The sequence below is a fragment of the Panthera onca genome, chromosome A2, assembly GCF_046562875.1.
Source record: "Panthera onca isolate mPanOnc1 chromosome A2, mPanOnc1 haplotype 2, whole genome shotgun sequence".
Lineage (NCBI taxonomy): Eukaryota > Metazoa > Chordata > Mammalia > Carnivora > Felidae > Panthera > Panthera onca.
The window spans coordinates 50333910-50405468 of NC_138340.1; the positions used below are offsets into that span (position 1 = coordinate 50333910).

The window sequence follows — 71559 nt, forward strand, 5'->3', positions numbered from 1 at the left end:
ACACCCCATGCACACACACAAACATGCACACACACACACTTATACACCTATACCTCATGCACACACACATGCACACAGGATACACACACCCTATACATGGACATCCCATGCACACAACCCTATACATACACACTCCATGCACACAAACACGCAAATATACACACATGTGCATACACCATGCATATGTACACACATATCATGAATGCACCCATGCACATGTACACACATATACACATATGTACACACACACACACACACACACACACACACACAAGCACACATGTATCCTCTCTCATTCCAGGACCATATCCCTCCCCTGAGACCAAGGTTAGTCCGAATTCTTATTTTAACAGCCAAACTGCAGAGGATAGCAACCCTACAACCCCAGCAAATACAGGGAAGGGAAGTTCAAGGTTTAGACAGGGAAAGGACCCAATCTCAATTTCAACTCTCTGGCTTAAGATGTCATTTGGGGCAGAGTACACAGAAAAACTCCGGAACATCATCCCTGGATAAACTCAGCACTTTCTGTGTGTGCCTCTAGTGGACAGGTGCCCAACTTCCAGAGGTCTCTCTGATAGTCCCAGGCTGCCCCCAGTTTAGGGGGAGAGGGTTCCATGTGACCTAGGCTGGCCAATTCAGTCACTACATTCACTGGTCAGTGATTGGTTCAAGAATGGGCATGTGACCCAAAACAAGCCACTGAGAACCTTCCCTGCGACCTCTGTGTGAGAGTCTCTGGAAAATTAGCTTGCAGCCCCCTCTTTCCTGAGGTCATTGAACTCATATGATGAAATTCCAGAGCTGCTGGTAGCTGTCTTACTGCCAAGGTATGGAAAGCTTGCCTGTGAACAAAAGCAAAAAAGAGAAAAGCAGATAGGAAAAAGAGGGAAGGAGGGCAGGAGAGACCACGTTGGAATGAAATCCTTCAAAACCCTGGATCCAGCTATACCTGAAGCTGGTAAACTTTATTAAGGGATAAGAGCTAATCAATGAGTCAATTTGAGTCACTGTCACCTGTAATCACTACTACTGACTTGGGTCTTAGGTATCCTCCTCTTATAAAGCTACCTGACTATCACATTCATTCTTTCATTGTCCCCTGCATATATTCTCTCCTACTATAGTCTTATAGTCTTATATACTATAGTATATAGTCTTATAGTCTCTCCTATAGTCTTAGGGCAGAGACTGCAGATCTCCATGAAACCCTCACAAAGCCCAGCATGGTTCTGGCCGCCTGGCAGACTGACCATCAGTGAATAGAGAAGAACAGGGCTAGGGCTCTCCTTTGGGAAAGCAACAAAGAATAAGCAAATCACTTGAGTTTGTGTCCTTTTAAAACAGAATGGAGACCAGAGCCACAGTCTGTGGTGGCCAGTGTTGGGGTCCAAGCTGTCCTAATATTCTAATCTCTACCCCCCCCCCCCAGTGACTTCAACTAGGTTTAGGGCTACACACAGACAGCCAACTCAGCCCGGGGATAATAGAAAGAGGCAGAAATAGAAAATGAAGTCATACCCTGGCTGCAGCGAAGGTCATAAAAATAGCTAACACTGCAGGGAGAAACAAGCGACTGTTATCAAACAGCCAGAAGACCCAGGAATTATTTGGGACTTTTGCCAGAACCACGGGAACTAAGGGCCCTGTGGCTAGTAACCCACTGGTACTCAACTGGAACAGTGTCTCTCTGGACCCACTTTATCCCAGCTAGATTTTCTCTTTGGGTTCACACACCAACAGTATGTACTGCTCACTGGACACTTTTTTTTTTATCCTAAAAGGACACTCATGTATAGTCCACTTACCTGTTTTTAAAAATAGAAAACAAAAAAGCAATTGAAGGCACAAACTGAACTATTGCAGAGGAATGAGAAGGAAGTAATATTTTAATGCACGTTATGTGAATTTGTGGATGCTCAGGCAGGACTGCACGAGGAGCAGTAATGGGGTCGTCAGGGAATTACTCCTTTGGACTTCAGGGTAATAAGAGATCCAGAAGCAACTTCAAACAAGACATGCAGGAAAATCAAAGAACAGAGCCGAACGCTAAATAAGAATTACCACTGCATCAATCTCAGCCACTGCTGAGATTTTGTGTAACCAGGTTCTCTGTGAATGTCAGTGGGGTATCTGCAAGTTGTGTAAGATGTGATACAGGCTTCGTCATACGGATTGCTAGACATCCCGCCTTCCTGGACTCCGTCTACCAAATGCCAACCGTGTCCCTTCCAATCACTGCAACAAACAAAGCCCGTGCCCTCCGTTGGTACAAACGCCCCCAGAAGCATCCCCTCTGAGGCCCACAGAGGTAAGCTGGAGGAACCTCAGGGTTAGAGGTGTTGGCCTCCTAGACTTGAGCGTGACAGAGCTACAGGAGGAAGAGGAGGAAGGGAGGCTTGTAGTACTCTCCCGTAGTAGTCCGTCCCCAGGGGCAGAATGCACCACCACCCAGGGGTGCACCTCATCCTGGCCTCAGCCTCCCCTATAGGCGGAGCCTGTGGCGTTGGCGGGGGGCAGCTGGATCCAGGGGCCAAGTCTGAGCCGGGAAGGTTTGCCAGGTCAGGTGACTCAGATTCTCCCAGCTCACGGCCCTTTGCTTCTGCATTTCCCCTTGTCTGCCAGGTGGTCCCAAGCGAGCAGGACACCCCTCCCAGGGCTGCGGCTCCCTGTTAGCAAGACCCCCACGGGTATGTAGTTCGGCCAGGCTTGGTGGGGAAGGGGGGACAGCAGTAATTGAACAGGACACAGCGAGTCCCAGGGGGTGGGGTGTAACAGGTGAAGGTGAAGTGCTCATCTGCATACCATCTGTCAACAGTGCCCTGGGGGGGGGGGGGTGGTCTCAGACATCCCAAGCTTCTTCTAACCAGGCCTGTTATGTCCACATCCTCACACACCGAGGTGGACAAGGGCTGCAGGCCAGCAGGGGCCTGGGGATCAAGAGGGCATAGACTGACCCTCTCGGTGTGTAGCGATTCCCTTCTGGGTAGGGTGCGGAGGGAACAGTATGACAGGGGCCTCTGGTTACCCCCAACCAGCTGCACAGCAGCCCGCCTGGCCCCCCAAAACAGCCTGGGCGTTCAGTCTTCAGAGCATCTTCTGTACCCACCCAGCCTTGCTGCACGTGACTGGGTTCACAGGACACCCTGCCACGTGAGCAGGTTCTAAGGTAGGCAGGTGATGTAAGAACCCACATACACCCCAAATCGCCCTCCAAAGCCGACCCTCGCATATGCACCATGTCACCATCCAATACAGCAGCTTTGTCCCCTGGCCTGGAAACAGATCTCTAGTTTTTCAGTTGGGGTGTGTGTGCGGGGCGTCTACCCCTGGAGCTGCCACATGGAGAGGAAGCCCAGGCTGCATGGAGAGGTCACATGTAGGTGTCCAGCTCATGGCCCCTCGCAGACGTCCCAGCCAACGGCCACCATCAGCCGCCAGACCCCTTGGTGAACCAGCTTTCAGATGATTTCAGTCCCCTGCTTTTGAGGCACCAGAGTGTTAAAATCTTCCCCGTGAGGCTTCAGACATCACAGAGCAGAGATAAACCATCTCCGCTGTGACGGTAGCTGAATTCCTAGCCCACAGAATGGGGAGTAAATGTTCTTCTCTTCTCTTTTTTTTTTAAGTAGGCTTCACGCCCAGCTCAGAGATTGAACTCATGACCTTGATGTCAAGACATGAGCTGAGATCAAGAATTGGATGCTTACGCAACTGAGCCCCCCAGGCACCCCTATATTTTGTTCTTGATGCTTCGAGAGCACTCTTTGGTATGCATTAAGAGGCAGCCAATCCGTAGGAGACCTTTAAACATCTCAGCAAGGCTCAGCTGGGCCAAAGGCACTGACAGTGGCACAACAGAACTGAGGCAAGCAAGTCAAGGGAGAAGCAAAATCAAACTGCACGCTCGATCGGGGCGCTGGCTTCGAGACCAGAGGCGTGGCCCCGGCCATTTCAATGATGTGTTGTGAGGAAACGTGTGTAGGTTAAACGCATGCTGGATTCCACCAGGCGAGCTCTGGGGAAGACTTGTGGCTTGACAGATGATAAGCCGAATTGTCTGAAAGGACACACCAGGGTTTATACAAGATGGTTCAATGGAGCCAGCGATGAGTGAGCTCGGGGACCTCGGCTGTGCTCCGTGGCAAACAAGACTGGCAGGCCGTGGAGACAGCTGTGCCCTGTCAGATGATGGTGCAGCCAAAGCAGTACCGGTCCGGGTAGTCCACCACATGTACCCTGTGGTCAGTGCCATAGATGTAGTAGACATATGTCTGTCCCTGGTACCAGTAATGGACTTCTGTGACGGGGATCAGCTCAATGGTCTGGCGCTGGGGAAACAACGGGCCGAGAAAAACTTCAGTGTTCGAGTCACTTGCCTGCTCAAGAATCTTCAGTAGCTCCCTACTACTCTGTGGGATGAAGTTTATGCTCTGGAGTTGGCGTTTTGGCTCCCATATGCCTTTCTAGATGTACCTCATACTACACTCCTTCAAACACACTGAGCTCTGGCCCAAACCGACTTCTCAGCTTTAGCCACTATCTGATTCTATGTTTCAGAAAGTGGGGGGGGGGGGGGGGGAATCATCCCCAGGGACGTCCCAGGGTGTATGGAAAGCCACCAGCCAAACAGGACATCTTCCAGAAGCATTAATTTTTAGATGGGGAGGAAGAGCAGAGAAAGGTGGAAGATAAAGTCATTTTAAACATTTTTGTATTAAAACAACCATGGAGGGGTGCCTGGGTGGCTCAGTCGGTTCCGCGGTCAACTCTTGATGTCCGTTCAAGTCATGACCTCCCAGTTTGTGAGTTTGAGCCCCATGTCGGGCTCTGTGCTGGCATCGCAGAGCCTGCTTAGGATTCTCTCTCCATCTTTCTCTGCCCCTCCCCCATGCTCTGTAAATAAATAAGTTTAATTTAAAAAAACAACCATGGAGATGTTAGGGAGTCCACGACACAATCTGAACTAAAATATAAGGTTAAACGTTGACACCAAAGAAATTCCAAAGTCTGCTAGTCTGCTTCAGGCTATTTTCACAGGACCCTCCCTCCCCCACCATGGTTTTGCTCTGACCTCCCTTTGAAAGCAGTCCTTCTCAAACACCACCCCTCCTTTTACAAACAGGGAAACTGAGGCCCATGGGCTCACGGAATTTCAGGTTGGGAACATCATCCAGGTCAAGGTCCGTGTGGGTAGTGCTCTACTCTCCTCCCAGCACGTGGCCTGTACCTGAGAGCCTGGGGCACTCACTTCCCCCAGCAGAGCGGTCCTGAGGTGTCTCATTCTCTGGCCCCTCTGCTGAGCAGTTACTCTACAATCTTCCAGAATTGCAGAGCCCTGAATAGAATGTGGGAGACCACCTTGGGAGAGAACACGGGCATCCAGCTGAAACATCCACCCCCGTTAGCGCTAGGTGCTGCTGTGTTGGGACAGCTCCCTACAGGGGACACAGCAAAGTCACTCCTCATCAGTCAAGCTAAGCTTCCTTGGGGATGTACTGCGGGCCAGGCTCTGTGTCAAAACCCCAACGTTCTCCAGCACAAGCTGCTTCTTTGTCCCAGACTCACATCTTGGGGGGATCCCAAACCCAGAGGGAGGTGGTGTGGATGGCCCAGGGTTAGACCTTCCTCCTTCAGGATGTTCCATTCCTTGGGAACAGCTCCAGCTCTCTCACTGTAGGTGAAGGTCCAGAGGCCTTCAGGGAAGGAGAAACAGGCCAGGGAGGGGGGCTGTGAAAAAAAGGACCCCTGTTCCACTGGAGGGGCGGCTGAAGGGCAGTGTGATATTGCGGCAGGAAGAGGGGACTCAGAGTCAAGGAGCGCATCTTCCATGAAGTTTTCTGTGCCATCTTAACTTCCTTTCTCTAGGAAATGGGGGTGAGAGCTCCTATGCCACAGGGTTGTTGAGATAACCGAATGAGATCCAGAGACTTCCCAGAGGCCAGAAAGTTGTCTCTGAGTGGTAGTTTTGGAAATAAAAGGTAGAAGACCCCTCTTTGACGTTTTGGTATGGAGGACACAAAATGAGAACCAAGAGGCAAGAGGAGGCGGGAGCCCACATCACTGCTCCAAACGCCTGGGCAGTATGGTCAGGGCCGCTCTCGTTTCCAGGCTTTTCTACCAGAACCAAATGGAGAGCAACACCAATACCACCCTTTCCTGCCTCCCTTGGCTTCTGATGCAAAAGGTCTTCAGGTTTGAGGCTACTGATTGGTTAGGACATCAGCTGCCATCAGGTGGCTACCTTGTAATCAGCCACGGATCTGTTGACACGCCTTGGTCATGCCCCCAGGATGAGCAGATTCCAAGTCTGAGAGCAAGAGCAGGGCACGGGGCAGGTGTCATGAGGGGTGTGTCCTCAGGCTGACTCCACTAACTTCTCAATCCTGAACAAACTATCCTCGGACAACTTTGTCTCCAGATGCAGGACCAAAGGACAATTTGAGGAAGGGATTCACAAGAGCCCTTTTCTCTCAGTGCTAATCCCTTTTAACACGACACACCCGTCTGCCCCTGGCTTACATTTCCCTGCTCCGGGACTGGTTCACAGAGGGCTTGTGTTGCCGAAGACAAGACTACACTCTAGGGGAAGGCCGCAGGAGACCCAGGCCTGCCACCAACATCCTGTGTGATCTCGGGCAGGTCACTTCCCCTCTTCAGGCCTCAGTTTCCCCAGCTGTCAAAATTAAGGGCCCAGAAAGGATTCAAATTATCAGTCTCAGAAATAAAAGAATCTCAGGATAATCACAAGTGTCACAAGCTGACAGGCCCATTCCTAGAGTAGACACCTCAATCCTGGGGGCTCTCCATGTGACCCACACCGTGAATATGAGCTCCGCAAGAGCAAAGTCCCACAGAGACGATGTTCTGGGTCTTCCATGAACAAGGTTCTTGTCCCACCCATGCTCCTGCAAATCTGCCTCTTCTCTGCTGCTCATAGCCCATTGTCCTTCCTCAGAGTCCTGTCCTTGAGTTACGGAGCCCATGTCTCACAGAGAATGCACAAAGTGCCTGCGAAGCTGTGCCCGATGTTTGGACGGTGCTAAACAGCAAGAGGCCAGTTCCCTCGTCTCCAGGCACAGAGTTGCTGAGGTGTAACGAGCGCACAGAGGTCCCCTGGGACAGGGTGGTGGCAGGCCCTCGCCACACCTCACCCTTGTGTGACCCCTGCCCCTCCCATGCTGGCTCCCCTAGTCCTTTACAGGTTCCTCCTGGGAGCCCTTCCTTGACAAATGTCCTGCACACAAGCTGTTGTCTCGAAGCTGCTTCTGCAGAGCCCAACCTAAGGCAGGGTCCAACCCAGCTCATTTGAAAGATGAGGACACCAAGGCCTTCAGGAGGGGAGAGGGTGGCTCAGAGCCACGTGTATGTGCCAGAGCTGACAAGCAGATCCCATCCCTGCAGTGTCTGGCCTCAGATCCCCCTTCGCTGATAGCCCCGTAAACCTGCACTGGCTTTCAAAGAGCCGCTGGTGTGCCTTGAGTGCAGTGAGTAATAACATTTGACTTGGAGCTAGGAAGTGGGTTCTACTCCTGGGTTCTTGCACTAAGAAGCTGCGTGATTTTAGGTAAATTGCTTCCACTCTCTGAGCTTCCTTTGATTTACTGGAAAACTCATGGGTTCAGGCTAGACTAAGGGGTAGCTGACATCACCCCACAGGCCAAAGCCAGCCCGTCAGCCCATATGGTATTCCTAGCATTTTTAAAGCTTTGTTCTCAATCTTGAAAAATTGGAAGGTTTCCTATAAAAGTCTGGCTTTCAGAGGGTCCAAAATCTCTGCCCCTGTGCCTGCACAAAGATGAGTCATGGCTGGCTCCTTTGGAGAAGACGGCTCTCTCACTCATGTTACCACCCGGCCGTGGCAGGTCTCTGAGTTTGCGGTGCCCCCAATCCAGCTCCGAGATGGGATTCATTACTTTTTAATTAAATGCATCCTTCTCTCCCCTGCAAACAGGCGAGATGTGCAGAAAGGGAAGGGGAGATACTCATTGCAGAGGGACCAGAAGGAAAAGGGACATTTTGAGCAGCAGTTTCCAAGCACTTAAAGCAAACCCTCTGAAGGAGTGTTAACGTCTCTTTTTCACTGGTGAGAAACCAGACTTCGGGGAGGAGGAAGTAGCTGGCCCAGGAGAATGTCAGGACACAGGAGAACCTGGATCTAAGCCTATTAGACTCAGGGAGCTCAGCCCTGGCCATTCCGGGGCCAAACCCCCATCTCCTCCAGGGACCCCCATCAAGCAGCTGGCTGCAGGGACCATTCAAAGCTGCAAGAGGCAACATCGCCACCTAGTGGCCATCCCAACACAGCACGAAAGCAGCCTAACCCTGGGGGCCTCCACCGCTCCCCAAGGGAGGTGGGAGAAGACAGGCCTTGGATTTAGAAAGTGCCCTGAAGGGCAGAACTTTAGGTGCCAGACTTGGGTAAGCCCTGAATCCTGAACTTCCTCCACCCATCCCTCTCTGAATATTCTAACCCACAGGGTTAAAATCAAGATCTCACTGCCACACTCCTGCTTGAGACCCTACAATAGCTTCCAGTTGCTCTCAGGATAAGAATCCTAATCTTGCACAATTTCCAGTGGTCCCACCTTCTGTGGAGGCCCCACAGTGCTCTGCTCTCTGCCCTCCAGCCACACGAGTCTCAGGTCAGTCTCCAGTACTGACCCCCTTCCTAAACTGGGGCTCCTGTCCTCCACCCCTCCCCTAACTGATGCCTTCCCGCCCTTGTCTGGAAGGGCCCCCCCCCCCAGCAGGAGCCCCAGCCTGGCCCCAGAAGCCTGGCCTCCCCACAGCCCCCGACCCCTACCCCACTCACCTGCTGCAGGACTCGGGCCCGGGGGGACAGGGCAGCGCTGTGCTCCGCAATGCCCCTCTGGGAGGCCAGAGAGATCTCCCGCAGCGGGAAATCCACAATGGGGTACACCTGCGGGAGAGACACAGCTGACCTGCTGCCCTGACCCAGGGTGTCAGCACCTGGAGCCTTACAGCTCTGATTCACACGGGGCAGAAAGCAAGCCCAGACAGGGAAGGGCCCCCGAGGCCAAGAAGTGAGTGGGTGGGAATTGTTGAACCTCCAGGTGCCCCTGACCTCCTGGGGAATTCCAACCAAGAAAGCGGGGCTGTGGGACAGGCAGCAATCCTTCTCCTGCAGCCCACTCTCACCCAGCACACCTTTGCTGCTGACTCGGGCTTGGGGTGGGGCTTCCTGAAGGGGTCATGCCTGAACTGAGCCCGTAGGAAGTCAGATTGGGGTGAAGAAAGGCGGGTGAGGAATACTATTCCACCACAAAAAAGAAGGAAACCTTGCCGTGGGAGACAACACGGACGGACGTCGCGGGCATTGTGCTAAATGAGATCAATCATTCAGAGAAAGACAAATGCCATATGATCTCATTTATACATGGAATCTAAAAAACAAACTCCTAGATAGAGAACAGACTGGTGGTTGCCGGGGCGGGGGAAGGTGAGATGGGAGAAGGTGGTAAAAAGGTACAAACTTAGGTATAAAATAAGTAAGTCCTGAGGATGTGACATGGTGACGATAGTTAATAATACTGTGTTGTATATTTGAAAGCCGCTAAGGCACTAGATCTTAAAAGTGCTAATCATGAGAAAATAAAAACTGTAACTGTGGTGACAGATGTTAACTAGACATTGTGATGATCACTTCACCATACATACACATATTGAATCACTGTGTTATACAGCTGAAACGAATATGATGTATGTCACTTGTGCCTCAACTTATAAAAACCCATACTACAGGGGCGCCTGGGTGGCTCAGTCGGTTGGGCATCCGACTTCAGCTCAGGTCATGGTCTCACAGTTCGTGGGTTCGAGCCCCGCATCGGGCTCTGTGCTGACGGCTCGGAGCCTGGACCCTGCTTCGGGTTCTGTGTCTCCCCCTCTCTCTGCCCCTTCCCTGCTCATGCTCTGTGTCTCTCTGTCTCTCAATAATAAATAAATGTTAAAAAAATAAATAAAAAATAATCCATACTATAAAGTGAAAGAAGCCAATCTGAAAAGGCTACATACTATGAATGAAAGAGAGAGAGAGAGAGAGAAAGAAGAGAAAAAGGCTGAGCACCTGGTCTCTCTAAGAGAAAACAGGATGACCCTGCTCAGATATCCCATAAAGGCCAAGTTCCCTGCCAAGACCTACAGCAGAGGTTGGCAAATCTGTTTTGCAAATGGCCACACAGTAAATATTTTAGGCTTTGTAGGCCATAGGGCCTCTGTCTCAACTACTCAATTCTGCCCTTGTAGCACGAAAGCAGCCACAGACAATAAGTAAACAGACAGGCATGGCTGTGTTTCAATAAAACTTTATTTATAAAAGCAAGGCCAGGGCCAGATTTTGCCAACCCCTGTCCTACCGGACTCTCCCTGATCTGGTTGCTGACACCTCTCGTGTCTTAGCTGCTTGCTCTGCCCGACTCAAGTCCCTCCTGTCCCACTGCCCTCTGCTGCTCCCTCTGCTGGACCCCTTGGCTCGAGTCCACATGGTCTACTCCCCCACCGCACCGTTCTGGTCTTTGCGCAGGGTCACTTCCCGGCCACCAGCTGAAACCACACCCCTCCATGTCTCTTTTCCCTGCCTGCATATTTTCAGTGGCCCTTACAACCATCTGACATTGGGGTGGAATACTATTACCTTCTCCCTCACCGGACTATGAGAGATCTACAAGAGTGAGCATTTTGTTCCACGGTATCCCCAGGGCCTAGAATAGTGCCTAGTATGGGCAGAGGGTCTCAAGGCTTGTGTGAGGGTGTGGGGGGAGGAGGAGGAAACACAGGGTCGAGCATGTGAAATTCAGGAGAGAACTGGCCCCACAGGCCCCAGCAGTCACTCTCCTGCTTGGCAGCAAGCACCATCGTCACCCAGCCCGTCTTTGTCTTTCCGAGTGAACGAAGCACACACAGGAGGGGAGGGCAAACCCAGCTTCCGTGCTACGGTCTTCGAATCCCTCCTTACCGCGGTGTTTTCGTCCTTAAAGAGGCTTTCTCCTTTGGCTTTGGCAAGGAGCTCCCTGGGGCAATTCAGCCGGTGCTCAGATACAAACTCAAACAGGCTGTTTTTCCTGGAAGTGCAGAGGATAGGTTTGGAATCGGACAGGTGTCGGCTGGAGGGCTTGCATGACTACCGGTGGGGCCTTGGGAAAGTTCTTTAGCCTCTTTGGGCCTCAGCATCCTCATCTGTACAGTGGGAAACTGAAGTACTGACAGTTCTGTTCTATTACCTCATTCTGTCCTTGCCTGTGAAGCCCTTAGCACGGCGCCCAACAAGGGAAACCCATAGCGCATGGGGAGCCTTCCCTGACATGGGAACTTAAGACACAGGGACTCTAGTCCCAGAAGGGAAGGCCCAGGCACTGAGTGGCTGCTGCACTAGAAACTGGCAATGTCAGAATTTGAACTCGGGTCTGTCCGTTGTGGAGCACGCCAGCATCCAGCCACCCACCCTGCCTCTCCCCAGGGACCTCCCCCCTCCCAAGTGGCCTAAAGCCCTTTTCTCCCAGCGCAGAACCCTGCATTGTGAAAGCCCCAACCAAGTGGAGTTTCTCTGCAGAAACCAGTCCAGGCCATGTCCCCTGGCCTCCCCCATGGGGCCACAGCCACATACCACATGATGACCAGCTGGATGAAGTGCAACAGTCTCTTCTCCCCCTTGCAGGTGGCACAGGTCTTGCTTCCCCTCCCTGAGCACGTGCTGCACCTGAGAGGGGCACATGGTCGGCACCACTCACATAAGTCACGGGGTCCTGGCGGCTTCCAGCACGCCCACCCCCAAATCCTTCCTCATAGAGTTGGACTAAGGTGAACACCACTGGCTTCCACTCCCCACCATCTAGGCCTCCTGCTTCTGGTGGCAGTGCCCCAGTTTCCCTTTGAAGACCACCCTTTCCCCACCCAGCCCACATGGATTGTGGGCTTTCCCCAACCCCTTCTATGACTAGCTTCGGACCTGGGCGTGCCCAGTCAGTTCAGTCCATCTCTATGGCCACAGTGGCTGACACAGATATGAGCACATGACCCAGTTGAGTGCAATGAGATCTGCCCTGTAACTGTTTCTGAAACTATCAGGAGAGGGATATCCCTATCTACTGAGGCTACTACGCTTGGAGCCATTGGCTGTCCCCTCTTTTACCACAAGAGACAGCTTGCCTGAGAATGAAGTCAACACAAAGACACACCGGGTGAGGGACTGAGACAGAGTCCTGGTGACATTGCTTAAGCACCTGGATCCAGCTGTACCTGAAGCCATCCCAGAAATATAATTCTGGACTTTTCTTCCACAAGGGCAGGGTTTTTTGTTAAGCTCATTTGAATTAGGATCCTTTCACATGTAAATAAAAGAAACCTGAGCGAACAGAGATGGAACTCTGTTGATTGTTCAGTCAATCAAGCAACCTTCCTTGACTCCTGCACTCAGGCCCTGCAGTGAGTTATAAATAAGAATTTGCCTAGGCCCCGATCCTCAGAGAGTTAAGGATATCTGGCTCGAGTGGTTTCCTGTATTCATTTCCCCACCATGTGGGCGGGAAGAAGTCTCCCCTCCTAAAACCCTCCCTCCCTTCCTCTCTGCAGCACTTCATTCTTTACATCTGTACCCACAGACTGCTGGACGAGTTCTAGTCTCTTCTTGAAGTATCAAGCCTGGAGGAAGGCTCACCCACTCCACAAATATTTACTGAGTACCTACTACACACACAGCTCTGGGGCACAGGAGCGACAAGACAGGGTACCCAACTGCCCTCCAGAAGGGCAGACAATGAAAAGCAAGAAAGCTGGTAAGGGAGCACTCTTCACCTCGGTGCCGGGGAGACCCGCTCATACCTTCGCCTGCCAGACCCCGAGCACATCTGACATCTCCGGGACTGCTTGGCTTTGCGCTTGGCTCCACTGCAGGAGGGACACCTCACCTGCGGACACACCACGGCCTCAGCCCCTGCTGGCCTCCCAGGGAAGGGGGCAAAGGGCATCCTGAGACCTGGTTCAAATCCCAACCCGGTGATCCTGAACAAGCCACTTGTCTCCCTGGGCCTCAGCCCCTTCATCTGTAAGATGGAAGGGGAACACTGTACCTTTGGGCCCCACCAGCTGTTGCCTTCAAAGATGCTACAGCCTTATATCTGTGTGTCTCCTGAGACATCATTCTCTCCTGCTCCTCTCTGATCCCCATGACTCCTGAGACTCTGCCCTGACCAAACAGCCATGGCCAGAGGGACTGGGAAGAGGGGCGGGCTGGCTGAGGAGCCTGGAGTTGGGAATGGGGAGCTCAGTCTTGGAGAGGCCCCCAGGCTTCGTTCCCACAGTTGGCTCACAAAGGCCTCTGGAGACATTCCAGGGAAGAGGGAAGGGAAGAAGGGGAGCAGGGGTGGAGGGAGGAACACAAAAGATCACAGGGAGGGGCTCCACGAAGGCTGCAAGGGGGTGCATGGCAGGAGCAAGGGCACAGGAGACAGAGGCGGGTGGGAGGGCACAGGCGGGCCCCACAGGTGGCCTGTGAGTAGGCAGAGGAAGGCACACAGCAGGTGGAAGGTGGGCATCCAGAGGGTGGAAGGCAGGTGGGCAGAGGGAAGGATGGAGGAAGACATGGCTTAACGTGGTGAGTGGTCAATATGTGTCCAAAAGATCAGGAGCAAATGGGGAAAGCTGAGGACACATAAGGGGCATGATCTGACTCCCAGTGTGGTGAGCAGCCCCGAAGGCTGATGGCACCAGAGCCTGGCAGTGTGCTTACAGACCTGTACTAGGTTGACCAGTATCTCCCCCACCCACCCCCCAAAATTTATAGCTACCAGAACCTCCGAATGTGCCTTTATTTGGAAATAGTCTTTGAAGATAGAATTAGTCCAGATGAGGTCATGCTGGACGATGGTGGGGCTTAAATCTAGCGCCTGGTGTCCTCACATTCTGAGGGAGCCCCAGGACACACGCGGAGAATGGAGTGGTGCACCTACCGGCCAGGGTGCACTGGACTGGGGGGCAGCTGCCAGAAGCTGGAAATGTGGCTCGGGCCCTCCAGAAAGAACCAACCCCATGGATAGCTTGACTTTGGATTTCCAGCCTCCAGAAATGTGAGAGAATAAAAATCGGTTGTCTCAGCCCCCCCACCCCCAGTTTGTGGTAATGTATCATGCTCTCTAAGACACAAACACAAGGCCCCCATCTATATTTTGCCTCTAGAAGCTCCCATGAACGTCACTTTTTCAGACTCATCTCCCCATCCTGCAAATGCTGGTCGCTTGTCAGTCTTACCCAAAGACAGAGGGTTCCCAGTGGGAAGGCCCACCTCTTATGGGGTCCTCTTACAGGGCCCAGCACAGAGCGTGTACTCAGTCTCAACAAATGTTTGTAAATGAATGAGAAAAAAAGGAAAAGAATTGAAATCATAAACCATAAACCACTGCAGTGAACAAAGGCCAGTAGCAGACGCCCAATCCAACTTTCCCATTTTGCAGGTGAGCAAATGGAGGCCCAGAAAGGGAGGACAACTTGCCTCAGGTCACACTGTTAGTGGGGGAGCCCCATACCCGGGGCAGAGCCCTCTGTCCCCGTGTGGTGCCTCCTCCCACATCATCACTTACTCACCAGAGGCCACACAGGACTCACCATGCCGGCCCCGTGGCAGCCACTGCATTTGTAACGCCCACGCCCATGGCATTTGTGGCATTCCTGAAAGTGAAAACCTCTCCTGGGCTCCAGTTTCCCAAGGCCCAGCACCTCCTGACTTCACCTGCCCCACACCCACTCTACAATGTCACCAGCCCAAACAGAGGTGCAGCCGGTAAGGCCCAGGGCAGGAAGGTAGCCATTCTCACTTGATGAGGATTGAATCCTCATCAAAGGGCCTTGAATGCCAAGCCAAGGAGGTCATGTTACCATTTCCTCAGAGCCCCAGCCCAGTCTGTTCTCTGAACTCCGTGCTCCCAGGCTACGCCACAAAGGCCGACGTCCTTGGCCCACTGGGTAGCTGAGAGGTCTTTTGGAACAGACGCCATAAAAACTGCACAGCATTTCTGTGCAAGGCAAAGAGCTGGCTATTGGAATTTAATCACCAAATCAAAATAGCTTTTCCACTCCTGAGAAAAGAATGGAACGCCCTCCTGACCTCTCAAAGTCCTGGTCATCACGTGACACTATGAAAACTCATAGGTTACGTGCTTGAATCAAGTTCTAAAGTGAAAATAAGGCAGGTAAAGAGATGAGAACAGAATGGGAAATATCACATGTGTGGTTTTGTAATATGTTACAAAATATGTTACAATGTTGGCCTCATTGCAGGTCGCAATTACATTTCCATAGGACAGGACAGAAGTCCAATTTTGTCCCTTTAATGACTCTGCTGAAAATCCAAACAGTTTGAACTTTATTTTGTATCAGTTTCATTCAGCACTTCAGCCGTTTACTGTTTACTGGTCGGGCAAAAATAAAAACACACTGAGGGTCTAGGAATGTGAATGTTCACTGTTTAAAGCTGGTGACAGGTTAGTAAATGGAATCATCCTTTCGCTATGTGACTATTCTCTAATCTGCATGAATTAAAAAAATTTTTTAATGTTTACTTATTTTTGAGAGAGAGAGAGAGTGAGCAGGGGAGGGGCAGAGAGAGAGAGGGACAGAGAATCCAAAGCAGGCTCTCTGATGACAGCAGCGAACCGTGAGCTGATGACCTGAGCCGAAGTCGGCTGCACAACCCACCGAGCCCCTAATTTGCATGGAATTTTGGATGGGTCTATATTCCTTGCACTGGGTTTCCTTAGAATTAGCCCGATTAATAGCCAAGGAATGAACCACCAGTCTGCATTCTGGATTTTCTTTTCTTAAAAAATAAAGTTTAGGGGCGCCTGGGTGGCTCAGTCAGTTAAGCGTCCGACTTCGTCTCACGTCTTGATCTCGCGGTCCGTGGGTTTGAGCCCCGCGTTGGGCTCTGTGCTGACAGCTCAGAGCCTGGAGCCTGTTTCAGATTCTGTGTCTCCCTCTTTCTCTGACCCTCCCTTGTTCATGCTCTCTCTCTGTCTCAAAAATAAATAAATGTTAAAAAAAAATTTTTTTAATAAATAAATAAAGTTTGAGGAAATACCCAGTGACTTCCTAAGATCAGCACTGTAAAGTCTGAAACCAACTCAGAGAGAAGGGCAAAGATTCCAACAATCACGTTACCTTGACCAGTGACGAATGAGGGACTTGGAACTTCCTCGTGTCTTCCTGAAACATTGGGGGGACCTGGACTTTGATGTCCCAAAGCCTGGGAGAGGTCCCTCTCTGTGGCCCATCCACTGACTGGTCTGACACAAAAAGGGATCATTGTAAGGCCAGTGAACAGCTACAAGAACAAGCTTTCATTTATTTACCAAACAGTATGGAGCCTTCACCTGATGCCAGGCATTAGGCAAGATCCTGCGCTAAGGGCCCCCTCAGAGTCTGTGGTTAAGCACCCAAGTGTTGAAGTCGAACAGACCTGGTTTGACTCCTGACTCTTCTGCTTCCCAGCTGCGCAACTCCAGACAAGTTCATTTACCTCTCTGACCTGCAATTCTCTCATCTCCAAAATGGGGGAAATACATGGCACCTACCATATAGGATGGTAGTGAAATTAAACAGAAGGCATAGCAATGCTTAGCACAGGGGTGGCACATGATAGAGGGATCAAAAGCAAGAACTGTCAACACTGTGGTGACTATTCCCCACCTTCTTGTCCTTTCTCCTTCCCCTCCTCTGTTCAAGGAGATAAGGCACAGCTACAATGATGATACAATGTAATAGGATATGGAAAGTGCTTGGGACAAGAGTTGCATAAAGCCTCTGCAAACTCAGAAGACTGACTCCTTCTGTTGGATAAGGGGTCAGCAGGTGAAGAAATCCTGAAAGGCTTCATAAAAGAGGTGACACAGGAGCTGAGTCTTAAAGGATGAACCAGTGGTCAGCAGAGAAGGAAGCGCTAAGGGCTTCCCAGAGAGAACCTTCAGCAGCTAGTGGGGTTCAGCAGCAGGCAGGATGGCACAGTGAATGGGGTCCTCAAGACTCAGGGAGGCACTGGGGATGGCCTAGAAGGCAAGCGGAAACCCAACCACACAGGCTGCCTTTGTGATCTAGCCCTGTGTGGTGGCACCAGTGTGTGGCCAAAGCCAAACCCTAGACTTTTTCAGGCCCTTCTGCAAACCACTTCCAGACAGGAAGGATTTATTTCCCAAGTTCCACACTGGAGAGTCTGGATAAAAGCCCACCCTCTCATTTTACAGAGGATGGGGAAACCAGGGCTCCAAGCAGAAGAGCATCTCACTCAGGTTAGTGGATAAGACATGTCCTGATATTTTCCACCAGCCCCTGCCATATCTGTTCCCAAGTAAACTGATTTCACTTACTGGTAAAGGGTTGAAATGTCCATTCGCTTATCCTGGATTCACTAAAAGTCTCTAGTCGGTACTATAGAGAAAAAAAAACCAGCATGTTCACAGTCATGCCCTTTAGGAAGACAGCATTGTGGAAAAAGACGAAGCTTTCCACCTGCCGAGGCTCCCCAGGAAATTGAAAGGCCCCACACCCAGCACCACAGGCTGCTTTGAACAGCTGGCAAAGATGATTTCTACTCCAGATGCCCCTGGACATCTGCAGGGAGGTCAGTCAGCCCCAGGAAATCTCCCCCGATGGGCTCACAAGCTGATTTCAGCTCCCATTTCTTTACACCCAGAAATGCTCTATAAGGCAAGCTGTGGGACAGCAATTGCCCTTTTTTTTTTTTAATGTTTTTATTTATTTTTGAGACAGAGAGAGACAGAGCATGAGCAGGGGAGGGTCAGAGAGAGAGGGAGACACAGAATCTGAAACAGGTGCCAGGCTCTGAGCTGTCAGTACAGAGCCCGACGCGGGGCTTGAACCCACAGACTGTGAGATCATAACCTGAGACAAAGTCGGATGCTTAACTGACTGAGCCACCCAGGCGCCCCAGCAATTGCCCTTTAACAGATGGAGCCCAGTCGAATCTGCTGCCTCAAACGTCCCCTTTGGAGGCATTTTTCTGCCTGATGTCAAGGTCCTCCCTCTTGATCTCATCCACAAAATCACAAAACAAGAAGGGATCTTGGACATCACCTGGCTCCTCCTCTGACACTGGAGAAAACAGAGGCTCAGAGAGGTCAGTTACCTTGACCAAGATCACACAGCTACACAGGGGCCTCTTCCCCTAGGCTCCTGCTCTAACCACTCCCTGTGAGGCTTCTATGCTTTCTGTGTGATGGTGCACTCGCCAGAGGATGGCTGTGCCAGTGGCACTAGAAAATGTGAACTTAAAAGCTGTTCCTTGGCCCTGTCGATGCAGAAGGGGACATAAGTGCCCACTGTGGTCTCAGTAACAGACAGAAGATTTCCCTGGAGCTTCGGGACCAGGGGTCATGAATAAACGATTCCTTGGCACAGATGTGACTGGCGGGATCAAGGGGAGTAGATGGGCCTTTCTTGGCCCACCTCTCCCGGAAGCGGGTTACTCATGTATTTAAAGACACGGACTTTGGTGACGGCGAACCCGATTTACGTCCTAGCTCTGTCACTTCTAGCTGTAAATTTGGGGCAAGTAACTTTACCTCTCTAAACTTTCAATTCCTCCCCTTTAACTGGTCACAGTAAGATCTACTGTGCAGGGCAGTTGTGGGACTTCATAAGACATATGTGTAATGTGCCACCCATGATGCTGAACACAGTTGAGCTTTGCAGTGAAGACTGGTAATAAGGACTCCTTGTGTCATCATGCACAACTACAGATCAGAGGAGTGGCAAAGGCACTTCAGTGTCACCGCTATTCACATGCACTGACCCCCCCAAGACTCCTTTCTCCCGTTCGACCTCACGCAAGCCACCCCCCGCCCCAAAGCCTAAAGCCCTCCCCAGGCGACCGCCAGGCCCAGGCCCCCTTACCCTGCACAACGTCTGCTGCTTCAGCTCCTGGATGATGAGGTCACCGGCGGCTGTGCTGCCATAGCAGCATTTGGAGCTCACAAAGCTGAGGAGGGCTTCCCGGGCCACTTCCTCTGTCACCAAGGGGACTCTGCTGGGGACAGAGCACAGAAGCAGGGTCTCTGGAAAGGGCCTGCAGGCTCATCAGGGCCAGCCAGCTCCCTCTTGATGCAGATGGAAATGGAGGTCAGGAGAAGGGAAGGGCCAGGCCGTGGGCCACGGTAGTGGTGAGGCACTCGGGGGTCCATCTGGGGAAGGAACCTCTGGCAGAGGGAACTGTGTGAACAGATGCCCACAGCGGGAGCAAGGCAGTTCTTTCTAGAGGACAGGACAGCAACACTGTTGTAGCTGAAGTGCAGGGCTCAGGAGAAGAGCTTAGAGAATCTTAGCACGTGCACACACACACACACACACACACACACACACACATACACACTTAAAGATGTACTTAAAGACAAATCACGCCATTTTACAGATGAGGAAAACTGAGGTCTGGAGACGATGTCACACAGCTAGGAGGAGGCAAAGTTAGGTCAGACCACGTTCCCATGTTCCTGCCCTTGGGGACCTTGCCCCCTCAGCCAGAGGAGCTATGAGCAGTGTTCATGAGAAAGCCCCTGCCAAGAACTACCAGGCCGTGGTGCCCACAGGGACCCACTGTGAGCCTGCTGGGCCAGCACGGCAATGGGTGGGAAGGAAGACAACAAATGGCCCCTTCCTTGGCCTTCTCTCTGGATGCCTCCCTCTCCTCCTAGAAAGCTCTTCCCTGAGGCCCAGCTGCCATGTCCCCTCCTAGCAAAGCCCTCCCCCACCAAGACCTCCAGGAAGCAGAAGTCCCCTCCTTCTTCCTCCCTCATATCTTCATTTACTTCTCCACAGCAGCCTGACTCCAAACAGTAAGCCCCTCTCATGCACAGCGATGTCTCCAGCACCTCTGGTCTGGTGCACAGAGGGGCCTGCGCACATGCAGGAGGTGTGGGGCCCAGAATGGCCAAGAGCACTCCATTGAGGAAGCGGGGTCTGCCCTGCGCATGGAAGGTGGGCGGCCAGGGAGGGGAAGGGGAGGCACTCTAGGCAGCACTGCGGCCAGGAGCACCCAGGAGATTCCTTGAAGGCAGGATACAGCCACCCAGCCAAGTGGCCAGACCCAGAAAGCAGGGGGTTCCACCTTCTCTCTGCACAAAGCTGGCTGGAAAGCCAGAGCTCTGTCCAGAGTCCTGGGTCCAGGGAGTCAGCAAACTCCTTCTGCAAAGGACTAGAGACTAAAGAGTTTAGGCTTCATGGACCATACAGTCTGCCTCAATCACTCACCTGTGCTGTTGTAGAACAAAAGCAGCCACGGACAGTATGTGAATAAATGGCATGGCTCTGCTCCAATAAGACTTGATTTACAAAAGCAAGCAGCGGCTGGATTTGGCCCAGGGAGCTGCAGTTCCCAACCCCTGGTCGACACCGTGCTTCTCGACTGCAGCTTGGTAGCCAAACAGCCTGAAGAGCTTGCTTGGTAAAGTACACATTCCTGGCCTCTGTCCCTGGAGGATCTGATCCAGTAGATCTGGGATCCTGATGCACTGTCAGGGTTGAGATCTGTAGACCCTAAAATCCGCGAGGAGGGCTCTTGGCACAGTGGGGGTGGGGGTGATGTGAGGGTCACTGCACATGATCCTGTGTGATGGCACCACAGCTCACCTGTGTTCCAGGAACGAGGACCAGCACCTTTGCTCCAGGGGTCTCCCTGGAGCCTCCAAAGGTGGGAACATTATCTGCTGTCCTGGAGGAGAGGGGAGGAGTCAGGGGCTCCACAGCCTAGCTCAAAGGCACAGGTATTTGCAGGGTGAAGGAAGAATAGACTGGTTGAAAGGGAGGTTGAATGAGACAAAGGGAAATGCTAATGTATCTAATGCAAGAAGAGTGGTTCTCAAACCAGCATGATTCCAGTCTTAAATACCTGTGGATATGGTCATGGAATGTTCGTGGACACAGGGCTGATGTCCCTATGTGCTCCTTGTCCCTCCCAATGGTGATAAGAGGCTTCCCAGGGCCCCCCAGGGGAAAGGGGCTGTATCCCAGCACTGGCCTGTTCCAGATAGGTCTCTGCAACCAGCATAAGCCCCAGGAAGAGGCTGTAGGAAGCAAGACCCACCAGACTTACCACCTCTTTGAAAAAGCCAGTCATAGCTGGGCAGTCTCTCCAGGAGTTCAGCTGGTGGCGCCAAAGGACTCTCGGCCTCAAAACTGAGGTCTACCACACCTGTGGAAGGAAGGCAGTCCTGAGCTTCTGGGAGGAGGGGAGTCAGTGGTGACTTCACTGGAAGCTGACAAGCCAGGGTGGGCATGTTACAAAAAGGCTGACAGTTTAACTAAGCCAATCTCACTCTGGCACCATGGGACACACAACACATCTGTAGGGCAGGTGGGGATGGGGTGGGGGTGTGATAATAGCAGCGATAATAATAATGATGAGAAAAACATTCAGAATGGCAGCTCCTGTTTGCTGGGTACCTACTCTGTGCCAGTCCCCCATGACAGATGATCATATAGAAACATGATCATATTCCACGACCCTAGGAGACAGGTACTGAATTAGAGATGGCCACACTTCTTTGTTGCTTCTGTCTTGAAGTGGTGTATCTGTTATCTCCTCCCCTTGAACCTTCACAGGCTTGAGCTGCTTCAAGCAAGGGAACATGGGGGAAACATGAAGAGACCACAGCTTCTACTTCTTGTCTCTTGGAGCACTCCCTCTCGGAGCACTCCCTCTCGGAGCACTCCCTCTCAGAGCACTCCCTCTTGGAGCGCTCACTCTTGGAGCACTCTCTCTTGGAGCACTCCCTCTCAGAGCACCCCCTCTCAGAGCACTCTCTTGGGGCACTCCCTCTTGGAGCACTCCTTCTTGGAGCACTCTCTCTTGGAGCACTCCCTCTCAGAGCACACCCTCTCAGAGCACTCTCTTGGGGCACTCCTTCTTGGAGCACTCCCTCTCAGAGCACTCCCCCTTGGAGCAATCCCTCTTGGAGCACTCCCTCTTGGAGCACTCCCTCTTGGAGCACTCTCTTGGAGCACCCCCCTCAGATCACTCTCTTGGGGCACTCCCTCTTGGAGCACTCCCTCTTGGAGCACTCCCTCTCGGAGCACTCTCTCTTGGAGCACTCCCTCTCAGAGCACTCCCCCTCGGAGCAATGCCTCTTGGAGCACTCCCTCTTGGAGCACTCTCTTGGAGCACCCCCTCTCAGAGCACTCTCTTGGGGCACTCCCTCTTGGAGCACTCCCTTTTGGAGCACTCCCTCTTGGAGCACTCTCTTGGAGCACTCCCTCTTGGAGCACTCCCTCTTGGAGCATTCTCTTGGAGCACTCCCTCATGAGCCCTGAACTTCCATGTATATATCAGCTACCCTCCTGGGGAGACCACATGGACTACAGGCAGACTATAAGCCTACACGCAGAGGGGCCCAGTGGAGCCCAGCCTGCCAGCCACTCCACCATCCCACCGAGCCACCAGGCATCCGAGCAAAGCCATCACAGACCCGCCAGGCCAGACCAGCTTCCTGCTGAATACCACTGAGTGACCCTGTCATGGATTGCATGTCCCCCCAAATTCATATGTTGAAACCCTGAATGGTATTACAAGGTAGGGCCTTTGGGAAGTGATTAGGTTTAGATGAGGTCATGTGGTGGGATTAGTGCCCTGCCAGGAAAAGACAGAGCCCAGAGGCCAAGGATCTTTCTTTCTCTCCCCAGTGAGCATGCAGTGAGAAGGTGGCTGTTTACAAGCCGGAAGTGGACTCTCACCAGACACCGGGTCTAAGGGTGCCTTGGTCTTAGAATTCCCAGCTTCCAGAACTAGAGAAATACATGTTGTTTAAGCCAGGAAGTCTATGGTGTTTTGTCACAGCAGCCCAAACTGACCCTAATGGATGATACAAGGAGGAGATGAATCAGCCAGCTGAGTCTGCCCAAATTCCTGACCCACAAAATCATGAACTATAATAAAATGGTTGTTGTTTTAAGGCGCTGGGGTGTAGACTTGTTTTTTGTGCAGCTTCCTCTAACGGGCAGTGGAGTCATGGTGGGGTCCAGAGCCGACAGCCAAGAAAGAATTCTTGGGATGTCTTCGGTGCAAAAAGGTGATTTTATTAAAGCATAGGGACAGGACCCATGGGCAGGAAGAGCTGCCCCGGGATGGTGAGGAGAGACTAATCACATACTTGGGAGTTGGGAAAGGTACAGTCAAAGGGGAATTTCAAAAAGAATTTTCACATGCCAAAGAAGACTCACAGGGTGTGGGAGGTCTAACTACCTCCAGGCCAAGGTTGTTTTCCCTGCTAGCAAAGCATCAACACCAAGACAGTAGGGAGTTCCTAGAGAAATGCCATACTCTGCCTGCCTCAAGTACTCATCAATGGGCTGCAGATTATCAGGAAATTCAATTTTACCTGCCATTTCCTTCTGCCTTTTTTTCCCACAACGGCTTCCTTCTGCCTTTTTTTCCCACATCAGGCAATCTTTGCTCTGGGATTCCCCACAAACCTGGCAAAACTTTCCGAGAGCCACACCATGGTCTGAGGCTCCTTCCTTCCCTCCTTCTCTCCTCTCACAGGGGTCCAACCTGCGGTTAGCCTGCAGACGGTCCCTGCCCACACCTGCTCCCTCCTCTCCTCTTTTCCTTCCATATACGTTTCCCAGGGACCTCGGACACATCTGCCACTTAGTATCTGCTTCTTGAATGACCCAAACCGACACAGAATATTATCCATTCTCCCAATGAGGAAATGGGCTTAGAAAGGCTGTGGCTCGCCTCAGATCACACAGCCAGTGAGTGATGCAGCTGGATTCAAACCAAGGCTCGTTGCTCTCCAAAGCCCACGTCCTTCCCACCTACTTCCCATGAGGCAACCCCTGTGGAAGAATCACTCACTATATATCTGCTTTTAAAACCTCACCTTATACACCTGAAACTAATATAACACTGTATGTTAATTGCATTTCAATTCTCAAAATTTAAATTTAAACTTATTTTGTTAATATTTAGTTATTTATTTTGAGGTGGGGGCTGAGAGGCAGAGAGAATCCAAAGCAGGCTCCACACTGTCGGCATAGAGCCCGATGTGGGGCTCAGTCTTACAAACCGTGAGATATGACCTGAGCTGAGATCAAGAGTCTGACACTTAACCACCTGAGCCACGCAGGTGCCCCAATTTAAATTTAAGTAAACTAAAAAAAAAAAAACAAACCAAACACCTCAGCTTGATCTGCCAGGCTATGGCAGAGACACACATAGTCCTGAGACTGCACAGAAGCACTGACTCCAAGAAATGCTAGACAACTCAGAAAGCACCTCCCCATACCTGTTGCTACACCCACTCTCTCACCTGGAGATACAGAAGGCAGGACTTCTAACTCCATTTGACATGAGGAGTCTGAGGCTCAGAGAGGTTACTCCAGTATTCGTAGGATACACAGCAGTGAAATCAGAGCAGGATAAACGCTCCTTGCTCCAGCTCCAGCACACCTGGCCACCCCTCAAACCTATTCCCTGAAGCTCTCATGCTGGGGGACAAGAACCACTCAGCTCTGTCTTTCCAGTGGCCAATTTGATTACGGGAAGTTGACTTTAAAAGGGTAAGTTGATAAGTGGTCTGTGGAAAGAAATTTCGCTCTGCATGAAGTCACTGAACACACTCAGGTCAACCGCTGATCTGTTTTACCCCCTAGATCCCTCCTTTTTTTTTTTTTTTTTTTTTTTTTTCAGCTCTTGAAAGCCTAATAGCTCTTTCCCTCTACAAAAATAAAAATAATATGTCCTGTCCTTTCAAGTTTAATAAAAACAGAGTCCAGAAGAAGAAACAGATCTTGTAAATTGGAGCAGCGGAGGCTATTTGGAAGTGGGCTGAGAACAATGGAGGGAGGAGGGGTGTCATTAAGACAAATGAAGCATCTCATTCTACCACTCCCCTCAGAGTCCGTCTCAGCCCTCTGACAATAAGAAATGCATATGCATCTGTAAGGTTTCTCCTTGCAGGAAATTTACAAAGGAAGCTGAGAGAGGAGAGTGTTTCCAGATACAGAGAGTGCCTTTCTGAGCAAGAAAGCTAAACTTTGTAAGCAAATGATTCTGCGCAGAAACCAGTGAGAGACCTTGGACAGTTGTGGGTGTGACGGAAGGAGACACCATCCCAGGCCTGCACAATGGTGTATGCCAACGTGTCCTGAAATCCCCAACATGATAATTCATCAGGAACTATTATTCATACCTTGGTTCTCAGTATTTGCTCCTACTAAGTTTATTAGCATTTTAAGCTATTTTCGTCACCAGGGATCTGCGAATATTTTCTGCAAATAGCCGGGGAGTAAATACTGTAGATTTTGTGGGCCATACGGCCTGTTTCAGTTACTCAACTCGGGTGAAAGCAGCCATAGATAATGCACAATTGAGTAAGCATGGCTTTGTTCCAATAAAACTTTACAAAAACAGGCAGCGGGTCAGACTTGGCCCTTGAGCTGCCCTTGACACTCACCTGTGTGGGTACGTTGGAGGGGGTCAGAAAGAAGGAGGCTGGAATTTGAACCTGTCTGGCGTCAGGGCCCATGCATGTCATTGCAGCTCCTGTGAGCCCAGTTATCAGAATTAAGGGTGAAGGTCAGGGTTGGACTGTAGCCAAGAGTATCTGGAGTCAGAATTGGTGGTTGGACACCTGGGCTCTGATACGTCTGAGTCATGCACTACGTGACTCTGTGCCAGCCACCCATCCTTGCAGAAATCAACCCCCACCCCCACCCCCGGCTGTGAACCAGGGCAGACGATATTAGTGCCCATCTAATGAGACAGCGTGCACACAGCTCATGGCCCCGAGCCTGGCATTTAATAAATGCTTCCTCAATGCCTTGGACCTGAGGAGGGCGAGTCTTCCTCTTTCTTTGTGCTCCTTTAAGCCAGGGGACAAGAGGTGAAAATGTCGAGCACAGAAAGAAAGGCAAGACCTTCATAGCCCTCTCCCCGGGGAAGGCCCCCCGCCCACCCGGAAGTCTGGGGTCTGCTGGGGCATCCATACTCTCCAGTGCTAGAAGACAGACAAATGCCATATGGCTGCTATGTCCAGCTGGAAACCAAACAAAGAGGCAGGAAGAGGGGAAGAATGAGAGGTGGGAAACTCACAGCTCCATCCATCAACCAGGAGCCACCCTGACCTCTCAGGGCAGCAGTAATTCGTCAGAGCTAAATTAATCTCACCATTATGTTATGTACAAAAATAAAGGACTCCGGGCTGACCTACAGGCAGATGCGTCATTTCCTGTGCAGATCTCAACGGGCACAACAGGAACGTGGACGTCACAGGTCATTGTGTGATGCCCAGCGTGGGGCACTTCGAAGGGGGTCCCCAAGCCGTGTCACTGTTTCCATGGGGTCAGGGCCGAGTTCCAGCACAGCCACCCCACCCTAATACATGCATTGTGTCCCGTGGCTCACAAAGGGATGGTGTGGGCATGATCTCTTTTGCACTTCACGACAACCACTGTTTTCCCTGCTTCGTAGAAGACCAAGGTGAGACTCAGAGATGTGATTATGGGGCAACGAGCTCACACACTCATAGCAGAGCCAGAAAGAAAGAGTACTTAAAACTGAGATCCTGGGGTGCCTGGGTGGCTCAGTCAATTAAGTCTCCGACCTCAGCTCAGGTCATGATCTCACAGTTTGTGAGTTCGAGCCCCGCGTCAGGCTCTGTGCTGACAGCTCAGGACCTGGAGCCTGCTTTGGATCCTGGGTCTCCTCTCTCTCTGACCCTTCCCCGCTCATTCTCTTTCTCTGTCTCAAAAATAAACAACCATTGGGGTACCTGGGTGGCTCAATCAGTTAAGTGTCTGACTTCAGCTCAGGTCATGATCTCACAGTTTGTGAGTTTGAGCCCCGCGTCGGGCTCTGTGCTGACAGCTCAGGACCTGGAGCCTGCTTTGGATCCTGGGTCTCCCTCTCTCTCTGACCCTTCCCCGCTCATTCTCTTTCTCTCTCTCAAAAATAAACAACCATTGGGGTACCTGGGTGGCTCAATCAGTTAAGTGTCTGACTCCAGCTCAGGTCATGATCTCACAGTTTGTGAGTTTGAGCCCCGCGTCAGGCTCTGTGCTGACAGCTCAGGGCCTGGAGCCTGCTTCAGATTCTGTGTCTCCCTCTCTCTCTGCTCCACCCCTGCTTGCTTTCTGTCTCTCTCTAAAAAAAATAAGAAATTTTAAAAATTAAAAAAAATTAAAAAAAAAAAAGACAGGGGTGCCTAGGTGGCTCAGGTGGTTAAGCGTTCGACTTTGGCTCAGGTCATGATCTCACGGTTCATGGGTTCGACCCCTGTGTCTGGCTCTGTGCTGACAGCTCAGGGCCTGGAGCCTGCTTCGGATTCTGTGTCTCCTTCTCTCTGCCCCTCCACCACTCACACTCTATCTCTGAAAAATAAATAAATGTTAAAAAAATTAAAAACAAAAACTTAGATCCTAATGCTAAGCCAAGGTCCTTTCCACCTAGCTGAACACCCTATTGCTCTGTGCAAATGTCATCAAGAGGTTGCTGAGAAAGCTTTGCAAAGCATCTGTAAGGTAGTGCTCACCAGCCGCCAGCTATTTTTCTTTTGTGTCAAAAGGAATTTTTCTTGTGGAGCAAGGTATAATTAGTGGAAAACCTCTTTAACTTCCACTTTGTAAAATGCCATTCCCTTTATTTCAGAGGAAAAAAGGAGTCCACATCTTCTGCCTTAGATTCCAGTACTAATCATCTTAAAAGCACTGAAATCATGCCATGTCTCCACTCACACGCCTCCCCACTGCCAACTTGCTTTAGTTTGTTTCGGCCCTTGCCACCTCGCCTCCAACAGGGGCGGGAGACCCTTTAAGACAGGGAACACCCCCTTCCTGTATACACTCGATGCACAAAAATGCATTGTGATCTGTACACTTAAGATGGGACAGGAGAGACTCAGGTGGTCAAATCCACACAGACATGAAATGGAATGGGGTTGGCTGGCAGCAAAGAGGAGAGGTATGTGGGGGACTGTTGTTTAAAGGGGTTAGAGATGAAAGGACTTGAGAGATGCATGGTGGTGATCATATTCCCACAAGAATGGGACTGTATTTAATGTCTCTAGACAGCACAATTAAAGATGCTTAGGATGGCAACTTTCATGTGACGTGTATTTTATCACAATTGAAAATAATAAAAACAGGAGAGTCAGGTGATCACAAGAGAAAGGAAAGAAAAAAAAAAATCCTGCTTTGCCAAGAAGAACAAATACTTGGCTCTATTATTTAAAAGTCTTCATAGTGGGGGTGCCCAGGTGGCTCAGTCGGTTAAGCATCCGACTCTTGGTTTCAGCTCAGGTCATGATCTCACGGTTTGTGGGTTCGAGCCCCGAATCAGGCTCTGTGCTGACAGCGTGGAGTCTGCTTGGGACTCTCTCTCTCCCTCTCTCTCTCTCTCTCTCTCTCACTTTGTCTCTCTCTCAAATAAATAACTTAAAAAATATTTAATAAAAAAAATAAAAAATAAAAGTCTTTGTAGCAAGACTGGAGGGCCTGACTGGGCCATGCCATCTCTTAAACACCGCAGTGGCTCACTACTGCCCACAGCTAATGTCTAAGCTCCTGCCTTTAGCGGAGAAGGTCCTGTGTTAAATGGCCCTAGAGTACCCACGGGACAGGAAGAAAAGATTCTAGTCTCCTCAGTCCTGAGGGGAAAAGCCTCCCCACACAGCCCACAGCAGGGTGAGAGGAAGGAAAACAGTTGCTGTGGAAGGGGAGAGGGTGGGGATAAAGAACAGAGCAGAAAGGGGAAGCAAAAAGAAGAGCCTGCTTGGGGCTCCAGAGAGGAGTCAGGGGTGTGGGAGCTTTGAGGTGGGAGCCGCTGAGAACACATTTGGGAGAGCAAACACACAGCCCACCATGGGAGCGAGGCCAGCATCGAGAGAAACAGGGAGAAGGCCGGGAGAAGTTTTCCCTGGTGTTCTGCAGGGCCCTCTGGTGCGTCAGGAGAGACCCCGGCAAATGTTACGAATTTTCAATTAGCTGGGATGTGGAACTCTTGCTTTGTCGAAGTGTCATCATGCCAAGATAGGGCCACGTGGGGGTGGGATTTGTAAGTGCGGCCTCGTCCCCTGGGGACACTGATGTGTGCATTCCCCCCTGGCACAGGCAGCGTGCCATTTCTTCCAGCTCTTGTTCTGGCTGTTCCTGCCCATGACACACACCCCCCTCACCCCCTTTGGCTGGGCTCAGCCCAGACCTGACCTCCTGCAAAGCCTGCCCGGGTGCGGTTCCCCTCCCCATGCCCCTCAGTCCTCTGTTCCACTCTCTACCATTGTTTCTGCCAAATGGCTTTCCAAGAGTTATTTGCAGAACGTCCATCTGGGGTCTGCCTCCTCCACGAGGCTTTAAACACTTGGAAGGCAAATCAATGAATCATCCTTATTCCCCCAGCCATGAGCACAGCAACAAATAGCTAGCCTACTGTGTGGTCTGGGGGGGAAGTCACTTTATTTTTTATGGCCCTGGTCTTCTTTCCCTACAAGAGGGTTCAGGGAATCTGGTTGCTGACAGGAGCACTTGGGAAGATGGATAAGAGAAGGCTCTGCCAATGATTTGGGAGGGTCCTTGGGACCCTTTCTCAGCTGCAGTATGATTTCATTAAAGGTTTTTATTCCTTGTTCCCCAAAGGGGACACCCTATCTTTCCATTAGGAGTTGCAGGAACCACAAGCCCCTTCCAGAAACAGGACAGTCTACAAGAAAGACCAGATGGGCCCTGTGAGGACAGGGCCAACTTGGCAGGGAGCACCTGCACTCCTGGTGGCCGTGCCTCCATCCTAAGGGATGGGTGACATACGCTAAGGCCCCACAGTCAGTCACCAAAGCTCCTAGAAGCTGGGCCCCTGCCAGGAGTCCAGCATCTTTCCCACCAAGATATCCTGAGAGCTTAACCCAGTCTCTAGTCTCCAACTCAGAGCTGGGGTGGGGGGAACACTAAGGAATAAGCCTTTGGGGAACAGAGCTGGCCTGGGTACCAAGGGAAGTGGGCCACTGATGGCCTCAGATCACTGCTCCGAGCACTCCCCAGCTATCAGTGCCCAGAAGAAAGGAGGTGCCACCTAGGTCCTATTGTCCAGAATCACAGCAGTCCCCTCCTCAAATTATGGGGACCTTATCTTACTTGAAGAGGCTCTTGCACACCAAATCTGGGAGGGAGCTCGGTATGTAATAAAATAAGTTCTATTATAAGAGATATGGTTTTTAGAATAAGGGAGGGGATTTTTCTTCTTCATCCCTGGTCTGGGATGTCTCCCTCTAAGAGAAGAGAGATTGAAACCACAATTGTATCCGGGACCATCGGAAAAACAGGACCTGGTCAGGCTAGAAAAGAAAAGACTCTGAAGACTTCTTATTTTAAACAGGGAAGAGACATGTTCTAAGTACTCTTGGGGGGTAGAATCCAGACCAAAAAGTAAAAGTTACAAGGAAAGAGATGTCAACTCAATGTACAAAAGAATTCATGATGGCCTCGGCTATGGAAGGGAGACCAGCCCATCACTGGAGGTGTCCCAACCAATGGTGGGAGGTGTTGCCTCCAGCCAAGAATGCTGTCAGAGTTGTCTCAGCAGCCGACGGTGGCAGTGCTAAGAGGTCTTCATGGTGACTGCCACATGGGTGCCACATCCCAGAACGTCTCTATCCATGCCCACTTTGGTCCCAAAGTGTGTCACTGTTAGAAGATGTTCTCTCTCTGAAGCTGCCCACATTACAGACTCAAAAACTGAGGGGACAACATTTTCATGACTGGGGAGGGTAACTCAATTGGGATAAATGGGCAGCCGTCTCTTACCTAAGAAGGGACATTTAAATTACATAAGTCCCATAGCAGTCTCCCTTTCTGAAACCTGGGCAAATATTGACCTAGTTTCAGATTTCATCAGTGTTGCTTCTAAAAACTTTTCTGGGGGCACCTGTGTGGCTCAGCTGATTAAGCATCTGACTTTGGCTCAGGTGATGATCTCACAGTTCATGAGTTTAAGCCCCGCATCTGGCTCTGTGCCGATGGCTCAGAGCCTGGAGCCTGCTTCTGATCGTGTCTCCCTACCCCACTTGAGCACTTGCTCTCTCTCTCTCTCTCTCTCTCTCTCTCAAAAATAAATAAACATTTCAAAATTAAAAAATAAAAACTTTTCTGGATAATCCCATACCTTGCAGTAGACCTAAAGTTTCAATTATATTGGAAACCAGCATGGAGGTTTGGACCCTACGACAGAATCAGAGTGTTTAGAATTTTAAGGGAACTGAAGAGTTTACCCTACTCTCACCTGGCTTGCCAAAAGTCATGATGCCAGAACAGAAACACTACAGATGATAATATTTTTCATTAATAGCAAGTTTAATTTTAAAGCCCTGGGACACATAATCTGATAATTTTTCTAGAGTCAACATTTATTCCATGCCTACTTTATTCTGAGCAATGTTGTAGGCACTTTTTATCCAATTAATCTTCTACAATTCTTCAGGATGACATGATCTCCATTTTTATTGTGGGAAATATAGCTCAGAGAGGTTAAGTGACTTGAGCAAAATCAGCCAGCAATCAGGAGGCAGAGCTTGGATGTGAATCCAGATCTGACCAAGCCCACTGCTACTAAGAGAAACTCTGATTATAAATTGCAAGACTGCTAATGATCAGTGTTTTAAAGAGGAAAAATTGCATTTTAATATTAGTAGAAGCTTATAAGACTATGGATACACGATTTCCAATATACCAGAGATCAGATCCTGCCCAAATACATGCTAAAATATCTCTGTACAGTCTCCAACTTCAATATGAAAAGGGATTCCAACAAAAATTTAAATTCTAAGATTTCACATGGGTTTATTTCATATCCCACCTCAGCTCTGAAACTTAAAGCTTTGAGATGCCTACATTAAAGACAGCAGTGTTGGACCTGTGCAGGACATTCAAAGTCAGCCAGTTCAGGAACTGTGAAAACATACTTACTAGTGTCACAGTCCTCTCCAGGATTCAAATGAATTGTGAGAATACTTTTCCACCCCCCAGAAAAGTACATTCATACATTTTGCCCTCACCTTCATGTTCCTCAAATTAAGAACTCCTGACCCATCTCCTTTTATAGATGGGGAAACTGAGGCTAAATGACTTGCCTGAGATCACACAGCAGAGTCAGGACCTGAACCCTAGCTTCCCAACCCCCAATCTGATACTCTACCACACTGCTCCTTCCAGATCAGGAGCAAAAACCTCTTATTTTTAAAACACACATTTCTTCCTAAAATGCCATTTCCGTCTTCATCTATTTAAATAGTCCTTAGATTGCATTGTGTTTCTGTCCCAGGAATGACAGCCTTGGGGTCATGAGGACTGTGTTCCTCAAGCAGTAATGAAAAAGCAGCTCTTTGCTAGAGGAAGATCACAAGTAAAGACAATCCATGACATTTCTTTAAAATTAACTTCATCTCAGAACGGAGCCCAAGTGAGGTATTCTGGCTTACATGTAGCTGGGGGCGGGGGTGGGGGGTCTGTCAGCCAGAGAAAGGAAGATTGAAGAACACGAGACTTGGACCGCGATCAGGGAGAAGAGTTCTCCTGGTTGTTACCATCCTCCCCCACTGTCCAGAGGCACATAATGGAAGAATAGCCAACAGGCTGCAAATAAGCTTTACATGCAAAAGGAAGGAAGGAAGGATGCCCTCAGCAACACAGACCCAGAACCCGACACAGCACGGAGGCCAGAGGGAAAGTTTTGGTCAGCGCTGGCCACAGAAGTTGGCGCCCCAGGTCTCCGGCTGTACTTACTGTCGTCCTCACTCAGATCCCTGTCCATGGTGCAGATGTCCAGCCAAGGAGGTGTCTGCCCTCCCAGTGGGCTCAGGCCGCTGGGATCTGAGGGACCACCCTCGGGCCCTCCCAGAATGCCGGGCCCATTGTTACCCGATTTGAATACAACAGAGGGAAACATCTCGGGGAAGCACAGTGTCCCTCAGAGCTGCTGATCTGGACCCAATCTGCAGGGGTCCTTGCAGCTCATACTCACAAGAACTTCTTGCCAGGCTCTTACGCAGTGCCTCTAGCCACTGGTGCCCATTTTTCTGAGCTGGGATTCAAACCCTCATCTGTGTGACTCTCAAGTCGGAGCTCTTGACCACTCTGCTAGCTTACTCATGTGTTGGAGGCAGGCTTCTAAGTGTCGTGGGGTGACAGGGGAAGGGATACAGAGAAATGTAAGAGCACACAGAGGTTACCTCCCCTAGGGGGAGAGAAGATACGGGTGGGGTCTCTGAAGTCTCAAGCTCTGACCTCCTCCTCTCACTGGGGAAGCAGTGAGGCTCGGATCATGAGGTGGAGCCATGCAGTACGTAGCAGACAGAGCCAGCTTCCAACCCAGGCTGCATGGCCACTGCTCTCACCACACCAGCCTAGCCCCCTGTGAAGTATCTGTGGGTTTTTCAAAGTCTCTTCCAGAGCCTTTTGCACTGGAGTTTGAAACCTCTTCAACCCAATGCTTAGAGGATCACTCCTCTCTTCTGGATGAATCTAAACAATGAACACCTAGACTGGGTCTCCTGGAGGTGGAAGCAGACAGCTGTAAGCTGGAGCCACCTGCCCTGCATCCTTGGCAGTGACCCCCCACACCTCTGGCCAGGGAAGCCTTGCTCCATAGGGCAAAGCAAGCACCCCATACCCCACTTGCCCAGGCCAGCAATGGCTGTGGGGTTGTACCATGATTCTCCTCAGTGAAAACTGACTACTGCATTCACCAAGGGAAGCATTGTGACCGACTTGCCAGAGGCCTGTCTTGGATGGCCACAATGTACACACTGATGGCTTAAAGGGACCCCACAAAGTACCTTTGATCTCTCTCTGTGCCTCTTTCACCCTCATCACACACTGCCTACCCCCAACAGAATGCTAGTGGCAGTAATAAAAGTAAAGAAGCAGTAGCAACAACTTGGCAAATGCTTCTTAAACACAGGCAGATGACTCAAATAGGTTTTTATGGTTGGCAGGGGCACTGAATTTCTTAAATTTGAGAGTTATGTAAGTTTCATTACTGCATGTGCATGAGAAAGACCCAGATCCTGAAAAATAAATATAGTCTTTTTTTTTTTTTATGGACACTGTATGTGCCCTACTGGATATAGTCTTTTAATACCTTTATACAGTAAGCAGTTTTTCAGTGCTTGTAGAACTGACTCCATAGTAACAGGATTACCATGAATGTGTGTGCCTGGGTGTGCATATATTTTACTCTAAACATATTGTGTATGTGTATCTATGTCTGCGTCTGTGTCTGTATGTGTGTGTGTGTGTGTGTGTGTGTGTGTGTGTGTGTGTATTTGAGCCTAAACACAACAGATAGATGATGGATACATGGATGGATGGATGGATGGATGGATGGATGGATGGATAGATAAGTAGATAGATAGATAGATAGATAGATAGATAGATAGATAGATAGACTACTCATGGCTTAACTAAAATAATATACCACTATTATACCTCAAGTACTTTATAAGCATCAATATATGCTTGCCTAAATCCCTCTGCAGCATTTGAAAGAAACAACTATAGGAAATTATTTAAATGGCAAACAGAAGGAACAGAATGTTAAATAGAGTTGAGTATTAGACACCAGAAATCTGGAGCCTGCAGAAATGCAGATAACCACGAGTTGTATCTTAAGAATGAGAGGGCAGACCAAAGAGGGTGATAGTCCCTTGCTGCACATGTTAATAAACATCTCTTAAAATACATGGAAGATGAATAAAGCAACTACTAGACCTTTCTAATCTTGCTTAACCATCAAGACAGGAAAGCTGTCTGTAACCATGTGCTAGAGTGACTGACGGCAAATAATATACCCATTGCCACCTACTATTCGTGGTGTCAGCGGGAACAGGCTTCACTAATTCTAGGACCCAGGCCAGCATAAAGCTAATACTGGTTCCCACCTCCTGCTTGTATCAAAGGGGCTTTGGGTAGGAGAAGACAGGCATGAACTGTGTGCATGAAGACAGGCTTCTTACAGTCATTCTGTAGCACTGCCATTGATATCAGGAAGTGGGTTCCTTAGAGCTCTTCTTCCTGAACCAGTCCTCAGCGGTCCATGGGTATGATCCATCACTGTCCGTTCTACTCATGGTAAGTACTCATGAAACATTCGCTGGACGAACAGAGCTGTCCAAGAGTTGACTCCACCCATTCATTTCTGACTGCGAACCTTGTTTATTCTTGGAAACAAAGTCTATGTAACGTTACTGGATGGTCTCTGGGTCTGGAGGGTATGTTGTGGCTCAGGGAAACATGTCAGGGCGGTAGAGGCTTTAGAAGGAAGTCAAGAAGTCACCTTGTATGACTGCAGTTGAATATGATGGCAAGAGAAATAGGAGGGTTTAACAAATACCTTCGAGTGTTTAAACAGCTGTCATGGGGGAGGAGGTGGCAGAATTGACTCTCAGGATACTCACTGATGAGCAGGCGTGCTGAGAGCTGGTCCACAATGGGGGACCATCTGCAACTTACCAAAAGGAGTATCTGTCTAGTGAGTAAAGTGTAAAGCTTCCTTCTGTTTGATTGAGCCTCTCTGAAGATTCAAGCAGAAGCATGACAGTTACACAAAGTGGGCAGTAATACAATGTTAACAGAAATGGCTTCAGAGCTGGTGTAACTGTGTTCAAAGCCCAAATGACCCTTTTTGGAGCATCCCTAGAGGACAGGTGATGTGAAATTCTGTGGACAGGTGATGGGGAAGAACTGTTAACAATGCACCTGGCGTGCATTTTGCCTGCAAGAAGAAATGGCCACAAGGGAAGGGTCTACACCAAGGGGCTATGGAAAAGGGTTTAACGGGATGGTCAGGAACTCTGGGAGGAACATCACCGGAAAGTTGGTGACAGGAGGTTTGAGGAAGAGGTATACTGATAGATTTCTCTGAATGGATAAGGAATATGAAGAGATTTATATCCCATGTCCCATGTTGCTGCTCACCAACTTCAGCAGAGGGGGACTTCAGTAATCAAGTTGATGACATGACCCAATTGTGGGCACCAGCCACTGCTGTCATTTCCTGGAGGGTCAGAGTGACAGGGTTGGAAGTTGTGCGTGGGCTTCCACTCAGCAGTGCTGGCCTGGCTACAGCTAAATGCTCAGTCTGCCAGCAGCAAAGAGCAACACTGGTCCCAATATGGCACCACTCTCTGAGGTGATTAGCCAGCTGGCTGGTGGCCAGTTGATTACATTTAACCACTTCCATCATGGAAGGAGTAGCGCTTTGTTCTTCTGAAACAAACAGATACTCTGAATACAGATTTGCCTTCCCAGCATACAATACGTCTATCGAAACTACCATCTCTGGGGGCCTGGGTGGCTCACTTGGTTAAGGGTCCGACTTCAGTTCAGGTCATGCTCTCCCGGTTTGTGAGTTCAAGCCCCGCATCGGGTTCTGTGCTGCTGACAGCTTGGAGCCTGGAGCTGCTTCGGATTCTGTGTCTCCCTCTCTCTCTCTGCCCCTCCCCCACTCACACTCTGCTTTATTTTTTTTCTCTCTCTCAAAATGTTTTAAAAGAGAGAGAGAGAGAGAGAGAAACTACCATCTGTAGATTCTAACAAAAAGGGAGCAGAAGCTGCGTCTTCTGAGACTAAAGAAATTATCAGAAATTATCAGTTAGCCAAGCCCCCTGCTTGCCAATTCCCTACTACTAAACCTCAGGCTCCTGCTGGCCACCACTGTTTTTTCTCCCACCAAAACGGGGTCTCTGCTGTGTCTCCCAGGCTTCCTAATAAACTCACTTGGGCTGGCCCTGGGCTCTTGTTTCTTAATTTAGTCGGTAGGAAGTGGTCTGTAAATAATATAAATTCCCAGGCTCCACCCCCAGAAATCCTCATCAAGTATGTGTGAGGTAGAACCCTGGATTGTGTGTCTCTTTTTACCAGAGCCCCAAGTAAGTCCAATTCAGGTTGCCTACATTTTTAAAAACACCGACATAAGGAACCCACTCAGGGTAAATCCAGCATTCCAACTTCTTTCATACAAGAGTCATTTTAAGATACAACCACTAGATGTGTAAGGTGATTACCTCACCATCTGTCTTAGATTTTTCTTTTCATGGGGGGGGGGGGATGGGGCACTTTCTTGGGCTCAAGATGAAGACATAATAGTGAGCTAGGTACTGTAGAGGGGTCATTCTCTTATCAACACATGGGTTTTCATCTTCCTCCTTCAAGGGCACCAGTCCTATGGGGGTGAGAGCAATAACCACGATGAGAATTGGGAAAGCATTTTAGAGTTACAGCTGCTGCCTCAGTTGGTGGCAGCCCCAGGCTGAGTAACCCCAGGACACTCAAATACAGATGCGTAACCATCTGCTGACGAGTTGATGGCATCAGGAGTTCACCCAGAATTTTAAATTATTCAGGATTCGGCCATTTTTTACAGGTAGGCAAGTGCAAAGGCTCAACTCCAGTCAAGACAAGGTATTGTCACAATGGTGGTGATGGTTGTAAAGCACTTTAAAAAGGTTATTGTGGAAAACTTCTCGTAACAGGGAATCTACCCCATTTACCATTTTTAAGTGTATGGTTCAGTGCCATGAAGTATATTCACACTCTACAACCATCACCACCATCCATATTGAGAACTTTTCCTTCATGTTCAGCTGAAATTCTGTCCCCTTCGAACACCAACTCCTCATTCCCCTCTGCGCCAACCCCTGGCGACCACCGTTCTACTTTCTGTCTCTAGGAATTTGAGGACCCCGGTACGTCAGATATAGGGCGGAATCATAAAGTATTTGCCCTCTTGTGCCTGACTCATTTCACCAAGGTTCATCTACACGGTAGCACATAGTAGAGTTTTCTGCCTTTTTAAGGCTGAATAATGGTCCTTTGTATGTACAGACCACGTTTTCTTTATCCGTTCACCCACTGACAGACATCCGGGTTGCTTCTACCTCTGGGCTGCTGTGAATCACGCTGCTGTGAACAGGGGTGGTGTGCAAGTATCTCTTCAAGACCCTGCCTTCAGACCTTTTGGGTATATGCCCAGAAGCAGAACTGCTGGATCACATGGTCGCTCTATCTTTAGTTTTTTGAGGAACCGCCGTGCTACTTTCCACAGCAGCTGCACCGTTTTACGTTCCCACCAACAGGGCCCCCGTTACTCCACATCCTCATCAACACTTGTTGTTTCCTATTTATACAGCACTTCACAGTTTACAAACTGTTGTGCTTCTTTCCACATGACAGAGTCTCTTACTCTTATTTGTATGTGTGTCACAGATGTTTTCAAAAGGCTTGAAGAGATGAAGTGAGCTGTCCAGGACCACACAGTCAGGAGGCAGCCTGGGGCCTCCTAACTCCCGTCCTGCCTTGCCCCCCTGCCATGCGGTGACATGCGAGCACTGGTTCCAAAACCAGTCTTGCCCTTTCCAGATGAAGGTCTCGCCCCCCCATCTGATAGGGCTCTCCGTCACTTAGTCACCCAGTGAACACTCACTGAGCATCTACTAGGAGCCAGGCCCTGCCCCAGACCCTCTCAGCACTTTGTCTAAACCCGAATCCACCCAGAACCCCCCACAGGAGCCAAGACTGCCCAACAAAGGAATTCTGCCCAAAGGGCCTGGCAGCTGCGATAACATTGTTCCTGGCTTATCTGCAGGCTGGCTGGATGGAGACCAGCAGTGCCCATGGCCGGAACCAAGGATGGAGTGGAAGAGAATGGTCTTGACACAAATAAGAAGTCTGCCCAAGCGAGAGGTTCCTGGAACGCTGCACCCAAGCACCCCCCTCTCCCTGAGAGCCAGGGAAGCTGGCACATCCCTTTGGGTTCAAGTCACAGGCGCCTGACTGCAGAGACAGTGACACTGAGGTCTTCTGATGCCTCCCAAATGCCAGCGATGGAGGGGTACGCTTTCATGGGTGCTTTCCCGCCTAAACCCTCACAACAACCCATAAGGTAGATAATATTCTCTTTATAGATAAAAAAAAAAAAAGGGACTCAGAGAAGGTGAGTGACTTAACTAAGGTCACACAGCTCACGTGCGGCAAACCCAGGATTCGAGCAAGATCTGTTGGCACTAAGGCCCTAAGGTAGAAACTACGAACACCTGTGTGAATTGTGATGTGTCACTGTAAGAAGCTGGGGGGAAGGCAACCACCGTGACGTGGTCTTCCCATCAGAAAACAGCTTGGTCCCTGGAAGTCTGGCCACCTGGTGTTCTTCCTCGCTGACTAGGAAAACAATGGAGGAACGATTCCTGCAATTCTTCAGCCTTCTAGAAGGTCACCCTTCCACCCTGCCCTTTTCTGGCTGAGTGATAATCGTCTGAACCTCTGTCACCTTGACAACAGGAAAGTCACACTTCAACAAGCATCCCGCCCAGGTCTTTCTGGAAGTTGCCGAGGAATGCTCACCATTGCACTAATATGCTGGGTACACACTTGTGCCACCCTGGTCTGATGCTCTCCCCTTCCTTCACCTCCTCTAGGCCTCTGCTCCTCGCCCCTCCCCTCATGGACATTAGCGAGGCCCTGTCTGTAGGTCTCTAGAACCAGGCAGACTGACTTCCCAGAACCCAGCTGGGGAAATCACAGTCTCCATTATCATAAAGGGACTTTATCATCCTATTTCTGGACTTCTGAGCAGACTTCTCCAAAGATGAGTTTGTTCCATCATCTGGAGAGGGAGAAAGGGAGAGAGAGAGAGGGAGAGAGAGAGAGAGCCATGAATAAGTTTTAAATATCAGAGGCACCCTGGTGTCTCAGTCAGTTGAGCATCTGACTCTTGATTTCTGCTCAGGTCATGATCTCACAGTTCATGAGTTCAGGCCCCATGTGGGGCTCTGTGCTGACACACAGCACAGCCTGCTTGAGATTCTCTCTCTCCCTCTCTCTCTCTGCCCCTCCCCTGTTCTCTCTCTTTCTCTCAAAAATAAACTAAAAAAAAATTTTTTTTAAATATCAGTTTCTGTTTGTAGACTTTCACATTTTCAACAACAGAAGAGCCCAGTCTCTGAGCACCTCATTAAGGGACGGCAGGAGAGAATTCACTTGACCCTAAATGCTGAACTAAGGCTTCCAGAAGCTTGAAATAAGGAAAGCTTTGTCCCCATGGGGTCGGAAAACTGGCTGGTGACAGCTCAAGATCCAGTCTGTGGCATGACTCTAAAAGACGTAACTCACAGGGCTCTTGAGCAGGACCAAGGTGATGACCAGCCAGACTGCTTCAGATACAGCCGAGGACCAGTTTCTGTGGCCTGGCTGTTGTCCTATCTGGGCTAAAAACTGGGGGAGGTTTTCATTCCTGGTTCCTGGCAGGCAAGGAGAACAGAGTGGTCTGTTTTCAGCAAAAGTCAGAAATGCTCATCTCATTCTGAGCAAGGCTGCCCGCCAGCTAGTCCACACACATGGAGCTATCTGTCCATTTCTCTGTCCCTTCCTACTAATCCAATCCGTTGGTCTCCAAACCCAATTTGGAATTTGAAAAGGCCAGTCCTCTTGGTCACTTAAATTTTCAACCACAAATTCAGTTTGCTTTGTGAGTCACCACCAGCCTTCCCAGGTCTCGGGACAGCACTAATCCCCAGCACTGGGACACAGAGGGATGCTTCTGTCATCAGTGCTTCAGGGTCCAGCCTGTGCCTCCCTCCACTAGCCAGCAAGAAAGGGAAGCAGCCAGGAGAGGGTCATCATCATGGGTCATTAACTTGTGCTGGCACCTCTGAAATCCCCTTGCCCTACCTCCTCACCAAACACATGGGGAAACTGAGGCCAGGCTAAGGGAAGGGATTTGCCCACGGTCACATGGCAGTGAGCGGCAAGTCATAGTCTAGGATTTTTTCTAGGAAAGATGTGCTTCATGCTTTGCACTGAGGTCCCCAGATGTGAAGTGACTTCTGAAGGCCACACAGGGAGCTAGGAGCTGGTTGGGACTAGGAACTGGGCCTTTTTTCACTCATCATCATCATCAACATGATGAGTTTAACTCCCTGTAGACACCTTGATGGGTACTGGAGCCACAAATGATAACAGACATAGCCCCATTAAGGGGCCTTCCAGTGAAGACAAAAATGGCGGAAATTATTTCTCCTCTCTGCCCTGATGTTGGGCCTCCTGTCTTTTGTCAGTTGGAGACACAGCCCTAAGCTAGATGTGTTGCCATGACTTTGATTAATTACCTTCCTCCCCGGCCAGCCCCTCCCTTCCTTGGCCTCTGTTTGGCCCACCGCACAACCGCCGCCAGCCACAAACTGGAACCCTCTAGTTATCCTCAATTCCTGCCTCTCCTCACCGTGGATGCCTCCTGCCGGATCTCTCCGGAATCTTTGCAGGGACTGCCCGGTTCTGTCCCTCCCCCACCAGCCCCCACGCTGTGCCCCGCTTCCTCTCACCTGCTGAGCAGTGTCAGTGCCCAGGGGGAGGAGCTTTAACCCAGGAGCATGTGCTCTGTGGGGACCAGCCACGGTCAGATCACAGTAGGGAGAATCGATGACCAGCCAAGCATGAGCACACTCAGGGTCCACAGGATGCTACAAGGGGACACTCTTTTCTCCCGGTGAGTCTTCACCATACGGAGCCCACGTGGGCCCCTTCTCTCTGCTCTCCTGCCTCTGCTCAACCTGTTCACACTCACCCCAGGGTCTCAAGGTCTCCCTGAGTCACAGGCGTAGCTTCTGGACTCAGAAAGTGCATGGCTTCACCAGCCCCCCCCTTCCTCCACATAAAACATCCACAAGGCAGCAAACCTTTGTGTCAACTGCCTCTCCCAACATAATCCTGCCAACTTATAATGTCTACCAAGACTGTCTTTATTCCTACTGGTCAGAGGCTCCCTCTCTAGAAGGGAGGGTAAGAGAGAGAAAAGAACAGAAGGATCAAAATCTCCCTCCTGCCTCACTTCAATGTGCATAAATCTGCTTCAGACCATCTATGGCTCCCTATTATCATCACCATGAAGTCCAAATCTTCGCTGTGGCTCCAAACAGCTTTTCCAGCCTTAACCCTCACACTTTCTACTGACCCATGTGATGAGTTCTTGGTCACACTACTGTCCTACCTGACCCCAACATCCAAGCCATCATGACCCCAAGCCTTTGTGTGTGCAGTACCCTTCACTTGGAACATCCTCCTCCTCAATTATCTGCTGTCAAACTCCTACTTATCCTCCAAGGACCACTTCCAGATGCCCTCTCCTGCGGGAGGCCCTCCCTGATTTCCCTGGGCAGAACCAATTGTTCTCTCCCCCATATTTCCACACCACTCTCCACAGGGTGGATATGGATATGAGCATATTGATAGATAGGAGCTTGTGACTGGCATCTCCTGAGGTGGGAGGGGCGCGGGCTGGGAATTGCTCCCTGAATGGCCATCCTACGGCACATCCATTGCACCTTGCTTCCAGATGTCAAACTTGACTTACAGAAAGAATGTACAGCAAAAACCCAGAACAACAGCTACATGAATGGACAAGGCTGAATGCCTTGGATCTAGATTAAACACACACACACGCACACACACACATAAATGGAGATTCAGTGCCACACAACAGAAACCATTATTATTGCTGGGTGCAAAGGTATACATTAATCACAGACCCCAAAGCGCGAAAAGGGGACCTCAGACATCATCTGCTCCAAACTGTTCACTTGCTTTCCTCTTTTATTTCTCATCACTATTCTTTTTTATATCTACAAAAGAAATACCTTAATGCTGTGAAAAAAATCAAACCCACAAAAGATTAAAAGTTAAAAATTAGTGACTCCCCACCTAAAATGTCCATGTAAAAATTTATATCTAGATCTGCACATCTCTGTACATACACTTAGAATTTTTTAAACCATAAATGACATTATATTATAAATATTACTTCATACATTTTAGTAAACACAAAATGTATCACATAGCTTTCTGTGTCAGCATACATAGTTTTACTCTGTTCATTTTTGTAAATTTTGTAGCAAATTTTTCTTTTACTGTACACTTATAAGTCCAGGCACTGGGGTAGATACCAATCACAGAGAATGACTGAAATATGAGTCATGAGCCTTTCTTTTTATTGGTAATCATTCTTTTTTTTTTTTTTTTGGATGAGTTCTTTTCTCTTGTAAATTTTACCGAAATACAACACATATCATAAAAATGCACAAATATCAAGCATGAATGATAAATTTTCACAAGGTAAAAGCACTCATGTGATCAACAGTAAGATCAAGGACAAAACACGACCAGATCCCAAAGCCTCTCTCCAGTACTCACCCCCCGCCCCAGCCCTGCCCCTGCCCCAAGGGTAACCGCTCCCCTAACTTGGCCACAGCTTGGTTTTGTGTGTTGTTAAGCTTGATATACTTGGAAGTTGTTGAACTTCTTATACTAGGTACTTACATTAGCCAGCTGGCGTTGCCATGACAATAGACAGGTGGCTTAAACAAGAGAAGTTTATTTGTTCACCCTTCTGGAGGCTGAAAATCTGAGATCAGGGCGTCGGCATGGTGGGCTCTGGGAGAGTGCTTTCCTTGGCTTGCAGACAGCCAGCTACTCGCTGTGTCTTCACATGGTGAGGGGCGGGGGCGCAGAGAGCAAGTGCAAGGGTGCTCTCTGGTCTTATAAGGGCACTAATCCCATGATGAGGGCCCCACCCTTATGACCTAATCCAATGCTAATCACCTCCTCAAGGCACCACCCCCAACTACCATGGCATTATACCAAGCCCTGGTTAAGGCTTTAGTGGCTGGATGAGGGGGGGGGGGGGCACGACAGGGGGGCAGCTATAGCGTAGAACACCGCAAGCCTCTCTTGTGTCTGGCTTCTTTCATTCAACATTACGTTTGTGGGAATTGCCCATGGCATCCCAGCCCAATCCATTTCCAATATGTCACAGCTTTCCATGGTAGGAATGTGCTGTGATGTATTCAACCACGCTTCTCTTTTTTTTTTTTTTTAACGTTTATTTATTTTTGAGACAGAGAGAGAGACAGAGCATGAACGGGGGAGGGGCAGAGAGAGAGGGAGACACAGAATCGGAAGCAGGCTCCAGGCTCTGAGCCATAGCCCAGAGCCCGACGCAGGGCTCGAACTCACAGACTGCGAGATCGTGACCTGAGCTGAAGTCGGACGCTTAACCGACTGAGCCACCCAGGCGCCCCAACAACCATGCTTCTCTTGATGGACTCCCAAATTGTTTCCTATTTTTTGCAATTACAAAAAGCATCGTGATTTACAAAAAAAAAAAAAAAAAAAAAAAAAAGTCCTTGACACATGCCTGCACATGTGTGCATTTTTCCACAGGGTGGATTAGGAAAAACAGAAGTGCTGTAACTGCCTCATTTTACGGACAGATGCCGGGCTCAGGGGAAAATGTGAACACCTCAGTGTTTCAGTCCAGGACTTCCCCAGGTTCACAGTGGGTGACATGAATGAATGGTCTCCCCAAAGTCACAGTGAGCGGTCCCTCCAATGTTACACTGAACGGTCTCCCCAAGTTAACAGTGAACAGTCTCTGACGGTCACAATGAATGGGCTTCCCAAGGTCACACTAAGTGAATGCTCTCTTCAAGGTCACACTGAGTGTCCACCTCAAGGTCACAGTGAGTGGGTAGCAGAGGTAGTGCCAGGGACATGCTCCCCTGACTTGCCCCACCTGCCCCATCAGTCCACACTACGTGTCTCTACATTGAAAATATTCCCTTGGAGTTAGTTATACACGCAAACTCCTTAGAATCCCCAACACGCCTCAGGCAGGTTTCCTGACTGACATTTCAAGCTGACTGCGTGGAGAGAAAACACTGCCCATTTTTTTGTTCACAGCAAATCAGGCAGCCTACTCATACAGCCTCAGAACCACACAGCATTTTTCCGAGGCAACACTTGATGGTTTCCGAAGCCGAAGACCCAGATCTCTGACGCACATTGGGGCCGGGGGAGGGAAACAGACACAGACCTCGATTCGGAAAGCCCACTCTGCTCTTTTTCAAGTTCAGGACACCGGGGAAATGTTTCAGATTTCTCCACTTTTTTCCTTCCCCTTGCACCACCGGGGAGCAGGGGAAATTGAATTTCAAAAGGATATTTTTCTAACTAAATATAAGCCTTTGCTGCTATGAAAACAAGGTTTTGTTTTTGTTTTTAATCATAATGTGTGTCCCACTTCAACAATGGTCAAGGAAATAAGATTTTACGAGAAAGACAGAGTGCAAGCAGAACACACAACTCAAAAACTTCGTATTTAGGCTCAGGACCGAGAAACCCCAAATCTGGCAACACACCCTCCCTCTTTTTTTGTCTCCTACTAAACAGCTAATTTTCCCATCAACAAGTCTGCAGGAAAGGGAACAAAAGGTCTGGCCCAGGACAAGTTCTAGTATTTGTCTTCCGACAACACGTGGGAAATGAGACCTCTTGGAATAGTGTGTGCAGGCCAGGGGAGGGGTGGGGGTCCTTTGGAAATCTGGGGGGGAGGCCGGTCAGGGGATACGAGCAGTCAGGCCCCATGCAATCTTGCCATCAGGAGAACAAAAACAATCAGTTGAACCAGAGTTTGGATCCAAACGTTAAATGTGACCTGGCTGGCTCTGTGCCCCTTCCCTGGGCTGTGGTTTGTCCGCTCGCGGGGTGAGGCTGGAGGCTGGACCAAGGAAGGCAGACTGCTAGAAACTGCCCCCTTACCGAAACATACGGTACAGACCAGAGGCAGGAGAGAAACGAAAAGGGTTGACTGATTGGAAGTGTGATTCAGAGCATATTTAGGACCAAACTGGTACACAACCTGATCATTTCAACTCCCAGGCTCCAAGCTCCCCACAACCAGCAACAGGTACCCAGAGGTGCAGAAACAGCCTTTCCACAAAGTCGCCCTGCCCGAGTAGAAGTGTGATAGAAAGGGGGAAAGGGCCAGGTGCCTGACACACACCGTCTCATCTAGTCCTCACTACAACCTTGTGACCGCGAATTATGACTATCTCCACTTTGTAGATGGAGAAAGTGAGGCACAGGGAGGGAACAGACTTGACCCAAGCTCCCCCAGCTGGGAAGTGGCAGAGCCATGACCTGACTATGGATTTCTCTGGTGCCCCAAACCTTTCTGCCTCCTCCTTCACAGGATTTACCATCCTGTGGTAGCTGTGACTGCTTCCCTCCTTAGCCAGACTTCTGCGTCCTGGCCACTGTGTCGCCACACCCCTAACATTGCACTTGAGTATTTGCTGAATGGGTGGGCGGATGGATACTGGATCCTGTGTGCAGGAGGATGTCACTGAAGATCTGAGGGCAGGGGAGGGATAGAAAGTGATGTAGACAAGCACAAGATTCAGCCCCTACCCTCAAGAAGTTTTCGATCCAGTTGGGAAGGCTTGGCTTGGACCCTTGAAATGTCTCTAACATTGACAATCCAATTCGCCCGAGAGACCCCGTATTTACAGATAGAGGAGGTGAGACAGGAGGTCAGATGAAAAGTACCCCCACACTGCTCTGGGCAGCAAAGGAAGTCAGGGAAGGCTTCCTGGAGTAGGTGGGGCTGGAGCTGGACACTGGAGGACAGGGAGAGTTAGACGGATGGAGAAGAGGAGCGAACAAAGGTGGACTCCAAAGACCAGGCTCTTTCTGCTACATCGACCAGGCTCTTTCTGCTACATCCTACCAAGAGGTGAGTACAGAAGGAAGGAAGAGAGAAAGGAGAATTAGACAGAGAGAGGTGGGGACAGGGGCAGGGAGAGAAGCAGGGAACATAAGCTTCCTCTAAGGTAACCTGCGGAGGATTCAGCTCTGCAGGATTCTGACCCCTCACCTCCCCCTTACTCAGGGGAGAATTGGTGTGGTGACAACTCAACCTCGAGTGTGTGGGCATCATGGGCTGGCATTAATATGCTGTTGTGGCTCTCCAAAGTCTCTTTCCATCCTCCTTGTTTTCATAGGCCTTGTTTCCATCCTCCTTGTTTTCATGGCCAGGAGCACAGGCATGATTACCCCCATAGGAACTCCAAGGCATGAAGAAGCCACAGATTCACTGTCCAGGTCAAGGGTAACATCAGGACTAAGGCAGGCCCCCTGACTCCTCCCTGTTCTTGTTCTCCTGCCTGGACAGCCAATGAGCCGGGTAACAGGGGCATCCATGGTGCAGCCAATAAGTCTGAGGCCAAACCACTTCCCAGCTGGTTAACCCTGAGCAAGTCACTTAACCTCCCTGAGCCTCAGTTTCCACATCTGAAAAATGGGGCCATTCCTCACAAAGATACGACGTTAAGAGATGGCGCATGTAAAGTAGGCAGCACAGTGCCCGACATCCAGTAGAATCTCAGAAAGTGGGTCATTACTGTTAGCAATACTGCTTTTATGCAGATCGTAGTAGAGGATTAAACTAAACCCTACTGCTTCTTGTGCGATGACTTCAGAAACTCTCTGAGTGAGAATTCTGGTCTCCTAGTTCCCAGGTAAGAGAAGAAGGCGGGGGGCGGGGCACTCCAGGACTCTCTGGGACACCCGGCCTGCCTGCCAGGGACACTGGTACCCCAGGGACCCAGCTGTTTGCTTCCCTTTGCCGCCTACAGGAGACCAGCCTTTGCTGGCGACTGACTCAGGCCGCCGGGCGGGGTGGGGCTGCATTCTTGGGCCCCCCCAAGGTAAAAATAGTTTTGCTTTGTTAGGCTGGGTGGTTACACACTCCTGGGTCTGGCAGCCTGCCGGCTGGAAAGGCAAATGCCAAACTATTTCAGGCTGTAAAAACAAGCCCCCGCCAGGCCCCAGCGTCAAGCCCCCAGATAGCGGTATTAATATTCCACTATCTCATTCTTTCAGGCCAAAAAAAAAAAAAAAAAAAAAAAAAACAAAGAAAAAAAAAGCTCCGTGGCTGCATGATTCCTCCTTCTGTTACCCACAAACACAGCTGCCAACACCACCACAGACAATGTACATGACCCTCAAGGCCAAGTTCTCTCAAACAAAAAACCCAAAAGGCTGCAGTAGGAATACTAATTAATAATGACAATAATATTAGAGCACTTACCACACAAAAAGCAGTAGGACAGTCAGGCTGCCTTCATTTGATCATCCATTCACAGCAGCCCTAGGAGGTACCTATTACAAGCCCCATTCTCTAGAAAAGGAAATTGAGGATCAGAGAGGTGAAGTAACTTGTCCAAAGTCACACAGGTAGCAAAAATGAACTATTGGGACCTCATGAAGATAAAAAGTTTCTGCACAGCAAAGGAAACAACCAACAAAACTAAAAGGCAACCAACGGAATGGGAAAAGATATTTGCAAATGACATATCGGACAAAGGGTTAGTATCCAAAATCTATAAAGAGCTCACCAAACTCCACACCCGAAAAACAAATAACCCAGTGAAGAAATGGGTGGAAAACATGAATGGACACTTCTCTAAAGAAGACATCCGGATGGCCAACAGGCACATGAAAAGATGCTCAACGTCGCTCCTCATCAGGGAAATACAAATCAAAACCACACTCAGATATCACCTCACGCCAGTCCGAGTGGCCAAAATGAACAAATCAGGAGATTATAGATGCTGGCGAGGATATGGAGAAATGGGAACCCTCTTGCACTGTTGGTGGGAATGCAAATTGGTGCAGCCACTCTGGAAAGCAGTGTGGAGGTTCCTCAAAAAATTAAAAATAGACCTACCCTATGACCCAGGAATAGCACTGCTAGGAATTTATCCAAGGGATACAGGAGTACTGATGCATAGGGGCACTTGTACCCCAATGTTTATAGCAGCACTCTCAACAATAGCCAAATTGTGGAAAAAGCCTAAATGTCCATCAACTGATGAATGGATAAAGAAATTGTGGTTTATATACACAATGGGGTACTACGTGGCAATGAGAAAGAATGAAATATGGCCTTTTGTAGCAACATGGATGGAACTGGAGAGTGTGATGCTAAGTGAAATAAGCCATACAGAGAAAGACAGATACCATATGTGTTCACTCTTATGTGGATCCTGAGAAACTTAACAGAAACCCATGGGGGAGGGGAAGGAAAAAAAAAGAGGTCAGAGTGGGAGAGAGACAAAGCATAAGAGACTCTTAAAAACTGAGAACAAACTGAGGGTTGATGGGGGGTGGGAGGGAGGGGAGGGGAGGTGATGGGTATTGAAGAGGGCATTTTTTGGGATGAGCACTGGGTGTTGTATGGAAACCAATTTGACAATAAATTTCATATATTAAAAAAAAACAGTCACACAGGTAGCAAGCAGGGAGGCTGGGATTCAAGCCCAGGTCTACCTGACTCTGAAATCTATGTTCTTTCCTCCAGACACTTCTCTTGATGCCTTACTAAAAGAAAGCATGATTTTTTCATTGGTTTTCCCTTTTGTTTTAAGTAAGAAACCCCACTGGGGTATTTTCACTGGCTTTCTGGCACCTTCAAGGTAAATTCCAAACTCCTTAGTGTCGCCTTCAAGGCCACTTGAAGTCTGGCCCCTCCTACCTAGTTTGTATCTCTCCAAAATTCACAGGTTGAAATCCTAACCCCCAACAACATGGTGTTAGGAGGTAGGGTCTTTGGAAACTGATTCGGCCATGGTATTAATGCCCTTATAAGAGACACCACAACTTCCTTTCCCTGCTCTCTGCCATGGGTCTCACCAGATCTGCAAGTGCCTTGATCTTGGACTTTCCACCGTCCAGAACTGTGAGAAATAAATATCAGTTGTTTAAGCCACCCAGTCTATGTTTTTGCTATAGCAGCCTGAGCAGCCTGAGACACCATTTTTTGGTGCCCAGCTCCACCTCACCTCCTCCAGGCAGCCTTCCCTGATCTCCCTGCCCAGAGCAGAGTGAGCTCCCTCCTGTCTGACCTCCTATCCCACTGTATGAGTGCCTGGAATACCTCTGCAGATGTGGCCTTTTAAGATTAGAGACTTCACACATCCATGCTGTATTTCACCTTTTGGGCTAGAAGCTGTTGGAGGGCAGGGGCTATGTCTGTGCTTCTGGCTGTTCACATCACTCCCCGGTCCCCAAACCTTCAATGGCACAGGATCATATTCATCCCTCTCTCCAGGCATCATCCACCCACATATTTATTCATTCACTGAATGAATGACACAGAAGTCAGTTAGATACCCACAGTCAGAGGGGATAGAGACAGGAAAGTGAAACAGAGTTAGTCAGTCAGTGCCCTGGAAGGGGAGGCATGGAGATCCTGGGAGTCTTGCCAGGGACGGGACACCTGAGTCGGGTCTCACAGGAAGAATGGAGCAGGCTCATTAGGTGACACTAGACCAATCTTACAGGTTTTCGGTACTCCTTCCAGAGGCTGACCCCACATCTCAGCCCCTGTCAGCCACTGTATTAGTCAGGTCCCAACAGGGCAGCCTGGCTCACTTGAGCACTCACTCATGCAACAAGTGTTTATTTTAATAGGGGCAAGCACACAGAAAGAGGCAGGTAGTTTCCGTGTGGTCACCTGGCTAGTGGTAACAGAGCTATCACAACCCACTAGACCTGAAAGGGTGAGGACAGGGAAAGTCTGTAAAAATCTAGAAGCAGAGACTTGGGTAAAGGCCCCAAAGAGGAACAACAACCTTGTCGATGGGCACGAGTGGCCCAAGGTAACCTCATAGGCAGGGAGCAAAGAGGAGCCACACCCTGACCTCACATTTCTCCTACCTGCTGATCTTCTGCTGGTACCTCCCATGGACCAATGCAGCCAGAGCAGACAGCCAGGGAGAGAGGGTGGAGGTGACTCCAGAGGGACCGAAAAAGCATCCAGCCCAGCGTCCCTGCCTCAAGCACTCTTGGAATGATTGCTATCCCCTGAACCCACCCTTGGCCTTCACACCTCTGTGCCTTTGCTCCTTCTGTTCCCTCTGCCTGGAACTCCCTTGCCCAGCTTCTGAACCCATCAAAATCCCACGCCTCCTTCAGGCCACACTCACAGGCGGTGTCCCCAAGAGTCTTTCCCTTCTCTACTCAGAAAGTGTTCACCTTCTAGCACCCGTATCATTCTCTCATGTGTCTTTTACTCTCCACCTCTTTAAGGACAGAGGCTGTGGCTGACTCATCTTTGAAACCCTAAATCTTTGCCTCTTCCAACTAATGAACCTAGAATCTCTCAAGAACTGTGAAGCATACCCTACCTGCAAGCTGACAGGTTAGCATACCAGTTTTTTTTTTATCTTCAAAAGAGAGAGAGAGAGCAAGCAGGAGAGGAAAAGAGACAGGGGGAGACACAGAATCCAAAGCAGGCTGCAGGCTCTGAGCTGTCAGCAGAGAGCCCAATTTGGGGTTCAAACTCATGAGCTGCGAGATCATGACCTGAGCAGAAGTCGGACGCTTAACAGACTGAGCCACCCAGGCGCCTCAATTAGCATGCCAGTTTCATGGCTGCTGGCAGAAGACACAAGATTCCTGGATCAGAGACAAAGGACTTTATTACTTCCACAAATAGTGGTAGCCAGACAATCAGCATTTTTGCCCCAGTTCCCAGAGCTCCAATTCCCACAGGACCACATAAAGAGGGCCAGGTAACCCCCATTCATGCCATGGGTTGCATTACAGGAGAGCACCACCATGCTTAAGAAACCCAAATATTTTATAGTGGCTAGTAAGTAATCTGTTCCAGAGGAAGATACTAGCTCTGTCTCTCAAGGATGTCTACTGTAAAAACATCCTGGAAAAGATACTTCCAAATAAAGCACAAACAGGGCCTCTGCTGGCAAACCATGCAGAAACACCAGAGGCCCATGGAGAACTTGCTCACAACAGAACCTGGTGGGTACCCAATGAATATGACACACACATCTTTGGTCTCATTCTGCCCTCCTAATAACAAACATCACGGCTGAGTATCCAGTCAGAGCCCCAACCTGGTCCCTCTTGGTGGTTCTCTTCCAGTGGATGCCAGGATTCATGGTGATATTATAATCCATACTGGGGGAGAGTTTCCAGGTAATAAAGAACCTGACTGGTCTGGCCCTCAGCCACACACAGGAGGTGGAGACAGGATCAAGAAAAGGCAGTAGAGTGTGAAGACCCAGAGAAGCCTGCTCTGGTCCAACCTTGCCTCTTACCAGCTGGGTGGCCATGGCAAGTCATGGAATTCACTTTTGAGCCTCACTTTCCCCATCTGTAAAAGGGGCTTAGTAACAGTAACTAGCTCACAGGGTGGCTGGGAGGATGAAACGAATACATTCCTGTGAGGTACTCAGGCTGACACACAGTAAGTGCTCCACGTATTAGCAAAAAAGAAAGAAGGAAAAAGGAACAGGTGTGCACAAGGAGAAGGCTGAGCGCATGGACCAGAATGGCCTGGCCCAGCTCCTGAACAGGGAGCAGAATCATGGCTGTGAAAGGAGAAAACATCATTACCCACCCACCTCCCTTCCCCAGGCTCCGACTGTGCACTCAGGCAGGATATAATTTCCTCCACCATTGACTCTGGTCTCCGTCCTGCCTTTTCATTCACAGACAGGACTTGATGAAATCCACGTGGCTGAGGATGGCCCCAGGCTCTGGGGGTGCTGGCTTGGGACCAATTATTGCCCATTGAAAAACAGGTATAAACGAAATCATTTTGGAATCTTTCCAAATGCAAAATGCATACTGAGACAACATCCATGCCACTATTTCAGCTCTCACTTAGAGATTGATCTGCTCCCCTCCGTAGCCATCCCATGGACCAAACCTTTGGAGGATCACGAGGGCATTAATGAAGATAGCCACTGAGTGTGCTAATGAACATGCCAGGCCCTGAGCCAGGCCTCTGCAAAGATGCTCCTGTTTGACACTCAACATAACCCCCAAGACTGCCATTATCATCAGCTCCACTGTACAAATCAGAAGCTAAAGGTCATGGAGATGAAGTAATTTGCCTCAAGTTCCAAGCTCAGCCGAAAACCCAGACCAGCCTGACCCCAAAGCCCAAGCTTTAACAAACTGCATTACACTGCTACAAAGAGCCTTGGAAATCACCTTCTCCCTCACGTTTGACAGAGGAATGGAAGGCCTCAGAATAGCAATGGCACATGCCGAGTCTGAGAAAGTACCTTCAATGAATGCTAATTCTGGGTCCAGGCCTCTGTACCCCTATCCTTTGTTCTCTGATAGCATCACCGTGACTTTGTGAGAAATGAACGCAAAAAGGACGTAAAAATGCAGAGAAAATTAAGAAGGTGGGGGCGGAGGTGGAGCGGGAACCACAGCAGTGTGACTGGGAATGCTCTAGTTCCCATTCAGCCAAATCCAAGAATTCCATGGTCAATTAGAGCAGCGACTTCCACCAGGGGGCGCTATGAATTTGTTAACTGATCAACTAAGCCTCAATACAAAATTCTGCAGGAGGCCTTGCTTTAAGAGGGTTTCCCAGAGAGAGTCTTCCATGGGTACCACACCGATGGACCCAGATGAACTTATGGAAAAGACACACAGATTAATTTATAGAAAAATTAATTACTGCGACGCCTGGGTGGCTCAGTCGGTTAAGTGTCCAACTTCAGTTCAGGTCATTATCTTGCAGTTTGTGAGTTTGAGCCCCGCATTGGGCTACATGCTGACAGCTCAGAGCCTGGAGCCTGCTTTCAGAATCTGTGACTCCCTCTCTCTCTGCCCCTCCCCCAGTCACACTCTTCTCTCTCTCAAAAATAAATTATAAACATTGAAAAATTTAATTAAAATTAATTATTATGTATTTTCTAAGAAAATTTAGTTTTCTTCTAAATGTACTCGGTAAAAAAAAAAAAAAAAGGATTTGCTTTCTGACGAGGCTATTAATTTTTTCCTTGGTTAGAAAGTGAGGGATTCTTTGACCCTTTAACTTCCAAAATACAGCTTCTAACAGAAGGAACTGAAGAGTCAGATTATTTCATAAACTCTTCTGGCTCATCAATAAAAGGGGTCTGCTCATTTGGCTGTCCTGACGGAGGCTCTTTGCAGGTCATGGAATCCCATGACTGCTGCTATCCCAGAAGGCGTTCACGGGCCTGTGTTTCTGTAAGGTGAGAGAGATGAAGACCCACGTGGGTTATTTTGCAGCTCCCAGGAAATGAAACTAGGCACAGGGGCATAAGGTACGTTACATCTTCCAAGAGCCCCACACTCTTCTTGGCAACTCCAGTCACTGAATGCTTGTCCACTGGAAGCAGGCCACCATGTTGCCCAACTGCAGGGACATGATTCTCATCATAGCCTTCATGAGTGGTGTCCCCCTTCCCTTGGACCTGTGTACAACCATACTTGGGGTCCCCAACTGTGACTATTCATCCCTTCATTCAACAACATTTCCAAGTAACTGCTTCTTGCCAGATTCTATGGTAGGCCCTGCTTTTGAGAAACACATAGCCAAGAGTCCCAGTGGGGTGGGGGCGAGGTAGCTTTGAATTGAGGAAATGCATCCCATTTTGAGACACCCAGCTTTCCCATTTCACAAATGAGGAAATGGAGATCTTCAGAAGCTATTTGCATACTGATAATGACAAACCAAGAAATAGCAGAGCTGGAACTAAAACCCAAGTGTCCTGGCTCCTCAGCCCAGGCCTCTGGCCTCCTCACCATGATGCTCTCCTAGACCTCCCATGCCATCAGCCCTCATAATATTTTTAACATATGGAAAGGAGCCAAGACCACTGTTCCCATTTCACAGAGCAGCAGATTAAAGTGTCCAGAAGACAACCTGGGCTGGTTATTACATCAACATCCATTTGACTCTTGAACATTCCTCAAGAAAGACACCTTTGGATTCCTGCAAGTCTTCTCTGGAAGAGGATCACAAAAACACTGAGCTTGTACTCTCTCTAGCATCTAGCACCTATGACCCCACCTTTACAAGTGACTTCTTTAAGAACAGCCCTCACACAGGGTCCCTGCCATCTACACCCACCCCACTGTCCACTATTTTTCTGCAGATATTCTGCTTTAATGTCCAGTTGTAAGGGGTCTTTTGTGTCAATTCTCTGGAATGTTTCTTGTCAAAAGGGTAAGAAGCTGACTGCAATCACTCCGGTATGGGTGCATTTCAGTTGCCACAACAGAAAGAGGTGGGGGCGGGGAGAAGAGAAGAAAGAAAAATAAATCAAGGAGGGAAAGCCATTGGAAGAGAGGGAAGACGAAGAGAGGAAAAGGGGGTGAAGGAAAAAAGGAGTGAAGGAGGGGCAGGGATGAAAGGAGGCAGGGAGAATGAGTTGATAATTAGGACCATGCTCATCTACTAAGTTCCCCAGCGGAGGGATCCACAAGAGGCAAAGATGGCAGTGTTTACTGGTAATGTCTGTTGAAACAGGAAGGACTTCACTGTGCAATCTCTTCTCCTCAGTGCTTGGGCTTGAAACCAAAGTTTAACGGAACTTCCACAGCATCCCCTAATTGGGGGGAAGGGCATTCTGACTCAGAGACAAATCTTAGCTAAGAAAAAAGAGGATCTTATTATCAAAGGATGTCAGAGCAGGGCAAGACTGGAGAGATGCCCACAGGAGTTCTTTCTTACAACCTTCAATGCTTCTCTCCTTGCCATTAAGCCAAAAAACAAACAAAAAACACCGGTTTCCTTTAATGTCATCTGGAAGGTATAAACAGATCAAATATTATCACTAAAAACAAAGCAAGACTATGGCAATTGCAGATGAAAATAATTTGGTTTTCTGTCCAAGGGAAACTAAATCTTTATTTATTCACATGGTATCAATCTACTTGCCTACCAGCTTTTCTCTCTTTAGTCAAGAATGGCAGGGGCACCTGGGTGGCTTGGTCAGTTAAGCGTCCGACTTCGGCTCAGATCATGATCTCACGGTCTGTGAGTTCGGGCCCCGCGTCGGGCTCTGTGCTGGCAGCTCAGGGCCTGGAGCCTGTTTCAGATTCTGTGTCTCCCTCTCTCTCTGCTCCTCCCCTGTTCATGCTCTGTCTCTCTCTGTCTCAAAAATAAATAAACGTTAAAAAAAAAATTAAAAAAAAAAAAAAAAAGAATGGCAGCTAAAATAAACCCAAGATCATTTTCAACATCAAGGCTGTTGCATACCTTTTTTTTTTTTTTTGCATACTTGATGAAAATGGAAAATAATTTACAACCAATGCTTACTTTTTTTTAGGAAATGAGAGAAATAATTTACTCCTGCAAGTGTTTAAAGTCAATCTGATGTAAGGTGTCTTGGCCACTAAATGAAGTTTGACTTCCAATAACACCTGTAAGAGATCTGGCAAAGACAGCACTTATGAGAAAGGGGTTCCTTACAAAGTTATAAATGTGCTTTTCAGCCACAATATCAGGGGGGAAAAAAGCGTATATCCTGAATTCACCCAGACACATTAGATGAAATATTTTTTTTTCCTTGAAGGCAAGAATATCACCCAATCCAAACACTCAAAAGAAAATTTGACACCAATATAATGTATCTATAAACTTTGGCTATAATTTCTTGACATATAAAATACTGACAAATGAGGTGGGTGCTTATCTCTTAAAGTTGCATGATTACTGTATTCAAAGCTTCAAATGTATCTGTTAAGTATGCCAAGTATCTTAAGTCAGGCTCCCAAGAAGTAGACCCTAGGTGAGGATTCATGTTCAAGGTATTTATTAAGAAGAAACATGTAATGGAGTGAGGATAGGCAATGAGGCCTTTCAAGGTCCCAACTATGGCCTGGTCCCTTGGGGAACTCTGGAGGATGAGTTACACCCCAAATTTGCCCCCCACCCCAACACAATGGAGAAAGACTTTCATACCCAGCCCTACAGTCACTGTCTACAAACTCCCAGGGGCTACAAGCTCCCAGAGGCACTTAGGCTCCCTGCACCTGCCCAAGGGTGGCCCTGGAAGAAAATAGCAGGTACAAGTCATGGAAGCAAAGCACAAAGAAACTGTGACATGAGTGCTCAAACCCGGAAAAGAGACCCAAGGGCTCCAGGTGAAGCACTGAGAATGTTTGCTGTACCAAGGTACGTGGAGAGTTAACATGTTTGAAAGTTTGAAAAAGTCTTTCACCAGGTATCCCCAAAATAGAATGACAGATCCCAGCCAGGTTAACTTCCCTACAAACCTCAGGATTCTGGGATCAGTTCCCAAATCTTCACACAAAAAAGGGAAATGACCTGATGTTTTAGCATGCTATTTTCCATGCACTGGCTATCTTGGTAGCTAGATGGAGCTGCCCTCACAGAACTGTTCAATCCAATGCTTGGCAGTGATAAGGCATCCTCAAAATGTTAATCTTCTCTTGGAGTTTTGTCCCAAATGCTGATCTTGAACCAGGCATTGCTGAAATAGCATCATTGGACACCCACTTTTTTTTTCTCTCTTTATTTAAGCTCATTACCCTCAAAGAATTTTGACCAGTGCTTCAAAGACATCGTCAGACTCAGGGCTCATCTCCCAGGCTCTCCAATGCAGCATGCATAAACAAGCAGTGAGCACAGCTTTCCTTTACTAGTAATGAATTAACCTTGAAATTTGATTTTCTCATCTTCTCTGCCTTTCACTGTCAAATCAGACAAAACAATACTCTGGAATTGATTTGTAATTTTCTCTCCATGTGAAGTTTTGGCAACACTCAGAGTTCATGGTTTTCATGAGTCTCTTCAACATGAAGTGCTTGTCATTCTTTGTGATTAAAAAAAAAAAAAACAATGAATTCGGATGTTCATAACCTAGAGTCCTGATTTTCAATTCGAGTACAACCAGCCTCAAATGCCAAAGAGAATTGCACCTTGTGATACAAAAGAAAGAAAAAAATCCACCATCTGTTAAAGGTTTGTCTGTGTAACTCAAGTAAAGGCAAGGCTGCCTCACGGCTATCTCAGCATCCTCTCCCATTCAAATAAACAGCAGCGGAAGATAATAAAAAGCAGTGAACAGCAATTTTAATTATTTGTACTTAATTGCACTGTTTAAATGATAAAAGCCATACAGCATGTCAAAAGGACACAAGAACTGACCTGAAAGAGCTCCCATTAGCCAAAGCTGGAACAACATGAGCAATAAAATAAGTAGCTATGATATTTTATTAGGACCCCCAAATAAATTAAATTGATTAAAAATTAGTAAAAGAAATATCCATGAGCCCAATATTTTTAAACGATTAAATAAGTAAATAAATAGGGGAGGGCAGCTCTTCCTGCCTGTCCCGTTCCAGTGTTTTAATAAAAACACCTACAAACAGGGGTGCTTGGGTGGCTCAGTCGGCTGAGTGTCCGACTTCAGCTCAGGTCATGATCTCACGGTTTGTGGGTTCGAGCCCTGCATCGGGCTCTGTGCTGACAGCTCGGAGCCTGAAGCCTGCTTCATATTCTGTGTCTCCTTCTCTCTCTGCCCCTCCCCTGCTAGCGCTCTGCCTCTCTCTCTCCAAAATAAATAAACACTGAAAGAAAAATTTAAAAACAAACACCTACAAACAAGCAAACAAGGGAGAAGTGGTAACTCTTCCTGACAGGAGGATTCCTAACAAATAGAAAGGGGAGGGAAAAATAGAAAACCACCATCTGAGCAGTATAATGATAACTGATGCCAGATCCACCAGTGAATACTAACATTCGTGGGGAATAGTTCAAGGAGAAACAAGGTATTTGATAACCTCAAAGAATCCTCCTTCCAAGTATTTCTTTATTAGAAAAGGGGAAATGGCAACTTGCTGGTGCAAAATCTGACACCACATAATGGTAAACACTGGCAGTTACAAACATACCCATGTCATGTAACTAATGCTACACACTGAGAAGGGCACCTCAGCTGCCGGCATTCTTCCCCCAAATCCACAACCTCAGTCTATCTAACCATAAGAAAATATCCTATGACTCAAATTGAGTGGCACTCTACAAAATACCTGGCAAGTACTCTTGAAAACTGTCAAGGTCATAAAAGACAAGACTGAGAAACTATCCCACATTTGACAAGACCAAGGAGACATGATGGTTGAATAACGCAGGACCCTGGATGGGATCCTAGAACAGAGTAAGGACATTATGGGGAAATCCGAATAAAGTCCAAGTCTGTAATCTACTTCATTGTCTTGTGCCAGTGTTGATTCTTAGTGTTGGACAAATGTACCATGGTATCATTATGGAAAGCTGAATGAAGGCAATCTCAGAATTCTCTTTGCAACTCTCCTGTAAGTCTACAATTATTATTTTTTTAAACTGTTCTTAAGTAGTACATGATTATTATAAGAAGTCAAACTGAATAGGAGATATAGAGAAAAAATTTAGCCTTCACTCCCCAAACGTCCCACCCCTTGAACTGACCAGTTCAGTGTTAATTTAATGGGTTCTTTTTGCTCATAAAATATATATATACATATATATATATATATACACACACACACACACACACACACACACACACACACACACACACACACATTTATTGAGGTTTTCCCTTTGTTTTTTGACTGCTTTAAAAAAACGGGTTATTGTAGGGATGAAGGTAAATATTTACTGATTTAACCTTTATAGAAATCTCTTTAAAAGGCTCCAAAGAGGGGCACCTGGGTGGCTCAGTTGGTTAAGCGGCCGACTTCAGCTCAGGTCATGATTTCGCGGTCCGTGAGTTCGAGCCCCGTGTCAGGCTCTGTGCTGACAGCTCAGAGCCTGGAGCCTATTTCAGATTCTGTGTCTCCCTCTCTCTGACCCTCCCCTGTTCATGCTCTGTCTCTCTCTGTCTCAAAAATAAATAAACGTTAAAAAAAATATTTTAAAAAAAAAAGGCTCCAAAGAGACATTCTGTTGTAGGATGTCCAACAAAACATATGGATCCTGATTTATTTCCGGGTCTCTCCCTGCTCAAAAACCTTTCCTCTGTCTCTCCACTATATTCCAGCCCTCTAAATCTACTAAGTTTATTCCATTCCCTGTGGCTCCTTCCCTTCCTTTCCAATGGAAACCAATTCAACCTTGCTGGCTCCTGCAAATGTTCCTACCCACTTGGTAGCATGAGCTCCATCACCAGAGTCTAAAGCAAGTAACAAGGGACACTTCAAGATAGCAGGGAAGCTGCAAATATGTCAGTATCTTCATTACTGCCACACTATACTTGGCGCAAAGGTCAAGTCAAGAGGGCTATATGGTTGCATTGTTAGTATTTTTACACATAACCCATCTCAAAGAAATTATATCCAATTCTTTGCAATCAACGTGCATCCATACTTGATACAAGCCATATAAATTTAGAGAAAAGGAGGATTTTCTGCCATAGTCAGCAAGCAGCACCCCAAGAAAAGAGGGGAGGAACACAACAATGAGGAGAGGGACTGGTTGCACTTTCAGGGTGACGAATAGCGTTAGTGATGACCTGTGGGGGGCAGAGCAGTCCCAGGAATCCAGCAATCTTTGAGATCAATTCTTGTTTGTCTTCCTATACACAGACAGTGGCAGCCTGTGATTCCATCTCACCACTTAATGGAGCATAAAGGCAGATTTGTATAAAGAACTTATTAAATTCAACACCCAAAAAACAAATAATCCAGTGAAGAAATGGGCAGAAGACATGAATAGGCTTTTTCCCAAAGAAGATATCCCGATGGCCAACAGACACATGAAAAGATGCTCAATATCACTCATCATCAGGGAAATACAAATCAAAACCACATACTGCCTCACACATATCAGAATGGCTAAAATTAATAACACAGAAAACAACAGATGTTGGTGAGGATGTGGAGAAAGGGGAACACCGTTGCACTGCTGGTGGGAATGCAAACTGGTGCAGCCACTGCGGAAAACAGTGTGGAGGGTCCTCAAAAAGTTAAAAATAGAACTAGCAATTGCACTACTAGGTATTTACTCAAAGGATACAAAAATACAGAATCAAAGGGGTACATGCACCCCAATGTTTATAGCAGAACTATCAACAATAGCCAAACTGTGGAAAGAGCCCAAGTGTCCATCGACAGATGAATGGATAAAGAAGATGTGGTATATGTAGTGAAATATTACTCAGCCATCACAAATAATGAAACCTTGCCATTTGCAAGGATGTGGATGGAACTAGAGTGTATTATGTTAAGTGAAATAAGTCAGAGAAAGACAAATACCATATGATTTCATTCATATGTGGAATTTAGGAAACAAAACAGAGGAACATATGGGAAGGGGAAAAAAAGAGAAAGAGGGAAGCAAACCAGAAGAGACTCTTAACGATAGAGAACTGAGGGTTGATGAAGGGAGGTGGGCAGGGGTGATGGGCATTAAGGAAGGCACTTGTTGGGATGAGCACTGGGTGTTACATATAAGTGATGAATCACTAAATTCTACTCCTGAAACCAATATTACACTATATGTTAACTCTTCAAATAAATTTTAAATTTATAAATAATAAATATATAATAAAATAAATAAAAATAAATAATTTATTAAACAAAATTTATTTTAAATTTAAATAAAAATTTGGAAGAAAAAAAGGCAGATTGGTGGGCCCTTATGCCAATTTCTTTTGGGCAAAGGTAGAGCATATTCTGACTTACAGGACGATGTCACCAAAATAATTGTTTTTGATATTTTATTGTGGCAACCACAGAAAATCTACATTTATTTGGCACCAGTCAGTCCTGGCACTGGATCTCAGTCTTCCCACTTAGTCATTGTGTGATGTGGGAAAAATTAGTTCCCCTCTCTGAGCCTATTTTCCTCATATGTAAAAAGTAATAATATTATCCACCTTTCACGGTTGCCATGAGAGTTACAGAGCTAATGTGTGTCAAGTGCCTACACCAGAACTTGGCTTTTAAAAATCTCCATCTTAGGGGCACCTGGGTGGCTCAGTCGGTTGAGCGCCCGACTTCAGCTCAGGTCATGATCTCACGGTTCATGGGTTCAAGCCCCGTGTCGGGCTCCATGCTGACAGCTCAGAGCCTGGAGCCTACTTCGGATTCTGTGTCTTCCTCTCTCTGCCCCTCCCCTGCTCACAGTCTGTCAATCTCTCTCAAAAAATAAATAAACATTAAAAAAAAATTTTTAAGGAAAACAAGTAGAAGCCACATGCATAAAAAAGCCTCAGGTGCCACAGAGCGGCCACAGAAAACAGTGGGTGGGGCTCGATTGTTCTCAGGGTGTACCTGGAGAAGCAAAGCAGGACAGTGGGCTGGAGTTTACTTCCCATTCCTAAACCATCTCAGGGAATAAAATGAGCGTCCTCCTTTTAAGACACCAAGAAAGGAAAAATTACATATTTTGAGTAAGCATTAGAAAGGGGGAAATGAGATATTTTGAATAGGTAATCTATTCTATTCATTCTCACCATCCATTCAGTCTCCTTGAATTCATGGGAACAGGTGAAATTTAATAGCTTCTACCAATGCTGAAACCCAGCCCAGAACTACAAAGGGCACTGCTGTTTATTGGGTTCTGTTCTACACGTTCCTTAGATTTTCTGAAATCCTCACAAGGATATTTCGAGATAAAGAATATAATTCTCCCTTTTTTTTTAATGAGGAATTAGGCTCAGAAAGGTATAATGCATACAAAGTGCTTAACAGAGCATTAGCACATAGCAATTGTGCAGCATTTCATAGTTACAGATAAGATTATGGCTATTTATCAAAGTGTCACATAAATACCATGATTTCCAGCTTGCCTTTAAAAATTTAAAGAGCTAGCAATACATGGCAACAGTTGGCCCAAAGCCCCTTTTATCTCCAATTTGCCTCAGTCCTCACCACTTCCTACTGTTTACACCTGCTCTGAGCCACCCATTTCTATCAAGCATGGGTTCCTGCAGTCATCAAACTTATAATCACTCGGTATAGCTTTCCTGTCCTTTGTGCAAATAATTTTTTCTCGATGGTGTTCAAGATCATCTTATATTAACAATTTCCTCACTTGTGTTTTCCAGTTGGCTTTGTGTAATTAGCAGTTTCCCACATTATCAGAAATTCTTTACATATTATCACTGTTCTACAGCATTCCATTGTAAATATATGTGTACCTTAATTTATTTCTGACTTTTTGTTATAAATAATTGTGATGATCTTTTAAAAAATGTTTAAATTTGGATTTTTTTTAAATGTGCATGGGAACACTGGATGATTGGAATACTCCCTTTTAAACTCTCTAGTTCTGGGATTAATACTGTTGGTCCCCTTTCAGTGGCACCCATGACCTATGATCTTGGCTACAGTAGCTACTGCTTCTTAATAGCCCACCACCAAGAGTCAGGACCTGAAGTCATTGTCCATAGAGTGAAGGTATTTACTGGTTTGTAGATATGAAAGGATATAGAAAAAAGGCAAAAGGGCCTGGGCATAGTCAAAGTTATTGTAATCACCAAGTTCATGCACCAAAGCCCTCATCCATAGCCATGACTTATATTAGAGACTCAATTTTAAGCAGGTTAGTTATCTAATATTCCAGATCACAAAAAAATGAGAAATAATGAATTAAGAGGGGGAAGAAATTGGAAAAGTAGCTCATAGTAACAAGAAGTGGCAGCTGACAATGAGGAAAGAAAGGGAACAGCTATTAAAAGCAAAAGAGTCATAAACCAAGGCAATCTGGGGGCCATGAATGATCCAAAACACAAGTTCATTTAGCACAAGATTGAGCCAGATGTTGACTGCCCAAGGTGCCTAGGGGTGAAATGACCTGCCTGAGGACACACAGCAGGCAGCATGGAGACAGGGCTAAGGGCGGATCCCTAAGTCGCCAACCACTGGCTGCAGCACTCTGACCCTTCTCCAATACTCAAGGTCATATTTAGAGGTATAAATGGGCTAGGGCATCCCCAAAGGGAGGAGCACATAGGAGCAGGAGCTGACCTTCCAACCAGATAGCCCTGTGGCCTGGAGGTTTGGGAACTTCAGCAAAGGCTGAACTTGCCCCAGTCAGTGGTGAGCCAGCCATGACCCCTTGCTACTCACCCAGTCCTGGGCTCCACTCATAGCCTGAGACTCAGAGGAATTTCTTAGCCCTCTAAACCCCCCACTCACATATCAAGTGAAGATTTTAGTCCCTGTCCTACCTGCCTCATAGGCAATCTCAATGATTAAATTTGTTAGCATGTGAGAGAGCTTTAGAAATTTATGCTGTGTGGGGAGACAGCACAAGAGTAGGGACAGAGCTGGGCCTGCCAGCTCACAGAAGCAAGATAATGCTCCACATTGCACTTAATCATCTAGCCAGCCTGTGGGATTGTTTGGAGAGTTTGCTCAGTGATCAATGCAAGTTAGAGAAGCTTTGTTCTAAAACAGAAAAAGGAAAACCACAAAACAGACACTACCTGGTCACGCTATCAAATAGGAAACCTGGAATTATAATTTGGGAGCAAGGGTTTAGACTTCCCTAGGGTTGGTGGAGACAGGCTCCAAGTTAATATCATCTCCATGACAAGGGACAAGTTTGAGCACAAGAGACTCTGCAAAAGATGTGATCACCACCCTTTGCATGATTTCAACCTGGAGTGAGTGGAAGAAGCAAACATGTCAACTACTGAATCAGATGGCCTAAGTAAGCGTCCCTAACCCACACCAGCCTCCCCAGTCAACATGACTCCTCTCCAGCTGTGCACACATTGTCCACTGGAGGAGTCCCCCACCCTCGATTTCACCACGGCGCTTGGGATGGATAGCTATGAATGTGAGAAACCCATTTTAGGGCTAGTTCTACATGAACATTACATCTGTGGGAGAAATGGGAATTTAAGAGTGGTAGCTCTGAAAATCAAGGCTTATTGGCTGGGTGCTTTGGTGAGTGATGAGATGGTGTCTTTGAGGAAGTAACATAGCAGCAGGAGAGTGAGAGTGATTTAGATCAATCAGCATGCACCCTGGAAGGTCTTGGGCCAAGCATCAGCAGCCTGGGCTCTTGCCCCAACTCTGCCTCCCTCTTGCTGGATGACCCTGGGAAAGTCGCTTTGGGCCTCAGTTTCCTCTTCTGTAAAACAGGTACAGTGACATGTGATCCCCTTATTTCAAAGTAAATTCAAAAGTGGAGCCACGGTGTAGAATGGGGGTACTTTCAGTAGTAGCAAGCAGGCAGGCTTGAAAAGTGTGTCCACCCTACTCTAACTCGGCAGTTAGAATGGAGGAAAGAGTTGGGGAAAGCTCTCGCCTTTGTTGTAAATGCCCCCCGCCATGTGCCAAGGACAGATATAAAGCATGATGTGGAACAGCCACGCTCCAGGCTAAGGGTGGAAGTTTTAAAGACTGATGAGGTGGTGGGGGGTACCAGTGAGAACACCAGAGATTGCACACATGCACCACTTCCTGTTAAAGCCTGTCACACGTATTGTCTCATTTAAGCCTCCTGGTGATCCTAAGAGGTTGGTACTATGATTATTATTCCCATTTTTCAGATGAGGAAACTGAGGAACATGCTCAAAATCATGCAGCTAGTGTCAAAGTCAAGATCTGAGTCGAGAAGTTTGCCTCCAGAATCCACGCTCTTAGCCATGATGCTATAATAATTACTAGAATAAGTGATAATATTGCTATCACAGTTATGAATACAATTATACTATCATAATAAGACAATGATAATTATTATGATCATCCATTGCATTTGGTTTCTCTCAGCCCAATGAGGAAGGCATTTCATTTCCCTTTTATCAGTGAGGAAACTGAGGCTCAGAGAATTACTCAGAGTCCAAGGGGCAAAGCCAAGGTGTGACCTGAACAGACACACTTTAAGAGGTATGGCAGGCACAGAAACCCCAAATCTCCAACACACGGTGGCGGGTCACTGTCAGGAGAATCAGTGCCTCTGAAAAATGGGTGTGGCCGGGTCCACTGCTGCCCACTCCACTCCTCCAATTGCAGTCTCCATATCAAACATATGGCTGCATCTGATTGGATGATTCCAGGTCATGTGTCCACCCCTTAGCAGCAAAGGAAGCTGGGAAGTGAGCGGCAGACATGTTTAGCGCAGGGTGAGCAACTCGTCCCGATATGCCTGAGACATTCCAGTTTTTAAACTGCAAGTCTCATGTTGTGAGACTCCCTTAGTTCCAGGTTAACCCGGATAACTTATTGCCATCTCAGGGGGATGGTGGAGTGTGGCCCATGAGGGAGGGAGGGCACGACGCTCCAAAATGCATTCTCCAACAAAGGCCAGAAAGATTCCAGTCCTAATGGACTTCGGCAAGGAAAGAGATTTGTCTGAAGGCAGGGAACTAGGCTGGGTGAACTCTTGTGTTTCTCTCAGCTACAGAGTTCTGGAATTCTGGAGCGCCAGGATTCTGTACTGCTGGAAGGCCATGATCTTTTCCCATGATCTATCAGTTTTTGCAAGCGCTCAAAGCATTACACAGAACTAGTACACATGAGCTCCACCGCTGCTATGGGTGAACCAAAATGAATTTAAATAAGAACCCAAAACTCAACACTTTTTCATTCCACTGGGTTAAGCAGCTGATTGAGATTCAGGGTAAAAACCACTTCCCGAAAGTAAGCTTTATTCTGCAAGTCTTCCTAGAATCCAGTTTCCACTTGGAGAGGAAAGGGCACTGGCACAAGGGGCTGGATTGTGGATATATTGATTGCTAGTCTCCCTAGCAAGGGTTCCTAGCCCTCCTCCCCTCCTGAGGGAGTAATGGAGTCCCACTCCATGCTTGTCCCCCCAGCCAGGAATAAGCACCAATCTGGCCAACCTCAGAACCCCACTGCCCACGCCCAGCTAGGTGACACAAGCCAATCAGTCCCTCTGCTGGGGTTTCCCAATTTGGAGCTGGGACAGAAGGAGCCCTGCCTCTGGGCTACTGGTGCCAGAAGAACCTGAAACTAAGGCCCAGCAGCCATCTTCCCTGTTCTGCAGAGAAAGCCTGTTAGCAGCAGGAAAATATGGAGCCCTTTGGAGACTGGCAGAGACCTGAGAAAAATAGGGAGTGAGACAAAGAAAATGTCCTTGTGGCATCACAACCCGGCTCTGGTCCCTGAGGCCCTGGTTCCTACAAGCCACCCTGTGTCCATTCCCAACATGTGAGCCCACAAAGTCCCCTTGCTTCTAATAAAGTCCTTGACTAACATGCAAACTAAAGACGTGGGAGTTATCAAGCTGCCCATAATCAATGATTAGAATGGTTGTGCTCAGGGCGCCTGGGTGGCTCAGTCGGTTAAGCGATGGACTTTGGCTCAGGTCATGATCTCACAGTTCGTGGGTTCGAGCCCCGCGTCGGGCTCTGTGCTGACCGCTCAGAGCCTGGAGCCTGCTTCGGATTCTGTGTCTCCCTCTCTCTCTGCCCCTCCCCTGCTTGGGTTCTATCTCTGTCTCTCAAAAATAAACATAAAAAAAGAAGAAGAAGAATGGTTATGTTCTGGGAATATTGGTGTAAAAGCTGTCACGTGAAATGTAAGGTGGACCTGACGTTCAGCCATTTGTACTAATGCCACTGTTTAGATTGCCTTTTTTTTTAAGTTTGTTGATTTATTTATTTATTTATTTTTTGGTGTGTGTGGGAGAGAGAGCAAGGGAGGGGCATAGAGTGAAGGAGAGAGAGAGGATCCCAAGCAGGCTCCGCACTGTCGACACAGAGCCCAACAGAGGACTTGATCTCACAAACTGTGAGATCAAGACCTGAGCCGAAATCAAGAGTTGGACGCTTAACCAACTGAGCCACCCTGGTACCCCCCAGATTACTTCTCTTAACTTCCCTTAAACTGAGTCATCTCCACTAAAAAATGAGAAAATAAAACCAGCTTCATTGGGGTGGTGTGTGACTTCAGTGAAATCACAGAAAATCCTTCAGTCTGAAGATTTGATGACTTTGGGTCATAACCCAAACTTGTGAGATGAGATGCTAAGGTCTTGAGAAGTCATCAGTGACCCTCTCAGTTTACACAGCTAATAAGGACAGGTAGGTCTCAAGGCCAGACTCCAAGTCCAGTGCTCCTTCTACTCCAGCAGACCCTCAAAGAAGGAAAGAGGTGCCCAGGTGACAGGCACTGGTGGAAGAGGAAATCGACAAACTGCTGAGAGGCATAAATCAAAGACTGATTATTTTGAGAACCACCGACTATGGGTTGTTTTTTGCCTGACTCATCAGGTTCCTAGGCCAAACTGGCAACCAAGTAGTCAGAGGCAGCCTTACCTGGAGCCCAGGGAGCCCGGAAGGATACCCAGGTGAGTGGTGAGAATGCCTCAGTAGGTCGTGAAGGGAATCAGATCCCAGGGTCATTTCTTTTTTCAGTGATTGATGGTGGCAACAAAGCTCAGTATATACTTGAGGGATGCTTATTTGGGTTCCTCTTCAGCTGAAGAATTAGAAGAACTGACAGGAAAAGGGAAAAACAGGGTAAGACAGGGAGAATGCCAAACTGTGCAGTCAGCACCGGACTTGAGACTTCAGGCACTCAGAAACTCATTCCTGCCTAGACTGCAGGTGGAATCTTAAGCCAGCTCTCAAGCCAGTACATTTTTTAATGTTTATTTACTTTTGAGAGAGAGAGAGAGAGAGAGAGAGAGAGAAAGAGAGAGAGAGAGAGAAGGGGAGGGGCAGAGAGAGAGGGAGACACAGAATCCGAAGCAGGCTCCAGGCTCCAAGCTGTCAGCACAGAGCCTGACATAGGGCTTGAACTCACAAACTGGTAGATCATGACCTGAGCCAAAGTTGGATGGCTAAGCAACTGAGCCACCTAGGCGCCCCTCAAGCCAGTTCATTTTACTGCAAATTCAACTTCCAGTATTCCAAGTGCTCAGCCTCTGGAAAGACCCTGAATTTGTCAAACATTGCAAATTAGGGGTGCATAGAGATACAGGATTATGGGTTGAGCTGGGGAAAAGAGATTAACCACCAAAAAGCAAACAAACACATCAGAGAGTTCATATCTATATAAAGAGCTGTTATAAATCATGACAATGTGAAGGATAAACATGAAAAAGACATGAGGAGGAAAGATCCCCACGAGGGAATAGGAATAGTAACACAGAAGAAAAAAAAAAGTTTGGCATCACCAATTACCAAAGAAATGTCAGTAGGAACCATGATGTGCCACATCTCTCTCACATTAGCAAAAATAATAAATAACAATAATGCCCAATGATGGCAAATGGGCAGAAAACTGGTAACTTCAAATGGTGCTACTGGCAGAGTGTTTTGGAAAGTGACTTGGAAATGTTTCTTGAGCCACAAAATTATTGATGCCCTCTGACCCAATCAATGATCACACTCCACGTAAATTTTCTAAAAGAATCCAAAACCCAGTGTCCACAGATGTCAGCACTGCCACATAATTTAATGGCACACCACCAAAAACAGTTTAAAAACAATCCAAAGGTCCACAGTATGGAATTAGTTCAACAAATTATAATATGTCCACCTAATGGACTGTTTTGGAGCCGCTTAAGATGACAATGGCAAGGACTAAGTAAACAATTTAGAAAATGTTTTTAATATGCTTAGTGCCAAAAGAAAAATGTATAGAGTTATATTTGTGGGAAATTTATATTTTCAGGGGTACAAGAATTTAAAAAGTTCAGAATAATGAAAAAAAGTAGGGGAGTGGAGAATGGATGATGTTCAGCCTCAACTTCCTCAGTGAGGACTTTGGGGAATGTTTTCTCTTTCTCTCTCCCTCTTTCTCTCTCTCCTCCTCCCTCTCTGCAAAATTGAGGGGTATGAATCAGATCATACAAGGAGAGATGTGTGCTTGGTGTAGGCTCTTCTCCCTGCAGCTCAGGGATCTAGGACGGTGTGATGTGCAGGGGTGGGGAGCTGCCTAAGGAGCCAGAGGTGAGAGCAGAAAATGCCTTATCGGAAGTCAAATACAGAGGGTGACATCTGGCCAGCTCTTCTTAGCCTCCACGTGCTTCTGTCTCCAACCCAGTTTCCCAATAGGCCCTGCATACCTCTCCCCATACTGTTCTGGTCAAGAGGAGAGCCAGTCTTTCAGCACGCAGAGATTTGGGGCTGGGGTAAGAAGAAAGACCACTGGAGCCCCCACCAGGACGGAAGCCTGAAAGTCATGAAGTAATCCCACACTTCCCCAAGGTTTACAGTAGATAAAGGACCTCTGCATCTTGGACTCCTCTGAGACTCACAAGAATCCTAGGAGGAGTAGAATGGGGAATATCGTTAAGGAAGTAACTGAGGCTCAGAGAGGTGAACCATCCTCCCCAGGGCTGCACAGCCTGTAAGTGGCAGAAATGGCAGAATGCAGGCCTGATGAGTCCAAAGACCACATTCTGTTGGCAAATTGGGAGGCAGAAGCCAAGCTGCCTTCCCCAAAGGCCTAAATCCCCTTGAAACCTTTATAACAAAGAGGCAAAATTCCCTCCCAAGGGAAAGAACACTAGTTGTCTTGACCAGAGGTTCCCAAACTTGATTATGTGTCAGAATCACGGGCAGAGGTGGGGAGGGAGAGGGGGTGGCGCCTGGGTGACTCAGTCAGTTAAGCGTCCGACTCTTGGTTTCAGCTCAGGTCATGATCTTGGAGTTCTCAGTTGGAGCCGCGTGACAGGCTCTACACTGCATGAAGCCTGCTTTGGATTCTCAGTCTCCTTCGTTCTCTGTCCCTCCCCTGCTCATGCCCTCTCTCTCAAAATAAATAAATCAACTTTAAAAAGCAAAAAAATAAAAAAAAAAAGAATCACTGGGGTGGAGGGAGCATTAAAATATGGATTGCTGGACCCCACCCCAGAGTTTCCAAGTTAGTAAGTCTGGGTGGGGCCCAAGAACTTGCCCGTGATGCCAGTCTATGGAGCACACTTTGAGAACCACTAGCCTGGAAGGCTTGGTAAGTGCTTGACGTTAAAGATGTACGTGGGGCAGAAAGGGAGAAATAGTCTGCATGAAAACCAAGGGGGAAAAGGCATCCCTTTGCTTCCAGTAGGGAAGTGAAATGAGCAAAGGAAGAAGCAGATGGGAGGAAGGCGTTGGCCCTCCGCTAGCCACTTCATTGCAGCTATTGGAATTATGAGTGTTCAGTGTTGGTGGCTTGGAAGGTATGGACACTGAGGGGGTGAGTGATGGAATGCCATGTGGGAACAAGAGTGGGACATGTAGCCAACAATAGCCAGACGGACAGGCTAGCGATCTGGATTCCAGCCACCTGGAAATTAGTGGTCAGAGCTTTGGATGTCCAAGGCTGTGGTATCAGGGGGGGTGAGGATATGTCGCAAAGCTCCTGTGGGCAGAGCCAGCTGACATGTAAATCTGATGGACTAATGATGAGGGCAGCCTTTTGTGGCTGCATCATGCACTGGCATGATATTATTGCCATGCATTTCTGAATATGGTGTGAATAAAATGCTCTCACTCAATGGTGGCACCATCCTCTGAGGTGGGCGAGGTGCCGGGCTAGCACCCTCAACTCCAAGAGCTGGCATGATGCCTGAATTCCACTATGGGAAATGAATTCCTTGAAGGAAGCTTTTAGCATCTTCCAGAATCCTCTGTTACCTTTTCCTTGGATAGTTGAGTTGCCCATTAGGTCAGCAAATAGTTATACAGCATCTACCAGGTGTGGAAGATATAAAGACTTCAGACAATCACGGGCTAATGCTTTAGTGGGTTTTAATTGTCAACCAGCCTGCCTCGTTGTAATTTAAAATGGTCAACAGGGTGAACTGGGATTTTAATTCTAGTTGTTAGCGGACTGATACTGTTCTTATGAATGGGGGCACTTGTCAGAGAGGCCAGCATGGCCCAGAGTGTCCGTGGGCTCTGCGACTCTGGAGAGCCAGAGTCCTCATGACAAGTGCCAGGGCCTAAGGATGAGGGAATG

At 48.2% G+C, this 71559-nt stretch overlaps 1 protein-coding gene across 4 annotated transcripts; it reads right to left on the minus strand.

The window, feature by feature from the left end:
• Positions 1-1860: 1860 nt before the first annotated feature.
• Positions 1861-32935, minus strand: SSUH2 (ssu-2 homolog). Of its 4 annotated transcripts, none has more exons than XM_060631630.2 (12): positions 32779-32935; positions 21107-21205; positions 20644-20725; positions 18916-19048; positions 17370-17430; positions 16168-16292; positions 14617-14679; positions 12811-12923; positions 11624-11716; positions 10976-11081; positions 8816-8923; positions 1861-4331 (listed from the first exon to the last, which is right to left on the minus strand). In XM_060631630.2, the coding sequence occupies exons 1-12, from the start codon at positions 32804-32806 to the stop codon at positions 4185-4187; spliced, it is 1158 nt and encodes a 385-aa protein (XP_060487613.2). In that variant the 5' UTR covers positions 32807-32935; the 3' UTR covers positions 1861-4184. The 4 variants fall into 4 exon arrangements, with proteins under 4 accessions (XP_060487613.2, XP_060487614.2, XP_060487615.2 ...); XM_060631631.3 differs by having other exon boundaries at positions 18916-19045; positions 32779-32933; XM_060631632.2 differs by having other exon boundaries at positions 1862-4331; positions 12838-12923; positions 32779-32930.
• Positions 32936-71559: the final 38624 nt, after the last annotated feature.

Coding starts and splice junctions, on each gene's coding strand:
- SSUH2 (XM_060631630.2), bottom strand. CDS start 32,806: ATGGACAGGGATCTGAGTGAGGACGACA. Junction 14,680..16,167: donor CTCATTCGTCACTGGTCAAG/GTAACGTGATTG, acceptor TTTCACTTTCAG/GAATGCCACAAATGCCATGG. Junction 12,924..14,616: donor GCTGCCACGGGGCCGGCATG/GTGAGTCCTGTG, acceptor GTGTGTCCGCAG/GTGAGGTGTCCCTCCTGCAG.